We start from the raw sequence: 72,089 nt of genomic DNA, 5'->3' as shown, positions 1-72,089 counted from the left end.
GCACGCTTGAATTTGTCCTGGTACAGCTCTGGGTGGCGCTGTTCATATAATGACAGTTTCTGAACCATGTGCGCCAGTGAAGGGTAGTCTGCTTGGGAAGCCATATCCTTGATCGGTGATGCGAGACCCACCACCGCCAACTCGACTGCTTCCTTTTCGGTCAAACGAGCCGAATAACATCGGTTCCTCACGGTCCTGAAGCGCTGGATGTACTCTGACACTGTTTCTCCGCGCTTCTGACGTACTTGGGCTAGATCGGCAATGCCAGCCTCGGAAGCTTCTGAGTGATACTGCATGTGGAATTGCTCTTCCAACTGCTTTCAAGTCCGGATCGAATCTGGTGGCAGCGATGTGTACCACCCAAAAGCCGATCCTGTGAGGGACTATGCAAAGAACCTCACGCGTAGTGCATGTGCAGCTGAGATTGTGCCCAGCTGCGCCAAATATCGGCTTATATGCTCGATAGAGCTGGAGCCATCCGACCCACTAAACTTGGAGAATTCAGGGAGCCGATACTTGGGTGGTAGTGGGATCAAATCGTAGTCGTTGGGATACGGCTTGGAATAGCCGATTGCCCTCCTTTTCGGCACCATGCCGAATTGGTCTCTCAAGATCGTGTTGATCTGATCCGCGGTGCTAGCTGCAGGAGTGGAGCACTGAAGATTCGCTGGTGTGGCGTATTTAGCTAGCCACGCTTGCTTCTCAAGATCTGAGCTAGCTACAGGAGTTGGGCTCTGGACGTTCGTCGGAGTGGCATACTTAGCTAGCCACGTCTGCTTCTCAAGATCTGATCCAGAAGCTCCTCCTGCTGTTCCGGAAGTCCCTGCTGTTGCAGCCTGGTTCGTGAGTGCCCAGTTACTGCTGTCTGGCACATATGTGCACGTGTATCCGTGAGGGATCTCCTTAGGCGCCTCATACAAGAACTGGTAGTCGCTAGGATCGCCACCGATCTTGTAGACAATGAATGCCGGTGTACTCGGCACCTCTGGTGCTGCCAGCGCGAACGGCAACGGTGGTCGGCTCTGGAGTGGTAGCTCTCCTTGGTGAGTCCCTAGAGCAGGTCCTGACGGAGAGTACTGATGCCTCAAGATTTCATGGAGCACCCGAAGGGCGACACGCTCCAAAGTGTTCACCAGGCTCTCAGAATGGCGGTGTAGCGAATGACCTACCATGAAATTGATCTCCTGACGCAAGGACCTGGTGCGTTCTTCTGAAGGGGTGGACAGGTCAATTCCGTCGAGCGCGCCTTCAGGTGTGAACCCTCTCCACCTGATGCCATGCGAGCGAGTCCTGTGGAAAGAGCCGATGAGGTCGGCCTCGAGGATAGCTTTGACGTCGTCATACTTCTTCTTGAGCTCCTCGGGCAGATCCTCGTACGTGACTGGAGTGCCTTCCGCCATCTCAGATGTAGATGGCGATGCAGTTGATGTCGAAGACCGTCCCACCGGGCGTGCCAGAATGTGTTGGCGTCCGAAACCCACCGGCGAGCTACGGCTGGCAACACGAAGAGCCGGGAACAACCTTAGGGCTGCGGCTGGCCCTAGTCCCTCCGAGCGATGGCCCGCAAAGCTCCTGGTACGCACGTCCCGATGCTGGTGCAAGGGCGTGCCACCTGATCTATACCTGATCAGGAAGGTGATGGATTTGCTTCACTAAGTTTCCTGCATGGCATACACGTAAACATTAAATACGAGCCTCGATCGGCTCTCAGGTTGTCCCGTGAATCGGCTCGAGGAGCCGATCCACCCATGGTTCGTATGAGGTCTACGATCACATGGTGGTCCTGCTTGATCAACATAAAGCTAAAACGATCTACAACGATCTAGGGTTTTCACCGCATAATCGGAACATCCTACTCGTGATTGAGCCTAGCAGCCACGCACGGTGACGATGAACCAACCCTAGATAAGGCCTAAAAACCAACATGAAGTTGATCCTCGGAACATCTTATCTAGGGCTAGCAAACCACACCCTACGTGCTACCGGATCCTTCAACCCGTTTGCAAGGCCTAACTATGCAGATATTAAACTAATCCTTGAAGAACAAGGAGCGATCATAACGGATCGGATCTACTAAACAATGATCAAGCAAGGTGCCGCCCTTACACCTAAGAAAGGTGTAAGGACGGCTAGACGTCTAAGGGTAGCATGGACGAAAGCATGTAGCACGGTAGAACAATGCTAACCCTAACACATCTATGATAACTACGTTGCTCGCCATCAAGAAGGCTTCAGCACGAGCAACGCATGAACAACGAATAAACGTATACTGCCTAGATCGCAAGATGCGATCTAGGCAGCATGATGCTTACCCGGAAGAAACCCTCGAAACAAGGGGTCGGCGATGCGCCAAGATTGGTTTGTGATGAACGTGATTGTTGTTTATTTCAGAAACCCTAGATACATATTTATAGTCCGTAGACTTTCTAACGTGGGAATAATCCCAACCGTGCACGAGCCAAACTCTAACTGACCGACACGTATCCTACTATATTTACAGATACAAGGGCAAACTAGCCCAAACTTCGTGTACAAGGCCGGTTCACGTATTCTTCCATGTATATTTCTTGAAGCCCAATCTTGATCGCGGCCCACCTCTGACTCGGTCAAATTCTGGTGATAACACATGCCCCCCTGGTTTTGGAATTGATAATTCCAAAATCACTCTGCTTTTTCTTCGTCGGGTCATGTTGTGGCAGAGCAAAACCGTCGCAGTATCCTTCATCATGATGCCTTGCCTTCTCAACTTCTCCGCGTGACTTGGCAGTTTTCTCTTTTTCTTTTTCTTTGGGCACCACCTCCTCGGAAACTGCTATGGCATTGAATCTCCACTATATCGCCTCTATTTTAACTGCAACCTGCAGTTTACTTCTTCATCCCCTTCGCATTAGCACTCCAAAAGCCCTCCTCTGCCACCATGTCTTCTTCCTCCTCTGCCTCGTCGGGTCTTTCCACCCAGTCCTCCCCCTCCCGCGAGCCGACGCTGGAGCGGGACCCAAAGGAGGCCCACGAGGCCCACATTCGCCGCGCCATAGAAGACGGGGACGAGTCCAGTCACGACTTCTCTGTCTGGTCTGAGGACGACAAGTCCTCGACCGACGGGGAAAGTGACCTCCGCTTCCTTGCCGACGGGGAAACGGAGGAGGAGAGCGATGACGATCGCTTCTCCTGGGATGACTTCACCTCCTTCGAGGAGGAGGAGGAGGAGGAGGACGACACCTCCTCCGATGAACCGCCGGCCAAGCGCTTCTGCCCCTGGCCGGGGAACCCCAGCGACTTCAACAGCGACAACGACGCTGACGAGGGGGACGAGGACAACGAGGCCCTGCCGGCGGCCGCGGCAGCAGCGACGACGAGTCAGCCGGGAGTAGCGCCGACAGCGGCGACGACGGTGACGACGAGGGCAGCGACGGCCCATAGATAGGACCCTTAGTATAGGATCAGTAGTAGTAGATGGGGCAATGTATCCCCTGGTACTTCCTTTTGAGAGCAATCAGCTTTTTATGTAAGGAATCCCGTTATCAATGAAGAATTTCCTTTAACTTGATTTTGCCGATTTCCTTCATGCTAATTTAGCCGATTTCCCCTCATACTGACTTTGCCGATTGTCAACCTAACCAACGCTCAATGAGCCGATGGCAACGCATTGGTCCCTCACAATCTATCCTTCATCTCTTCGACTGACGACTTTGAGATCTGGTGTATAATGTGGAAGACCCGTGCCTTCAGGATAGCCGTAGGATTTGCTTTGAAACAACTTGATGCTGAAACTGATACTTCTGCAGAACAGGTGCCACTTGCTCGCAAATCTCCCCGCGATAGTTTCCAGTGATGCTTTATAACCCTGCTCTGTTTCTTTGCAGCAACAAGATGGCCTAGAGCATGTCAATGATGATGGATCCCCTTTCAGATTCCTTTCAATAGCTCTGGTGGTCTTCTCCTGCAACAATTCACCGCTTCTGAAGAAGGTTATGATGCAGGGCCAGCCGATGACACTCCAATCGGCTCCAAAAACAGAGTATCTACCAGATCAGCTGCCCCCCGAGCCTCAGTTAAGGCGAGAACAGCGGCGAGGACACACAGTTCAGTCGAAGGGCCTCGAACTCAGGCAATTCTGAGACAGTCCACGCAGAGCCAGCCAGACTTGCCACCGTCGGCTTCCAAGAAAAGGTCAGCCGAACCTGCCGTTTCCCAAACTCCCACCAAAAAGGCGGGGCAGCTCCATCCTCTCCTCGGCTCATGTTGCATGTCGACCCCTTGTCGTTCTTATCGGCTAACCTCTTCCTCTCGCAAACCGATGACACCTCCGGTGGGGATGTCGAGGAGGCACCCACGCCATCCGCCACTCTGGCCTTAGCAACTTCTATGAATGCAGTTGAGAAGGTGGCCAACTTGGCCAAACCGACAGCAGAAACACCAGAGCTGATCACCTCTTCTTCCGTTAAAAGCCGATATGGCAGACGAAATGCTAACGGCTTGATGAGCACAAGGCTGCCTTGTACGCCCCAACTGACACCTCTAACAGCACTGCTGAACTGGCGACCTTGCACAAAGGGTTGGAGGTCCTCGAAGAGAAGGTTGGGGCAACAAAACAGCTCATTGAAGCTGAGGAAGCTCTCATCGTTCACTCCCTCGAGGAAGCAGAAGGCCTCGGGCTGAACTGAAGACCGACTTGGTCGAAAATCCGCATCTTGAACACGCGGCTGGTAGATCCTGTGTAATTTGTACTAGAGTCGATGGCTGTGCATCGGCTTTGTTTCTTAGTTCTAAAGTCGATGTCTGTGCATCGGCTGTTCATCATGAGAATTTTTTTTTACTGGCCGATTTTTCTATCGGCCCCTCACATTTCACTGCCCATGTATCTCACATGTTCCTCTGATTATGTGCCCCCCGAGCCGAATCTGTCAGGTTACTGCAGATATCGGCTCTGCAGTTATCCAAGGCACTATATTTGAACGTCGGCTCTGTTAGGACCAATGTTGACTTCTTCCAGCTCATCAGCCGATGTAAATCCGTTGCCCGTTCGATCGATGTTGAACACAGGCAAAACGTATGGCAAGGATAATATGGGCCGATTGCTGGAATCGGCCCCCATCTTGATTGCATTGCTCAAAAGAGGTTTACATCTTGTACGTGCTTCACTATGACTACGTGACATGCTTGAGACAAGATCATTACTTTTCATTTTTTAGGGCCGATCACAAGGATCGGCCTTCCCATGTACGTTCATAGACTTTGTTCTTGTTACACGGTCAGGCCAGTGGATAAGACCAGCCTCACCCCGTTTTTCGACACGTCGATGTACTCACAGTCGTCCAAAGTGATGCCTGAGAGTGGCTCTTGGCCTTCCGTCACCCAAACGTTCATGCCAGCCGTTGAAATCTTGGCTGTATCGTCTGCATGGACGACTTCTACCTCATCTCAATCCCACTGTATTAAGCATTGGTGCATCGTAGATGGAATGCAACAGTTGGCGTGGATCCAATCTCTCCCTAGCAGGACAGCGTAAGTGCTCTTGCTGTCGACAATGAAGAACGTCGTAGGGATGGTTTTCCTCCCTACGGTCAGATCCACGTTCAGAACACCTTGTGCATCAGATGCTTGGCCGTTGAAATCGCTCAGTGTCACGTTGGTCTTGATCAGATCCGAGCTAGAGCGTCCCAACCGACGTAGCATGGAGTATGGCATGATGTTGACTGCTGCTCCGGTGTCCACCAGCATCCTATTGACAGGCTGCCCATTGATATAACCTCGTAAGCACAGGGCCTTCAAGTGTCTGTAACTTCTTTCACGTGGCTTCTCAAAGATAACCGGCCGTGGGCCGCAGTCAAGTTGTGCCACAGGTGCTTCGTCTAATCCTGGAGCACAAAACTCTGATGGAAGGATGAACACCATGTTTGTACTAGCCGATGTCTCATCATCGGCTTTCCTTTGCTTGGGGCGCCACTCTATCTTTTGTGGTCGACCCTCTTCGTCTAGGGTTCGTTGAATTTTCGCGGCCAGATCGGGCCGCGCCTTCCTTAGCGTGTGCAGGTATAACCTTTCGGCTTCCTCCAAGCCACGCAGTCGCTGAACCCTACGCTTTTGGGAACGGCTGAGTCCATCAGGGCACCACCTTGGCCGGTGGTACTTGTCCTCTTCTTCTTCATAGTCATCTTCCAACTCCTCGAGGTCTTCTTCCCGAGAGGACTCAGTTCGCTTGTTCCTAGATGGGAGAGGCCCAAGACGTTTGAACACTGACACGTCTGTTGCACCCTTCTTCTTCTGGCTACACTGACACGTGAACTTGCCATAGTTGGCTGTAGAAATAGAAAGAATATAAGATTAGTAATAATGCATCATAATAGAGATAATAAAGAATTATCGCACTAAAAGATATGATTGTTGTATTCTCAACTGAATATATACCATATTTTTAGAGAATTCTTTACTAGTCCTATTTGACTCCTAACGTTCAGTCCCATTTACTAGGTTCCAACCTAAGGTCAAAGCTTTTGCTCTGATACCAACTGTGGTGACCCTGCATACCACTGCATGTTGTAGTATGCCAGTCGTTGATATAACATTCACGAAGTACCATTCCGCAAATATTACATCCCTCAGAGTAGTACAACAGAACATAGCAGGTCCATAACTCATTCATTTATTATTACAAGCATAATATACATATCGTCTCGGAGCTCCTCTTGGGTCCTAAGAGGGATACTCCTGGGTTCGAGGCGAACCCATCTTAACTTACAATATAGAAGTTTCACTAGGTTATACATTTATTTCCACGAGCAGCTAAGTACTAAGAGTTCGCACTGCTCGGACACTACTACTACTCGGTGATTCTAGACTTGATCTCCTCCAGAAGCCTCCCCGGTTCCATAGACTATAAGGTAGTCTACGCCTTCAATACCTCCAGAGAGGTCTGGTTCTTCATAGCCGATGATCTCGGCTCCTTCAGGGTTGTCGTAGTCCTCCTCCAGATGGTTCAGACAATCTAAGCAAGGGATTTAAGAGTGGGATGAGTACGAGCGTACTCAACAAGTTCATTATAGATAAGAGGTGTTTAATGCACTAGCTACGATATTAGACCAGAAAGTCTAATACCAATGCAGGTTTTGATAAACATTTCTTCAAGAGGTTGCTTTTATTTCAAAGAGCTATGTCCGTCAGCCTTCACCGGTTTACTAGAACTTCATGGAGCTCCTTTCCGGCCGCGTTCGCAGTTCCATATCCCGGAACAGGGAGTGACAGGTCACGATTCATTACACTCTGCAGAGGTGTGTTGCTTTACCCATAAGAGATCTTAACCTTGGTGCCAACCGGGCAGCTTTCCCGTCCACACTTCCTATGGTGTGAGGCCCGGTATAAGGTCTAGCCAATCATGTTCCTCCGCTACCTCGCACACCCACCCTTTGTTGCATACCCCGACCCTAGGTCCACGCCGGTCCCATTATTCCCATATATTTCAGGGTGGACCCCGACCACGACGACAATGTAGGGCTCTACCATACATTCCTACGCCGGTAGCTGCAACCCATCATAGACCGCAATACCGTGGGGACTTAAGGCTTCCCCAGACAACCGCTTGTTCTTCGGGCAACAAGTGTCTACGGACTATGCCGTGGGGACTTAAGGCTTCCCCAGCCAACCGCTCGCCCCCGACAGATACAAGTGTCTACGGTAGAGCGCATCCGTTGATGTACGAGAGGTGGAAACACTTTTGACTACTCCGTCCCACTCCGGATCTTATGGTTAACACGGGTATTACGACACAAGAATCACTGGACAACATTTGTTGTTAATCCTAGATGGATATAAACCCTTGCAATGGAACCTCCACCATATCCACACAATCCATGGTTCCATTGCCCACCACATAGTCATATTCATAGTTATGAAAATAGTGGTTTTGGTTTTTATGCAATAGTGATAATCATAGTACTTTGCAAGTAATTTGATAAAGATACTCAAATGACATGAGCAAGTGATGAACTTGCCTGAACACTGCAAAGTTTTGCAGTTGGATGGTGTGGACTGACCCTTGTCCTCTGTTTCTGAAAAATAGCATCATTGTCCGATAAGGGCAATGGTTAAAGAAGCAATTATGCATGATTCAGCTTTTAGGGTTTGTTTCCCCCCTTCCGGTGTCTTATTATTTCATGTGAGAGGTTAATACTAAGAATAATTTTGGGATACTTTATTTAGGGTAAAATACAACCTTGAAATGTTGTCAAGGTGTTTTTAAAGTCCAAAAGTATTAATGGGCTTATTTTCATTATTGCAAATATAAGGTGTGATTTAAATGATTATTATAATCACCAAATTAAGACTTATTCTTAGTTGTCTTCAAAAATTCCCTTTTATATTTTATTTAGGTAGAGAATTTTATGCTGATCAATTTTCATATTTTTAATTATTTTTAAGAGCTTTTAAACATTTCTTGTGTAATTTCAAAGTTTCTGTATTTAAATGATTTGTGAAATGACAATAATGCCCCTGGGCCCACCTGTCAGGGTGGCCCAGCGGGTTAACCCTAACCCGAGCCACACTTGGGCTCGGTCGGTCGCACCGACCCCTTCTCTTCTTCCTCGCGAAACCCTACCTCTCTCTCTCTCGCTCTCGCGACACCGTGGTCGCCTCGCCGTCGCCGAATTAATCCGGCCGCCTCCGACCAGCTCCAGCGGCGCGGTTGGTCGCAAAGGAACCACCGCTCGACGGCGCACCTTCTGGTCCGCGTCGATCTGGCTTTCGCCGCCGTTCCAGCTCGCCCCCAACCCTGCTGCACCTCGGCCGCATGGATCCGTGAAGATCCGCCGTTCACCGGCGGCCCTGGCGCCGTGGCGCCGCCGTGGTGATGTCGGCGTTGCGGCGAGGTGGTGGCCTGGCTCGGCTTGGCCTGGCGCCGCCGTTCGCCCGACGTGTGCCACCGTGCCGCCAAGGCTACGCGTCTCTGCTTCGCCTGTAAGTGGCTCCCTCCTTTCCTTCTCATCTGATCTTCCTCTTCCTGTGCTAGGGCATGTAATGGCGGCTCCTCTTTTTGGAGGCGCTGCCATGCTGTGAGATTGCTGCGGTGCTTTGCTGGCTATGGTTGCTGCTGCTGCGCTAGTCTTTGTGTGTGCTGCTATTCTGTGCTGGCTGCTGCTATTGCTCTACTGCCATGACTTGGTTCTATTCTTGTGCTCATGCTGGTATACTCCTCTCTCTGAGCTAAGCATCTGTGCTCATCTTCTGTACTGTTGTGACTCATGAACACTTGCTCATGAACATTCTATGATGCTCCTGCCATGCTAGGTTGGTCTTGAGATGCTACTGGTATTGTACCTATGCTGTGTATCTAGTTAATTGCCCCTGGCTTGATTTCTGGGATGAATCCTTGCATATTTGCAAGTGCCAGTGCTATTTGTGTGATGCTTATTGGACTCTGGCTCATGGTAGGCTTGGCCTTGCTTAATTGTTGTCCATATACATCAATTCCTTGATGATATGCTTCTGGATACAATCATAAAAATGGTTTATGTACTTGTCTGTGATTCAATTGTTGCTTAACTGTGGTTGTTTAATTTATATGATTCCTGTGTGATGCCAGTGATGCCCTAGCATGCCCTGGCATGCTCTAGCAAGCTCCTGATGATCTTGTGATCATCAGTTGCTTGTTAAAAGCTGTGGTGCTCCATCTTGTGCCTTACTAGTGCTCAATTTGAGCTGTGTGTGGGTGACAGATAAGTACTGGTGTGTGCTGTTGTTGGCTTAAGCAATTGCTGTTGCTTGCAGTGATCCATTGGATCCACTGCAAGGCTCTGGTGTATTGATTACTTGTATATTCATTTATCTGTGTTGTCTTGCTTGGCTAAGTGGATAAATGATGTGAACTGTGAATCAGTGATGATCATCTCAATTAGATGTGCTAGGTCTAGCTGGATGACAACCTCTGGTTGGTACCCTAGCCCTCTACTGAATCCAAATGGATGATGATGTAGTGGTTTCATGTGTTGGCTAATCTTGTGGTTGAGGTGGCCTCAACAACAAGTATTTGTTGTTCAGGAAGCTCCCACCCCTTTGTTGGCTTACTGTGGCTTAGTGAATATCTCACTGGATAAACCCTTGTTGGTTTTCCAGTGACCTTTGCTGTTGACAAACAGGAATAGACACTATCTGTCTATTTGTCTGATGGCTTGCTGGGCTTTAGGTGCTAGGTGATTTTGGATGGCTAGTTAGGGATTAATCCAGGTTGGATTCCTCTGGTATTGTCACCATGCTGACATACCAATGTTCCCTTGGTGGTTTCCTTCTGGCTGATCTCTAGTTTGCTTGCACCAAAAGGCTTAGTAGCCAGATGATGATACAAACTGGGTACTCACACCCTTTGGCTTGTGTGTGTTTGATGCACATGCTTATTTATGAGCAAGAGAGATGCTTGCTCATGATTCTTTGTGTATACCTCACTCCAGCTCCTAGAATGAGTTGTTGGTGTAGAGGATTTCTTCTGGTTTGGATTTATGAACTTGCTCTGCTCCTCCTGGCTTGCTGGTGATGCTTGATCAATTTCTGGTGATTGGAGTGGATGAAACAGCTTTAGCTGTTCATCTGTTCTTGGTGTTCTTGAGCTGTTCTTGCTATCTGGTTACTTACCCTGCTGCCTGTCGATGGATGAAGCTAATGGCTAGGGTTTTGGCTGTGAAAAGCTTTTATATGATCTTCTTCTTCTTCTTCTCTGGTCGACAACAAGGCCTGGCATGTGTGGTGACTCACTAGCTGTGTGTGTGTGCTGTGCTCCATGCACACAGCCTTGTGAGCAGGCTGTGTGTGTGTGTATCCTGATGCTTTGCATCTGGCTTGGGACTTAGCTGTGAGATGGATCAGCTCGGCTGATCTTTGATCATATCCACTTCATTTCATTATTTTTGCTAACCTGCCAAGTGGCAATGCCACTTGGCATAACACTTGTCTTTTTTCTAGTTTGTGTGAATGCAGGGAACAAGATGATGATCCAGATGAACATCAAGTTGTAGTTTAGGAATTCCATTTGAATTGTAATCTTCTTTATTTTGCTTTTTTCTATTTATTCCAATTCATGTAATATGTTGTAATATTTCATATTTCATTTCTGGATATTGTAATTGACAATGTATCATATGTGATTATCAATAAAGCTCAAATTTTCCTTAATGAACTTTATCTAAGTGTTGTACTATTTATATTCTTGGTTACTTATAATTGTTTATTGAATTATCTTAAGTTTGAATTATGGAATATCAATTTGATGTTTGAATTTGAAATTCAAATTTAAATTTGGTTTGAATTCAATCATGCAACTTAATTTTGAATTCAATCATGCAACTTAAGATTGTGATGCAATATCTCTTCTCTCTTCTCAAAATCCTAATTTAGTTGAGTAGGAACAAGTTTGTCGCACTCTCGAAACCCTAACCCTGTAAGATGTCGAGAGAGAAACCTGTCCCCCTTCGATGCAGTTTTGTTTTAAAAGCGCGAAATTTTCCCGGAATTTACGATGCAATGCACATCCCTTTCTAAAATCTACCCCTCGATCGTCTCTAAACCTGGGACATTACAGTGACTTGGGCCGTTCGGTCGGCCCACATGAAGCGAAGCTAGCGATCATCCCGCTCGCGCCAGCGTTTGGTCGACCCACAAAACATCGAACCGTTTTCACTTAGCGGTGGCAGACCCTGTAATATTTCCAGTATCAGGTCAACGGTCCAGGGGCAAAATCGGAAGAAAAAATGACGGACCAAGGAAACAATCCTCCCTTATTATTAGGTATAGATTATGGTCAAAGAAAAAATATTTAAGTATTTCGTAAGAATGTTCCTGAATTTCGAAAGAAATGTTTTCGCATACTTAAATTCATTTATTCATCTATTTACCATACAATACTTACTACTTTCAAATAAAGCGTATGTGCACTCCATACAATTATTAAATATAAAATATATGAAATAACAATAAAAATGTATGCATATTACATTAAGCGTTCACAAACTTCAAAGAAAATGTTCTCGCGTACATATAAACTAGGAAGTTTGTGGCGCGGCGCACGCCGCGCCCGTGTTGTCTAGGGTGCGGCATCCTTTTTTTAAATGGGCGTCCTTTAGGTTTGAGAGTGCATGGTTTCTTTTCAAAAACAGCTGAAAAAACATCTAAAACTCGACCGCGCCCTTGGTATCAAGATAGTTGGTTACAATTTTGTAGAAATAATAGAATATTTGGGTTGCTGAAGTACGGTGGAAGTGCTAGTGAAATAGACGACCGATGGTAGAGTGCATTTGTTTCTAGATCGTTGTTTAAAATATTGTACAAAATAAAAAAAATCTAGGTAGCTGAAGTACCGAAGAAGGGCCGGTGAAATTAGCGGCGGATGGTAGAGTAGTTTTGTTTTCAGTGTTTTTACAAAAGAAAATGTTAGTATTTCTCCGGCCGAAAGAGGCAACATGTGATGAAGTAAATCTATCTTTCTTTTCTAACGTTACCGTAGAAGAAGGTCATCCCAGGTGAAAATATGGCGGATGGTGGATTAAGTATTTCTTTTTCGATGTTACCGTAGAAGAACACAACATTATTTTCCCCGAGTAAAAGAGGGGGCGGATGTTGGATTTTTTTAATCACCATTGAAGAATTATGCACTACTAAATTAATATCGGCGGGTAATTACTGTCCAGAACCACAGTTGAGGTTAAAGATTCGTGTAAAAATTACTTCTGCCTCCTGCTGGTGCCGCTCGTACATGACAAAAGCATCTACGGTCGCCGCTACCACTGTTTTGGTGCTATTGTTTTAGTGTAAATAGACAATAGTTACTATTTTGGTATGTGATTTTTGAGTCGTTGGGTATATAACTTTCCAGTTTTAAGAAGCAAACCCTGTAAATGGAAAAGAAAACAACATTAGCGAGCTGAATCTATGTAAGGTAGTGGAGATGATGGCTTTTATATTTAGGTCATCACAGATGGTGGTGAAGGCACCAGACTGTTTTTGTAACAAATTAGTAAACCTAGATGAAAATTTTAGTTTTATTGTCCCTGGTTGTAAAAGTTTCCTCAGGGTGCCACTTCACATGGTTCTACAACAGCCCGATGTCATTTTAAGAAAAGGATCGAGTCATTCCTAGCAGTGGTGAAATTAAGATTAGCATGTCTATGTTTATATTTATTCGGAGGCTAATATTTATCCCGATGTCATTTTTTTTACAGATTCAATATTAATCAATTTACTAAATCTAGAATACATATCTGCTGGAAGTTTTTCCTACATTTTAGAAAAAAAGGCATTTTGCAGAAGTCAAATAACTGGATGGGCCAAACTGTCATTTGCACATGCCTTGCACATACAGAAAATCAAATAACTGAGGGTCCATAAACACAACTGGAGACCCATGTACTGCAAAGGCTGACATAAGGACCTACAATAAACATGGTATGTAAGAGAAGAAGTATGTTGGCAAGCAAGCACATGCATTAATTGTAAATGCCCAACATCAATGTTTCTTTAGTTCTTCCATGTGCCTTTTAGCTGAATATTTCAGTGAGAAGAACCTAAATTTTCTATTAGCAAACACTCAAAGAAAAGGAAATGTTCTGCTAATGTGCCACCTCCTTCTCATGACACCGACATAAGTGGTGATCAACATAAACTAACTTTGCTACTTGTGGTCTAGTAACCGCCATTCTGTACCAACTGTTCATCCATTCCTACAAACAATATTTATGAATCAACCCACAGGTTTAAGCGCCGGGAGAAACCATTATGATTTTGCTGCTCTATTTTCATGTATCACCTAATTCATCTGGCTGAATTGTTCAAAAAAAAAAAATCTGGCTGAATAATCATGCCTTCTCATACATGAAACCCAAAGGCATTAGACTGGGACATAGTAGTCAGCAGTACAATATATTGTTTGCTCACTTGACACTGATAGTGCCATTTGTAAGATCACCAAATGTTTATTTCTTTGAGAGACGACATGGCATTTTCGAACTTAGTCGAAGGAAGGATGGGTTACAGACATGTAAACAATGAATGGCCTCTTTTCAAGTGGTTTGTACTGGAAGTAGATGGGTTGGGTTACGTTAGGAAATTTGGTCCATACGATTTTCTGACAGCACTGTCGACCATTTCTTCCCTTCTGAACCTTCTAAAGGTGAAAGCAACAAAAAGAAAAGAGGACAAAGCAGAGTGAGGCAAGCGACCCAGGTCGGCAGAGTACCCTCGGCCGCCGCGCCGGAGCGGAGGAGCGGAGCAGGAGGAGCCGCGGCCGTCGCGTGGGAGCGAAGGAGCGGAGCAGGAGGAGCCGTGGCCGGAGCGAAGGAGCGGAGCAGGAGAAAATCCTGAGCACGGAGGCTGCGAGGGGCCTGGCGCGGTCACCACTGGATCTATGGCGGGCGGTGCTTGGCTGAAGATGGCGGAGGAGAAAGAAGCAGAGGCCACGGGGAGGATGGAGATCGGGAGTGCTCAGTTGCCGATCCAGCGCTGGCCATGGCGGGTGTCGCAGCGGGCATACCAACTCGCTCGCTGGCAAAAGGATGACCAAGCATGAAGCGTGGGAAAGGATGGCGGCGACTGGGCGTGGGCGGCGCTTCGGTGCTCTGCTCTTGCAACGATCTGTCAAAGTGGAGCTCCACTCAAGGAGTGGAATCGAATCGTGGGCCTGGTACGCTACTTCTTGCTACAGTACTATATTTTCCCTAAGACCATATACTGTAAGCATTTTGGTGGTCCATTCCTCTCTTTAGGGGATATGAATTTTGGAAAGAAGAGAAGATATACTTCTTTTTTCTGTTCTGCTGGGGCTTTGATTTAGTTTCATATTCAGTTAGCTCCATTCGTTTAAGCACACCATTGAGTGATTGGTAGACCAATAACTAAACGAAATACCGGAGGTGAGAAAAGATATAACTATGGAGACTGTATATTCATACTAAGTAAATCAATAGAACCAAATATAGACAATTTGAAGAGGTTATTGTTCTGCCAAGGCTTTGGCAGAATATTGGAGACTGGAGGTAAGAAAAGATAGCATCACATGGAGCTGTAGATTAATGCTGAGTAAACCAATCGAACCAAAAGTAGGTAATTATAGAAATAGTCTTCCGCAATTAAGAACATAGACAACAGAAAATAAAACACTGGAAGTGCCACAAAGTACTACCGGCTGGCAGAAGCATAGCACTATCTACATCTGACGTAAGCCTCTATCCATGACTGCATCAACTGCTGTAGCTAAGTTAAGCATCAAATACTTGCAGTTGACATCTATAGACAGGTTAATTCCTTGAGCAAAGTCTTGCTCCCGCGATGGAGCTCAAATAACCAGCTCCTATTTTCTGCAAAACATTAAAAATCAAACATTGAGAAATTTTTAAAAATCACTTTAGAACATCTATGTAGGAAACACTACGTCTAGGATTGCATCAGTATGCACAAACACATTAAGCAATGGGCATTTACATTTTCCATCCGGAGAGATCTGGGTCGTGGGCACTTTGGAGAAAAAGAAAATATGCAGAACAGCTCAACATGTGGTTACAGACTCAAATCTAGATCCTTTTGTTTTTTTAATCCTTCTTATACATACTTGTAACTTAGTAACTTTATTAATTATTAATAAAACTGCAGAGGTAAACTCTCCCACTGTTTACCCTTAAAAAAGGGGGTGGAGGGAAGAGAATCAGAGATAACATTGTAGTATCAGCAATGCACTAACCGTGAATAACTATATATTCTCTGGTACTACAGACCTATGATCTGATTGCAATGTGAAGAAAACAAATCTATATGGTACATCAGCACTCAACAAATATGAGGTAATGCACTTCCAGTAAAAGAATGTGAGACTGCAAGCAGAACAAAAGCAATCGGCACACCAGAACGAATAATCCTCAAAGCACTAACTTATTTTTTATGAAGGTGTGCTAACACATTGTTACAGTTACATCAGAACTAAAATGTCTTCAACCTGAGCCTTCTTCTATGGCATACGCCTAGTCGCAACGATACTGAACTGATGATGAAAAGGTATCTATTATGGAAATTTCTTATTAGGCTTGTCCCGAGGGTAGCCTACCCCAACTTGGTTGGGAAAGAGACTTTGATGTTGTTTGATGTTGTAGCTTGCCCTGAGGGTAATCTGCAGGTAGGCTACAGAAATATCGAACTGGTGGTGGAACCTTCATGTATGGTACTATACCGAATTACAAAGGGAAAAATAAATCTACGTTGCTGCATTGATATATGACGACAGAGAATTATAATACCCCATTTCACATGCATTTTTTGCTCAAGGAAGACACCACTCTAAATACAGTTCATTATGTAAGCTAGTAAAGTGGCAGCTATTGAGTTGTACATGACAACGATGACTAAGTAAGATCCATTTCAGTGTGTGTGCATGTTGTGTTACCCGTGCAACTTTTGTTGTCCTTGATCCAGAAGTAAGCCAACATACCCTGAGATAAAAACACTGCTATCAACAAAACTCGCTCACAGATAACTGGCTGTGAGAAAAATATTGGCAGCAGCATTCGAGATTGCAGGGCAGAGTAACAAATCTAAATCAGTCATGAGTATTAACCTTCTGTTGCGGTGAGAGTCAACAAAAAAATTTGCAAGCATTCTCTTGATATCCATAATGGGGTAGCCACCTCGGAGTACTCAACATCATGGAGCACCCAAAATTTGTCTTGTCTGTATTGTTGATGGCGATGAATGAACCTAGACACCAGCCTATACAGACCTGACCACCTGAGTGGAAGGAGCCTTTCCTACCTCTCCCTAGACCTGAAACCACCAAACATACTTCAAATTGGTTGAATATAAACACCCAATTTCTATACAGATTACAGAAAGCTCAAAAAAATTCAGCAGACCAACCTGTAACATAGCTCGGGATAGATCAAGTTTATAGCTCTGGATAGATCAAGTTCATTTGACAATGTTTCAAGGAAACATCATAATGTCCTCAGTGCTTCCCAGAACCAGGTGCTGAAGTACATTCTATCCATACAATATTTGAAAATAGTGTGTAAACTATCTTTTTGCCACCTCTACACTCAGCAGCACTTCATCCAAAACAATGTTGAAGTACTAAAATGCAACCATCGGGATTGCAGTCTGTTAACTGAAACATGAAAAGAAAAACAAATCAGGATAGATATAATCCAGAAATCAGGTGGACCTGTATTCCATGTTATCTTGTGGTGGCAGAACCAGTTGTCATTAATCCTTTACCAGATTGTTATCAGCTCTAATTTTCAGTAGCTTACAAAGATGGAGTAAACATTTTTTGATCTGTGCATACCTGAATGAGAATAAGGTTAAGTACTTATGGAAGTGTAGCATTATAATGGTGGAAGGAAGACTGTCATGTGTGAAGTTCAATTACAACAAATGGAGATAATGAGGTAACAATATATTTGTTGGGGAAAGGAGGCTACATATTGGTTCCAACAATTCAAATGGTCTATAACAGAGGGCGAGTAAACAAATTGTTTAAATTTTCGAGGGATACCTCATGTCGACAACTATAAAATCCAACTTGTATAAGTGGTGGTATGTGCGTCCTTACAATTATTCTTTCCTGGCGATCTTGAATGTAGCAGGGCAATTGTGTTCCTGTGAATCTTGTTCTTTCCACTGCCCAAATAATTGTGGTCTGGAAATGACATGCTAGGTCGACAACACATTCCCATCTGAGATCATTAGTTAGGGTGGCACACTAAAAGTTCTCACATAAGCACTAAATCTAAGAAATGCCAATCATTGATGTGGTGATACTTTGTGAACACAAAATTCAGTTGTTGCAGCCTGTCATGACATGTGCAAATCGAAAATTTTAACTAACCTGAAGTTGCTATTTGATGATATTAGAGATCTGGAACCTCTTTAATGCACCTTGACTATTCCTTCCTGGTGATCTTAAATCTAGTAGGGCAATTGTGTCACAAAAATGGATCAGCTTAGGCGAAGCAATGAATTGGTAAAAAAATATCTATAATCAACATAAAACAGCCACAACTCGTTGAGAATTGTTGCATTGATGCAGGTCTAGCTGGAACATGGCGGATGGATGTAGAGGCGAGGAGCTAGAGGTTCCAGAGCAGGTTACCAGTCTCTCGGTGGTCGGCTGAGATTGACGTAGTGCCCGAACGCGCCGAGCATGTAGTACTTCAGGTGGGTGATGTGCCCACGCCTCATCTCCAAGGGCTAGTCAGTAGCAGCAGCAACAGGTACTGACTGGTGCTGTTTCTTATCTCAGTTATCTTCTCCTCTTCTTGCTGTTGTACACACAGAGAGAAAGCTCCAATCAATGGACAACAAATCTAACATATGGATCTGACAAAAAAATTTGCAGAATCGGAGAGGAGGATCGAGCCTTGGTGAGGGTACCTGGTATTATGGCCGTGTCTCTCATTTGCCGCTGCCAGATCTCCCTCGTATTCCACATCCACCTCATCAAAGCCATCGCAACGCAACTCTGCCGCTCAGCCGGTGGGATGGCCTCGGCGGCGCCGGCCACCGGCCACATAGGAGTCCAGCCCTGGGCCACCGGTAAAATAGGAGCTCTTCCCAGGGACGTGCGACCCTGATGGATGCCTGAGCGCACGCAGCCAAAGAGGGGGAGAAGACCGCCGTTTCCTGGCGTAGTGGTGAGCGGCAGCCATGGAATTTTATTTGGCCGGAGCGGAGGGGGATTGGGTGGGGCGGAGGAGTCAATTCCTCTTTTTTGGAAGTCGCTGGAAACTCGGTGGTGGGACATCCTCACCGCTTTGACTGGAAACGGTGGCAACCGGAAAACGGGAGACTAAGGGAAGAATAGAAAAAAAATAACATCTGAAAGAGGCAAGGTAACCGGATGGACCAGAGAAAACTATGGGATGCTGCCGGTAATCCAGGGATTTGCACACAAAAAAAGAGAGAATGAAACTAACTTTTCCTAGATCTGCAGGTACCGGTTCACCCATCTACAGGGGAAAAGACTAACGTGGTAAAATTTGATTGGAGAGGAATGGACCATGAATAGTACCCAAACTGATTATGTTAAAGCAAATGGGGTTAGCTTTTATATAGTGTATAATGTATAATAAAGTGTACTGCACCTACACAACTGGAGTGGCTAAAAACAGAGCAAACAACCCAGATCAACATCGGGCAAACAAAACAGATCAACAGAGCAGTATGGATTTGGAAGTCGTTACAGAGAGGATTGCAAATGAATGGGCAACATTTCAAAGAGATCCATACAGAGAGCAGACAACATGCACTAGCTATAAAGCGTTCACAGACTTCAAATTTCAATTAGCCTTCAAAAACATTAGCCCAACCAGGCAGCATATGTAAGATAAATAAGCAAAAAGATAGTTGGTCCAGTGTTCTACTACCATATCCAACAGATAGCTAAGCAAAAGGCAACCATGTAAAGCCGTTTTATATTATGGAACGGAGGGAGTAAGAACATAAAAGGGACATCATTTGATTATCAAGAGCTTCTAGTTACCTCATTTTTTTAGGTAATTGGAGAAGACAGCTGCATGTAGAGGCACGTTAGAAAAACTGTTTCTGCAAGCTTTCACGTCATTTTCATTGACATATCGAGTACATGACTGCAACTTTTGGCCATTCTTCGTGTCAACCATGATCATCCACGCCGTGCCATCAAATTCCTTCTCCTTAACAGGCAGTAGAGGAAATCCGGGTCATCCACGCTGATGATTGGGAACTCTGGGAGACGGGGAGTTATACGAAGATTCTTGTATTTAGGTTGCTTCCAAAGAGAAGCGAGTTTGATCACACGATGGTTCTCCCAGTTGAAGTCAGCATTCAGAGTCCAAACGGTGATTTCCGAATCAGATTGGGCTCCCTTGTATGAGTCATAATGAACATCATGCAATTCATCATCCATGGAAACTGCCTCATGCGCCAGTCATTGTCGATGTGGACGAAGTACATCCTGCCTTGGCTGATGGACACACTTCGGAATCTGTCAGGGTAGCACTTGGAGATCCGTACCTTAACAGAGTACTTCTTTTCTCCAGGGAAAGGCGCAAAGTGGAGCATCGGAGATCTTCGGTTGGAGAAATCGCATAGCAGGACGCCGCTGAAGTAGTCAACCCAGCACAGGAAGCGGCCGTCAAAGGGGAACACATTGTCGGTTGACCAGAAGATGGGGAACTTGCTAATGCTCTGGTCCCTCGGCCGCGGGGCAGTCTGCGTGGAGACCTCCCATTTCTCGGACTTGGAGTAGTAGACGCAGAGTTTGGTCATCATGGGAACATTACAGGCTTCGTCTTCTTCTTCTTCGTCGTCGTCGCTGCGGATGCCCTCTCTTGCAGCCTCAGAGACAATGAGGTCGGCCACGAGGTAGTGGTCGGCGCGCCTCAGGATGCCTATGGCGTGGTCATCCACCAAGAACTTTCTACTATCGGCCAAGCCACGGGCACTCCTAGTGTACACAGGGAGCCGCAGCAACGATGGGGCAGCACTAGTAGAAAATCTCTCATCAATACATGTTCCAGAGAGCCATTCGTACCGGTTGAGCAACCGGTATAAAATATCCGGCACTAAAGCTCCCCCCCTTCGTACCGGTTGCTTACCAACCGGTATAAAAGGGGCCTCCACGTGTGCCACCAGGAGAGCTCAGGGCCAAGGAGCTTTGGTACCGGTTGGTAATACGAACCGGTAGCAAAGGTTCCCACCCGCGGCAGGAAATTTGCACGAATCTCTGCCGCGGCAGAGAATTCAAGTTTTAGGGTTTTTGGAGGGGTTTAGGGATATCGGTTTGTTTCATATCGCGTCGATGCACCAGAAACGTGTTTGGGTTTAGGTAGTACATGAAGATCAAGATGATGCATAGCAAGTTGGTGCATATAATATAACACACATGTAATTGCATAAGATCGCAAATTAAGTAGCACTATGCATGAAGATCGATCTTCATGCATAGTGGTACTCTCCGAGGCGTACTCTATATATGTCTATTACATGTAGCATAGTGGTACTCTTCGAGTCAACTATATATGTAACATGTACATCTTCATTCATAGTGGAACTCTGCGAATGGTGGTATGACGTCCCGAGGGAAAAATCCCGCCAATTCCTCGCCTATTGCTATGAAGCGGTCATCGATTGAGAGCTTGTTCCGCTTTCTTGCCAACTATAAAAGAATAAGATACAAATGAATACATGAGCTTTGTGTGTTTGTAAATATATATATTCAAACCACAATGAAACAACTATTACTGAAACTCAACACAACTTATGATAAGAAAACAAATTTGTGAATATTGTTTTCGTACCTCTTTATTTCTTTCATTATTCATTCTCTCGCTGACAATTCTGTGGATGTACTCGCAAACGTAGAATCCACAGAGATCAGTCCCTTCTGGTTGTTGCGGGCATTTCTTTACAAGAATATAATTCAATCAAACAATAGTCAAGTATGATAATTAAAGGTGTGTGGACCTAGGTAGTACTACTTACTTTCGCATGCCATCGCAGCTTCGGTGTCCATTCATGGGACTTATCTTCCTTGATGAAAGTTTTCCATACGCTGCCCGATAAAAGAAAATGCATAAAAGAGTTATCAATTAGTTCATAGCAGGAAATTAACGAAACAAACCGATAAGAATTAAAATTACCTTTTGAGCATTAAATAACAAGACAAGTATAGTTCCGATTTTTTGCTTAGTGAGTCAAAGACTTCAACTTCTCCAATGTGCATATTGATGATGAGAAGAATAAAGTGAAACCTACGCACGTTTAAATATGTAGTATCATATATATAAGTCATTAGTTAAAATTTTGACATACGGTGAGCAAAATATAATGTGTTATAAGACAGTAAGACTCACTCGAAGTTGTAAGGCCAAATTATTAGCCTTTTGTCACGTTGTCGCTTCAAAAACCTTAGCAAAGTCTCCGGTGTATCCTTGTTATAGAGGGGATCTTCTATGGTTTTAACATGCATTGTGTGCGGGTCAATGAACCCAATGTCCGTGATTTCGTCCCTTTTGCATTCGAGCATCTTCGATCTGCATAATATAGCGCACAAAAGATTATAATCTGCAGACAATGAACGAGCTGAGCTAAAGACTTCTCAAATTAAATAAATCACTTACAGACAATAGGAACTGATGATAGATTTGTCGAGGGCCATGAGATTGTATAACTGGAAAAGCTCGTTAAAGTCAACGTTCACACAGTATTCCTGGAAGTAGTGCTCTTCCCTAACTCGCACCATGATAGTCTCGATCCCTTCCTTTGAGGCATTAAGGTACCACAAATGCAAGTTACGCATATATGTTGGTAGCTTCCTGAGATTCTCGACCAAATCTTTCTCTTGAACAAATTGATATGCTCGTTCAACGAAGGCGTAAGGGAACCGGTACTAATGCCCCCTTTAGTACCGGTTCGTAAGGGAACCGGTACTAAAGGCTTAGATGGATGCCCATTTTTCTACTAGTGCAAGACCGGCCTCGTAGACGAACAGATCTGCGGGGACTCTGTAGTAGTTAGGCTCGCTAGGGATGGCGATGCGGAGGAGGACGAGGTTGTTGTCGGCTGCGAGGACGGAGGGATATGCGGGCGGGAACACCGACTTGCAGTGGAGATCGAGGTAAGAGACTTTTGGAGGATCCGCGAGGTTGAAGGAGAAATACCTTGAGTGGCCGCTAGTCGTGTGGACTTCAACGGCGGTGCTCTTCTTCTTTACAGCCTCAAGAGCAGCGGCATCCTCGTCGTGGCAGATCGTGCGGCCGTGGCGATCCAGCATAACCCAATCAGAGAAGACGACAGTCCCCTTCGGCTCTGGCGCCCTGGTTCTAGAGCGGATGTAGGCCATGGCGCTATTCGTCTTCTCAATGGGGAATCGGGGAAGGGATCGGCCAGCAAAAAAAAAGCCGCCGCCGCCCTAACCCTAGGATCGACTGTATGTAGGTGCGCGCGCCGCCTCACCGGTTCAGAACTCACAACTTTTTTTTTGACAATCAATATCACATATATTCATATTCATAACAATAAATAGTAGTACACGGTAGATGATAAAGATATACAAGCTGTTTTCAACTATTACAAAATAAATTCTTAAATATATACTATCAAATCTTTGAGAGTGTTCAAACTATTTCTTTTTCCAAGACATAATCTTGTACTTTCCTGAAGGCAACCAACCATAGATTTGTAAATACCAACGAAGGTTCTCCCATATTTTAATTTTAGCCGCAATATCAAGGCTGCGTCCACGCGCGCAACCATTCAAGTAGTCAATCAACATCGGCAAAAGTACCAACACCAGTATGTTAGAAAATAACAACCGATTAGCCTTGTCGATGTCGTTAGAGAGCCGAGATTACGAATCCCCATTGTCGAGGACGTAGCAACCAGGACAAAAACTACTCATAACTCTTAAATTGATATACTAGGCTAGACCATTTCCCACCGTTCAATGTGCATGGCACCGGCAACCCATATATATAGAGCCCAGGTACTTGAACTTGAGCATCCCGCCGCCGAGGGGAGCTCCTATACACCGACCGGCTAGTTTTTTGACTTATTTTGTTTTATCTTCTTTTCTATTTATATATTTTTGATTTTTGTCTCCGAAAAATCGTTTTAAGTTAAAATATTTTAATCCAATTTTTAAAATCTAGAAGTTTAAATTTTTTTACTTCTATTTTTTTTTAAAAAAAATTGAACATTTTTTTAGATTGAACATTTTTTAAAATTTGAACATTTTTAAAATTAACATATTTTAAACTTGAACATTTTCTGAATATGAACGTTTTTTTAGTAAGTACAATTTTTAACTTTGAACAAGTTTCAAATTTGAATGATTTCCAAATTTGAACTATTTTCAAATTTGAACTTATTCGATTTTGTATAAAAATAAAATAAAAATATAATAAAACAAAAAAACAAAAAAAACCAAAAAGAAGAAAATGGACCATGCTCAATGCGCGACCAGGATGCGGTGCTGCACCGACCTGGTCGATGTATAGGATTAGTCGCCGCCGAGTGTCACTCCGGACCTCCTACCCGTGATGCTTGGGCTGAGCCCATTTACTGTTTCGCTATCTACCCATGTTTCGCTCAAGGAATTCACCGGTTGGGCTTGATCTTTATCAGGCCCATTAATGTTTCTGCATTCTTTTGTCTGGGCCTCGTGTTCTTTCAATTTTCAGTTCTTTTAACATTGTTATGGTTGCTCGTACCAGATGAGGTACCCATCCATCAGGGTGGCATAAAAACCGTAAAAGCGAAAACCGAACCGAAGCCGAAACCGAACTAACCGAAATCTCGGTTTTTCCCATTAACCACTATTTTTTCGGTTTCCATTTATACTAACCGAATTAAATTTGGTAGAATTCGGTTTTTAGCCCCACCAACCGAACAAGACCGAATAGACCGAATTGAGTAACCTACCATCAATTTATTCATAAACCGATCATTCCATAGAAGCCCAATTGCGTTTGATGTTCCAAAAATTGTTCATTCAATGTATGACTTTGGTCTTTGATGTACTAGCTTTTTCTGAATATAGCGTGAAGCCTGCATAATAGAACACGTCGCTCGAAGTCATCGCTACCCCTTTTAATCGCTCACGAGTGATGCACCTGTACCACGAGTGTCGCACCCTACCAAATAGCATCCATCCACGATTGGTGCTCATTTGTCGATTTCTTGCGCAGTTGATGCTTTTTGTATTGATATGTCAATCACTATTTGCTTTCTTCGGTGATGCCTACCATTTGTTCAAGTGAGTAGGTTCATTCGGTTTTAACCAAAAACCGAACCGAATTTGTCGGTTAATCCAATCTTCGGTTTCCTAAATTTTCATGTCAATTTCGGTTACCATTTTTAAAAACCGATTTTTTTCAAAAACCGCAAAACCGAACCGAAATTTTGGTTAAAACCGAATGCCCACCCTGACCCATCGATATGAACGCTCGCCCTAAACAAGTGAAAAAATCTGCTAGCTAGTCAGTCATTTTTACAGATCTACACACTCACACACATGCACATGCACTCATTCATATGAACGTACGCACGCGAACCCTACCTCTATGAGCACCTCCAAGAGATTGAGTCAAAAAAATTATCCGACGAATCTTGAGATTGATAAAGTCACCATAGGCACTTGGCTGTCGACGGTAACATTGCCTCCTACTGAAAAACATTTCACCTTTTTATGAGTTACTAAAGTGTTAAACTAAAGGTTTGAACTCTGGTGTACTGTGGGTGTTAGTGCACTCCTATCTACCAAACGGGTTGGTTAGTCCTAGTAGCTACTACCTCCGTTTCAAGGAATAAGGCGCACGCGTATTTTAAAATGAAGTTTGACCATAAAAATTGAGAAACAAAATCTTAGTATATTATATGTACTTAGTATCGTTGGATTCGTATTGAAAAGCATTTTTTAATGATACTAATTTCATACAAACAATTTTTATCTATTTAAAGTAATTCTTAGTCAAAAAAGAAAACACGTAAAACGAGAACGCTTTATTTCTTGAAACGGAGGTAGTAGAACATATGCACAGGTCCACACCTAGTAGCTAGAGCCTATGCATACGTATATTTTTTCTCGATGGGTGGAGTATATCTATACACGTCTAGCATAATTACATGTATTTATACACATTACGAATACAAGAAAAGAACAAAATTTGCACAAAGTGGAATAAAATTTAAGTGTCACACTAAAAAAATCTTACTACTTTCTCTTGCCCCCAAAAGATTTCTTAACTTTATCTAAATTTAGATGCACTTGATAAATTGAAATTTATACAAATATGAGACATCTTTTATGGGACAAAGGGAATAATAAGAAACAAATTTTTAGACCAAATGTGGAACAAAAAAAATTACAGTACAATAAAAACCATGGATGGAACAAAATTTGAAGACTATAATTGAGATACGAATTTTAGCGGAAGAGGAAACCGAAATCACATTTACAAGGAACAATTTTTTTAGATCGGGGAACCTATTTATAATGGCGAGAAACATGTCGGCGACGTCGTTATCGATGGCGGACTGGAGATGGTTGAGGATGGTGTAGTCGTCGGCCAGCCAGGAACCGTCCGTCGACACTGTTGCAGTGGTGCCGTCGATGTGGCCGATGAGTCCAGCCCGACCGAGGGAGGCGCGAACGTAGATCACCCACTTTGTGTAGTTGCCCGCGGCGAAGGAGAGGAGGACGGGGGTGGTGGCTAGCCGGGAGCATGGTGGAGGTGGCGGCGCTGGTGGTGGCGGAGACGAGAGCGTCGGAGGTGGGGCTCATGGTGGAGGTGAGCGAAAGTGAGATTGGATCGTGGCTGACGGCTAGGTTTAATTGACGGCGACAAGGTTTAGTAGACGGCGGCTAGGGTATAGTCCGATACCATTCAGAACTGTAGCTAGGGTTTGGGGGAAGCTTCTCACATGTAATACTTGTGGGTTCCGGTGTTATATATATAAGCGCAAGGCCAAGAGTCATAGTACAATACATAAAGGGGTACAATAGATATATACACCTAATGCATACGCTAACACCGAGTACTTAAGCCGGATAGGAGAACCGTGTGACAACTATGGACAATAACCGGCTCTAAGTGTCGGTTCAGTACTAGTGGCTTGTCGGCATTGTGACCCCCTCCATGGCGCTAGAGACACTCCTAGGTGTTGCGCTCCACTTTGTTGCCATGACGGTGGTGTTCAAGTTTATTTTTTCTCTTGTGTGTTCCTTGTCCTCATCTTCAACATCTATAAACTTAATTTCTGTAAGGCTGCACCGAGTCACCTTGGATTGGAATAAACAAATAGACTTGTGGGACTGCATTCCTCTTTTTCTTGAGTTGCTTAGTGCATCTCTAGCAGATCCCCCATTCGGCCCCGTCCGCATAATAACCGCCGATATCCAGTTCGGGGGGTAAAAAACGCGCCGTTCAGATCCCGCATCAGACCCCCATTTTTTAAAAAAATTCTAGGCCGCCCCGATTCGCGCCGCGCAAACTCCAAACACCCAGTTCGGTGAGGCCTTTCGAGAGCGAACCCCATCCCGATATTCACCTTGGCGCGGAGGAAACTTCAGCCCGTACAACCTCCGGAGACTACATAAATTCGCCGGAGTCGAGCTCAAATTCGCCGGAATTCGGAGTGGGCGACCCGCGCGGGGGAGGGGGGGGGGCTGCTGGGCGCGGGCGGCCGTGGGGCGTGGGCGAGCGAGCCTCCGGCGGGCGCGGGCGGCCGCAGGGCGTGGTGGCCGAGAAGCCAGCGGGCACGGGCGTGGGCGTGTGATACGTCTCCGACGTATCGATAATTTCTTATGTTCCATGCCACATTATTGATGTTATCTACATGTTTTATGCACACTTTATGTCATATTCGTGCATTTTCTGGAACTAACCTATTAACAAGATGCCGAAGTGCCAGTTCCTGTTTTCTGCTGTTTTTGGTTTCAGAAATCCTAGTAACGAAATATTCTCGGAATCGGACGAAATCAACGCCCAAGTTCCTATTTTCACCGGAAGCATCCGAACACCGGGAAGGACCGGAGGGGGCACTGGGCCCCCAGGACCATAGGCCGGCGCGGCCCAGGCCCTGGCCGCGCCGCCCTATGGTGTCGTCGCCCCTTCGACCCTCTGCGCCGCCTCTTCGCCTATTTAAAGCCCTGGATCGAAAACCACGATACGTTCGACGAAACCACGAAACCTTCCGAAGCCGCCGCCATCGCGAGGTCAAGATCCGGGGACAGGAGTCTCGTTCCGGCACGCTGCCGGAGCGGGGAAGTGCCCCGGAAGGCTTCTCCATCGACACCGCTGTCATCTCCACCGCCATCTTCATCACCGCTGCTGCTCCCATGAGGAGGGAGTAGTTCTCCATCGAGGCTCGGGGCTGTACCGGTAGCTATGTGGTTCATCTCTCCCATGTACCTCAATACAATAATCTCATGAGCTGCTTTACATGATTGAGATTCATATGAGTTTTGTATCACTATTATCTATGTGCTACTCTAGCAATGTTATTAAAATAGTTCTATTCCTCCTGCACGTGTGTAAAGGTGACAGTGTGTGCACCGTGTTAGTACTTGGTTTATGCTATGATCATGATCTCTTGTAGATTGCGAAGTTAACTATTGCTATGATATATTGATGTGATCTATTCCTCCTACATATGCATGAAGGTGACAGTGTGCATGCTATGTTAGTACTTGGTTTAGTCTTTTGATCTATCTTACACTATAAGGTTACTTAAATATGAACAAATTGTGGAGCTTGTTAACTCCGGCATTGAGGGTTCGTGTAATCCTACGCAATGCGTTCATCATCCAACAAAAGTGTAGAGTATGCATTTATCTATTCTGTTATGTGATCAATGTTGAGAGTGTCCACTAGTGAAAGTGTAATCCCTAGGCCTTGTTCCTAAATACTGCTGCGTTACTACTGCTTGTTTACTGTTTCACTGTGTTACTACTGCTGCAATACTACCACCATCAACTACACGCCAGCAAGCTATTTTCTGGCACCGTTGCTACTGCTCATATATATTCATACCACCTGTATTTCACTATCTCTTCGCCGAACTAGTGCACCTATTAGGTGTGTTGGGGACACAAGAGACTTCTTGCTTTGTGGTTGCAGGGTTGCATGAGAGGGATATCTTTGACCTCTTCCTCCCTGAGTTCGATAAACCTTGGGTGATCCACTTAAGGGAAAACTTGTTGCTGTTCTACAAACCTCTGCTCTTGGAGGCCCAACACTGTCTACAGGAAAGGAGGGGGAACGTAGACATCAAGCACTTTTCTGGCGCCGTTGCCGGGGACCAGAAAGCTACACCACAGGGATTTCCTCCCTCGTCAACCCCGCGCCAGTCCTGGACAGCATCAAGTTATTTTCTGGCGCCGTTGCCGGGGAGGAAAGGTAAAAGGTACTCACACTCCGGACCTCGGCTACCAAGCTATTTTCCGCCGTTGTAAGTACTCGAAGCTATTTCCTTTAGATCCTGCAATTGCATCTTTTTGTTTCTTGTTTACGCTAGTTTGGCATAATGGACAAGAATGAGCTTCTTATGCTATTTCCTGATTTAAAACATGGATTGTTTGATGCGAAAATTAAAAAACCTATGGAATCTTATTTGCATGCTGGTAGTAATATTAGTATGAACGCTTTGAACACCATTGTTGATAATGATATAGAAAGTTCTAAGCTTGGGGAAGCTGGTTTTCATGATCTTTTTAGTCCCCCAAGCATTGAGGAGAAAATTTTCTTTGATGATACTTTGCCTCTCATATATGATGATTATAATGATAGTGGTCTTTTGGTTCCACCTACTATGGAGAGTGAATTTGATTATGATTACAATATGCCTCCTATATTTGATGATAGCTACTTTGTTGAATTTGCTCCCGCTATTACTAATAAAATTGATCATGCTTATGTGGAGAGTAATAATTTTATGCATGAGACTCATGATAAGAATGCTTTGTGTGATAGTTACATTGTTGAGTTTGCTCATGATGCTACTGAAAGTTATTATGAGAGAGGAAAATATGGTTGTAGAAATTTTCATGTTACTAAAATACCTCTCTATGTGCTGAAATTTTTGAAGCTACACTTGTTTTATCTTCCTATGCTTGTTACTTTGCTCTTCATGAACTTGTTTATTTACAAGATTCCTATGCATAGGAAGCATGTTAGACTTAAATGTGTTTTGAATTTGCCTCTTGATGCTCTCTTTTGCTTCAAATACTATTTCTTGCGAGTGCATCATTAAAACTGCTGAGCCCATCTTAATGGCTATAAAGAAAAGAACTTCTTGGGAGATAACCCATGTGTTATTTTGCTACAGTAATTTGTTTTATATTTGTGTCTTGGAAGTTGTTTACTACTGTAGCAACCTCTCCTTATCTTAGTTTAGTGTTTTATTGTGCCAAGTAAAGTCTTTGATAGTAAAGTAAGTACTAGATTTGGATTACTGCGCAGTTCCAGATTTCTTTGCTGTCACGAATCTAGGTCTACCTCCCTGTAGGTAGCTCAGAAAATTAAGCCAATTTACGTGAATGATCCTCAGATATGTACGCAACTTTCATTCAATTTGGGCATTTTCATTTGAGCAAGTATGGTGCCATTTTAAAATTCGTCAATACGAACTGTTCTGTTTTGACAGATTCTGCCTTTTATTTCGCATTGCCTCTTTTGCTATGTTGGATGAATTTCTTTGATCCATTAATGTCCAGTAGCTTTATGCAATGTCCAGAAGTGTTAAGAATGATTGTGTCACCTCTGAATATGTTAATTTTTATTGTGCACTAACCCTCTAATGAGTTGTTTCGAGTTTGGTGTGGAGGAAGTTTTCAAGGATCAAGAGAGGAGTATGATGCAACATGATCAAGGAGAGTGAAAGCTCTAAGCTTGGGGATGCCCCGGTGGTTCACCCCTGCATATATCAAGAAGACTCAAGCGTCTAAGCTTGGGGATGCCCAAGGCATCCCCTTCTTCATCGACAAATTATCAGGTTCCTTCTCTTGAAACTATATTTTTATTCGGTCACATCTTATGTGCTTTGCTTGGAGCGTCTGTATATTTTTTATTTTTGTTTGTGTTTGAATAAATTGGATTACATCATGCTTGTGTGGGAGAGAGACACGCTCCGCTGTAGCATATGGACAAGTATGTCCTTGGTTTCTACTCATAGTATTCATGGCGAAGTTTCTCCTTCGTTAAATTGTTATATGGTTGGAATTGGAAAATGATACATGTAGTAATTGCTATTAATGTCTTGGGTAATGTGATACTTGGCAATTGTTGTGCTCATGATTAAGCTCTTGCATCATATGCTTTGCACCCATTAATGAAGAAATACATAGAGCATGCTAAAATTTGGTTTGCATATTTGGTTTCTCTAAGGTCTAGATAATTTCTAGTATTGAGTTTGAACAACAAGGAAGACGGTGTAGAGTCTTATAATGTTTTCAATATATCTTTTATGTGAGTTTTGCTGCACCGGTTCATCCTTGTGTTTGTTTCAAATAAGCCTTGCTAGCCTAAACCTTGTATCGAGAGGGATTACTTCTCATGCATCCAAAATACTTGGGCCAACCACTATGCCATTTGCGTCCACCATACCTACCTACTACATGGTATTTTCCGCCATTCCAAAGTAAATTGCTTGAGTGCTACCTTTAAAATTCCATCATTCACCTTTGCAATATATAGCTCATGGGACAAATAGCTTAAAAACTATTGTGGTATTGAATATGTAATTATGCACTTTATCTCTTATTAAGTTGCTTGTTGTGCGATAACCATGTTCACTGGGGACGCCATCAACTACTCTTTGTTGAATTTCATGTGAGTTGCTATGCATGTCCGTCTTGTTTGAAGTAAGAGAGATCTACCACCTTATGGTTAAGCATGCATATTGTTAGAGAAGAACATTGGGCCACTAACTAAAGCCATGATCCATGGTGGAAGTTTCAGTTTTGGACATATATCCTCAAATCTCAAATGAGAAAATTATTAATTGTTGTTACATGCTTATGCATAAAAGAGGAGTCCATTATCTGTTGTCTATGTTGTCCCGGTATGGATGTCTAAGTTGAAGAATAATCAATAGCAAGAAATCCAATGCGAGCTTTCTCCTTAGACCTTTGTACAGGCGGCATAGAGGTATCCCTTTGTGACACTTGGTTAAAACAGTGCATTGTGATGATCCGGTAGTCCAAGCTAATTAGGACAAGGTGCGGGCACTATTAGTACACTATGCATGAGGCTTGCAACTTATAAGATATAATTTACATGATGCATATGCTTTATTACTACCGTTGACAAAATTGTTTCATGTTTTCAAAATCAAAGCTCTAGCACAAATATAGCAATCGATGCTTTTCCTCTATGGAGGACCATTCTTTTACTTTTATTGTTGAGTCAGTTCACCTATTTCTCTCCACCTCAAGAAGCAAACACTTGTGTGAACTGTGCATTGATTCCTACATATTTGCTTATTGCACTTATTATATTACTCTATGTTGACAATATCCATGAGATATACATGTTACAAGTTGAAAGCGACCGCTGAAACTTAATCTTCTTTTGTGTTGCTTCAATGCTTTTACTTTGAATTATTGCTTTATGAGTTAACTCTTATGCAAGACTTAATTGATGCTTGTCTTGAAGTGCTATTCATGAAAAGTCTTTGCTTTATGATTCACTTGTTTACTCATGTCATATACATTGTTTTGATCGCTGCATTCACTACATATGCTTTACAAATAGTATGATCAAGATTATGATGGCATGTCACTCCAGAAATTATCTGTGTTATCGTTTTACCTGCTCGGGACGAGCAGAACTAAGCTTGGGGATGCTGATACGTCTCCGACGTATCGATAATTTCTTATGTTCCATGCCACATTATTGATGTTATCTACATGTTTTATGCACACTTTATGTCATATTCGTGCATTTTACGGAACTAACCTATTAACAAGATGCCGAAGTGCCGGTTCTGTTTCTGCTTTGTTTTTGGTTTCAGAAATCCTAGTAACGAAATATTCTCGGAATCGGACGAAATCAACGCCCAAGTTCCTATTTTCACCGGAAGCATCCGTAACACCCGGGAAGGACTAGAGGGGGCACTTGGGCCCCCGGACCATAGGCCGGCGCGGCCCAGGCCCGGCCGCGCCGCCTATGGTGTCGTCGCCTTCGACCCTCTGCGCCGCCTCTTCGCCTATTTAAAGCCCCTGGATCGAACACCCTGATGCGTGCGACGAAAACCACCGAAACCTTCCAGAGCCGCCGCCATCGCGAGGCCAAGATCTGGGGGACAGGAGTCTCTGTTCCGGCACGCCGCCGGAACGGGGAAGTGCCCTCGGAAGGCTTCTCCATCGACACCGCTGCCATCTCCACCGCCATCTTCATCACCGCTGCTGCTCCCATGAGGAGGGAGTAGTTCTCCATCGAGGCTCGGGGCTGTACCGGTAGCTATGTGGTTCATCTCTCCCATGTACCTCAATACAATAATCTCATGAGCTGCTTTACATGATTGAGATTCATATGAGTTTTGTATCACTATTATCTATGTGCTACTCTAGCAATGTTATTAAAGTAGTTCTATTCCTCCTGCACGTGTGTAAAGGTGACAGTGTGTGCACCGTGTTAGTACTTGGTTTATGCTATGATCATGATCTCTTGTAGATTGCGAAGTTAACTATTGCTATGATATATTGATGTGATCTATTCCTCCTACATATGCATGAAGGTGACAGTGTGCATGCTATGTTAGTACTTGGTTTAGTCTTTTGATCTATCTTACACTATAAGGTTACTTAAATATGAACAAATTGTGGAGCTTGTTAACTCCGGCATTGAGGGTTCGTGTAATCCTACGCAATGCGTTCATCATCCAACAAAAGTGTAGAGTATGCATTTATCTATTCTGTTATGTGATCAATGTTGAGAGTGTCCACTAGTGAAAGTGTAATCCCTAGGCCTTGTTCCTAAATGCTGTTTGCGTTACTCTTGCTTGTTTCTTGTTTCTTTGTGTTACTACTGCTTTGCAATACTACCACCATCAACTACACGCCGCAAGCTATTTTCTCGGCACCGTTGCTCGCTCATATATATTCATACCACCTGTATTTCACTATCTCTTCGCCGAACTAGTGCACCTATTAGGTGTGTTGGGGACACAAGAGACTTCTTGCTTTGTGGTTGCGGGGGTGCATGAGAGGGCTATCTTTGACCTCTTCCTCCCGGAGTTCGTTAAACCTTGGGTGATCCACTTAAGGGAAAACTTGTTCTTGTTCTACAAACCTCTGCTCTTGGAGGCCCAACACTGTCTACAGGAAAGGAGGGGGAACGTAGACATCAAGCACTTTTCTGGCGCCGTTGCCGGGGACCAGAAAGCTACACCACAGGGATTTCCTCCCTCGTCAACCCCGCGCCAGTCCTGGACAGCATCAGCGTGGCGGCCGAGCAGCCGGCGGGCGGGCCGTGGCCGGGCGGGGGCTTAGGGGTCGTGCGCGGTGTCTGGGCGGGCGTGGCTGTGGCGGGCGGGGTGGCCGAAGTGGGCGCGGCCGACCATGGCCGCGGCGGGCGGGGTCAAAGGTGCGTGGGCGGGCGTGGCCGGGCGGGGGCTGGGGTGGCCGGCGCGGGGCAGCCGTGCGCGGCGTGGCCTAGCCGGAGGAAGAAGAATGCAAAAAAGTGAGAGAATAATATAAAGTAATATGCTCTTTTGCGGATTCTTTTTACGGTGTCTGGACTGCGAGTCTTTTTTTGAGCCTCCAAAACACGTTTGAGGTGCCCTCCATCAGCGATTTTAGGGTTTTGGGTTTGTGGATCTGCTAGAGATGCTCTTAGAGAATGTTTAACAGGCCCCGTATTTTTTCGCCCCTTAAAACGCGAGTAGATGGCCCTGTATTCAGTTTTCACCGGCCGAAAACTCGGACGAGCTAGCGAACCCGTATCCCCACCCCCTAAAACAATTCTGTTTTAGGGGGTGGGGATACGGGTTCTGCTAGCTCGTCCGAGTTTTCGACCCCTCAAAATAGGGTTTTAGACAACAATTTGCACAACAATTTCAGATCAAACATAGCACATCCAAAATATGTGATGCATAATTCATAGTTTTTAACATCACAACGCGATCATAGCCAATGTTCAAGCCACGGAAGTTCCCAAATGTGATCAACCATCAACGAGTCCATCGCCAACGACGCCACCACTCGCTGGAGACTCACCTTGAGCACTTGCAGCACGAGCTTCACACGCATCCTTCTTCCTCGCCATGATGTCCGCCTTGGTCTCCTTCCACCACGCCAGCTGATCCTCGTCCATGCCCGTCGGTGCGCATCATCATGATATCCCTCTCCTCGGCCAAGAGCTCCTTCATGGCCTTGGCTTCTTTGAGTGCGATCATCCTCAAGTCAAGCTCGGCCTTCAACTTGGCATCTTCCCGCCTTGCTTCCACCTTGGCAAGCTTCACCTCCTTCTTCTTCTCGGTGATGAGGAGCTTGGTCTCCAATATCTTCATCGTCAATTCCTTCCTGGACTTCATGAGTTGATCCAACTTCTCCCGGAAGCTAGCTGCTTCACCTTCTACATTGAACCTCTCCTTGGCTTTCTTGTTGCCCTCGGGCTTGCCGGCATTTCTCGCACTCAATTCCTCCGCTTCATCATCCATGGTGAGCAGTGCCTCCTTCTTGCACTTTGGTTCGTTGTCCCTCAACTTCCACTTAGGAAGATGTTGAAGAATGGAAAAGCAATGTTGAAATTGAAATTCCTTGTTCTTGGAGCCGGCCATGTCCTTGTACCGGGCTTGAGCATACTTGGGCTGCACAAGAATATTATGTGATGTTTGCACATCATCAACACATAATATGGATTTCAACAAACAAGGACAACTTACATAATCCTCCGGCACGCATCCACTAGGGCGGCCACTTGATCGATGGCAGCACTCCAACAAGAACAAGCTGGTTTGATGATGTTACATCGGCCTTCAAGGGAGCGGTAGGATCTGTCGGCCATGCTCTTGGTGCGAGGCTTTAGCTGGTGGTAGAGATCCTCAATGCGCCGCCAATAGCGCTTGCCGCCTTGGTCCACTCCGGTGCACGCATCCATCCCCACCTTGCTCCAAGCACGGACCAAGATGGCATCTTCGATCTCGTTGTAGTTTGCCGTGCGTGGCTTCGGCGTCGACGAAGAACCGGCGGCAGCCGGATCAACCTCAACCACCTCCTCCTCGTCACCCTCGTCCTCCTCCTCATCATCAATCTCTTCGACGTTGCACTCCCCATCGAATGCATCGATGTCGGCGTCCAAATTCACCGCGGATTCGTTGAGCATGTTCATGTACGATGTTGTGGACTCAACATGGAACACCTTGTCTACGTCCATGGTGGGTGGCAGCGGCGCGTGCGGCGCATCGGATGGAACGGAGGGAGGAGGGGCCGTGGCCTTGGAGGACGGTGGAGGCGCGAGACCGATGCGGCTGATTGGCTTTGTCCTCACCTTGGCCGGCGCGGCGCCCCTCGGCTCGGCCGCCTTGGTGTTCATCATGCCCCCTTCTTGGCAGCCGGCGGGGCTTCGGCCGACGAAGCTGCGGCCGCCGCAGGTGCTTCGAAGAATTGCTTCGGAATCCTCTTCCTCTTCGATGGGATGGTGGCGGAGATCATGGCTGACACGTCGCCGGCGTTCGGCGGACCTCCGACGGGGACATCAACCACCGCGGCGGAAGGAGGTGCACCGCCGGCGGTAGGCGGCCCTTGCGGACGATCCATGGCAGCGGGATCCGGTCGTGTCGTTGTCGGGAAGGACGGGGCGGAGGAGATCGGGCGGCGGCGGCGGCGGTTGGCTTCAGCGAAACCCTTCGCGCGCAGTGGAGGGGAGGATACCGGTTTGGCCCTCTATCCCCGCTCCCACCCCGCACAAGTAGGGGGCGAAGACCCGCCCCGTAATCGAAACCAGCAAAAATCAAAGCGGGGACCATTTTTACGGGGCCTGCTTGACGGCCGGGTAGAGCCGAGACCCGTATTCCGCGGTTATTATACGGGTTTGGCCCTTTTAAGGGGTCTGTTAGACATGCTCTTAGTCGATATTCCAAGCGAGCAAAAAAACATAACTAGCAAGCATATGCTTCAAGGTACATACATAGTATGTTAATTTCTTACAACTGAACTCACATAAATTCGACATAGTACAAGTACAATGTTTCTTTGTGAGGAACACGTGCTACACGAATTTAAATAGTGGGATAGTTAAACTGCATACATATAGCTCGCAACTCAATTTCAAAAGGGAAGGAAAATGCAGATGTAAAGTGGCAGGGAAAGACTTCCAGTTCCATCGGCATCATCATTTCGAGCCCGCACCTCCTGAAATAGTATTCGATCCTCACTCACCGAGGGCAAAGGCAGCGGCATCAAAGGTCTCGGACAAGCCTGCAGCGCCGGTCTTGAAGGTGACCTTCCCGGGAGACTCCTTCTCAACGTACACCTCCACCACGCTGAGCCACAGGAACAGCTCCTTGGTCTTGACGCCGACGATCTTCTTCAGCTTCCCTGGCTCGACGAAGGCCGTCACCTCGCCGGCGTAGGACACGGTCTGCTTGACCTTCTTGAAGGTGTGCTCCTTCTTCTTCTTCTGCACGAGCCAAATGAAGCCGGCATCGCGGTTGTACCCGAACTCCTCGATGTCATCCAGGGGCAGCAGGCCCGTCGGAAGGCCGAGCTCTTCCAGCACCTCCACCGACTTCTTCTTGCAGATTTTGTCGTCTCCCTTCACGATCTCTGCACCGGCACGGTGGCTCTCCACAGTTTGGGACGCCATCAGGTAGAGTCGCCTAGGCAAGATTGGTCTCCCACGAAATGGTGTTGAGGGAGCTTAAAAAACAACTGAAGAGCTAAGCTGATATTGTTGTGATGTAGTGTGATATGCAGAGGGCTTCTTTTATAGGTGAAGATTATGCAAAGCTTCGATCACCGATCGCTGTAACGTTGCCAACCTTGGAAGATAGAGAGTCCACATAAGTGGACTTATTTTTGGAGCTCATCAGTATAGGTTCCTGAAAGAACAGAGACATGACCAAGTCCACATAAGCACACCTGCTTGAAAGTCTACAGAGTCTGCGTTGCATTGGACACAGTTCGTCAGCCGCACGACATGACCATTTCAAGAGAGATGGCCACTCAGCCGGCCAATCAGTGCAGGTCTGATCTAGCAATGCACGCGATGAACTTCAGCAGTTAACGAACGGACAGGATTAGAGCATCTCCAGCCGCGTCCCCCAAAGCGTTCCCCAAAGGAATTTGGGGCGCGCCGGACTAAAAAACCGTTCCAGCCGCGTCTTCCAAAGCTCATTTTTGTCCGGCGCGCCCCGATACGGTGTCCGGCGCCCCGAGCCCGTCCCCGTCTCACAGGGGACGCACCGGGGACGCCGGACACACCGAAAAGCGAGGCGGGGAGTGGCGGGGCCGACTCGTCAGCGGCACTTAACCTAACCGTCGCCTACCTCGCGACGGAAGTTATTGGCGCGCAGCGACGGTGCAGTTCCCGCAACGACGCAGCGACGCGTCCCGTCGCGCCTAGCTCTGCGTGCCGGCGTTAATGAGCGCCACTGCTCCTCCGCCTCCCTCCGGCCTATAAAAGGGCCGCCTCTCATCGTCCCTCTCACACACAAACCCTAGCGCCTCTCTCCCAAACCCTAGCCGCCACCATCTCAACAAGACTCGACGCTATGTCTGGTAGAGGCGGAGGCCGACCTCGCGGCTGTGGTCGTGGCCGCGGCAGAGGTGAACGCTCGCCGTCGCCTTCATCGTCGGAGATGGACGTGGAGCCGGACGTGCTGTTCGAGTTCGTCCTCGTCCTCAAGGGCGACCCGCGCGGCATCCAGAGGCTGCCGGACTCCTTCGCCGACTACGTCGCCGGCGACGACCGCCCGCGCACGATGCATCTGCGGGAGGCTGCGTGCAGCTATTACCGATGGATCGTCGACGTGATCTACGACGCTCGCGGCAAGATGTACCTCAACATCGGCTGGGAGAAGTTCGCGCGGCACCACAGCCTCGAAGCCGGCTTCATCCTCCTGTTCTCCTACTTCGGCGACAAGGATATGAGCGTCGAGGTCTTCGACGAGACGCGCTGCCGCCGGGACTACCACGGCGACAGCACCGACGAGGAGGACGACTGAGTGTTGTTTCTTCGCAGCGAACACGTGCACGGAGGTTTGTGCCTGTTCGCCTCATCGGTAGAACCAACAAGGGCACCATCCTCCCGCTGGATTTTCCAGTTTAGGTGACTGGGTGTGCCCTCGAGTGTTCTTTCTTAGAAGCGAACACAGGAAACCTTCGATGCACGGCCTAGGTAGGTTTAGTTTCTTTGCAAAATTTTATATTTGTGTCCACGACGGTTCAAACTATGTATTAGTTTGTGGAAAACCATGTGCCTAACTGTGTTTTCGTGTAAACCACGTTCCCAATTATGTATTAGTTTGTGGAAATTGAAATAAAAATGCCAAAAAAAATATTTTAAATGTTTGGGGGAGGCGTTTGGGGGACGCGGCTGGGGAGCGACGTCCCCCAAAGACGACACGAACAAAACACATCCTCCAAACGCTCAATCCGGCACGGTTTGGGGGACGCTTTGGGGGACGCGGCTGGAGATGCTCTTATTACCAGAGCTGCAGAAGGTAATGAGGCCGCATTAATTGGGTAGCATCAAGGTTTGACAGAACTGACGAAATGACGCCGCCGGCTTGTTTCCCCCTATGGCTAGCCGGCTCTCCGGTTTCCACCTCACCCCAGCCGGAGACGAGATGGAGGACTCACAAATTTTGGAGCACTCCTAAGTGCTAATTCAGGTCCGAGTTCTTACATTCGTTGAAACTCGCCAACATTTCTGTCATATGCTATTGCTATCAAACCATACATATGGAATGATAGGCCAAACAAAGGTCTGGAGTATCTGTCTAGCATATACGTCGGGTTTAGGTCTAGAGTAATTACCTGTTACTGTCAGTATAGCATATGCGTACAGTTTAAGAGTTCTGCCAAACGCTTCGCAAAAAAAAGTTCTACCAAACAGGATTAAGGAATGTAACTTTCTTTACTTAAATACTAGAACAAGATTTATTTTCAAATGGGGATGTAGCTCAGATGGTAGAGCGCTCGCTTAGCATGCGAGAGGTACGGGGATCGATACCCCGCATCTCCACATTATATGAAGTTTTCTCTTTTGATTTTCTGTTTTTTGTTTTTTCTATCATTTGTAATACGCGGCAACAAAAGGAAATTTAAAAAGAAGCTCAGATTCGCAATGCTCAATCCTGATTAAGCAGGAGAACGCACCGGACCCTACCGGCGCTGGCATGAGTCCTCATCGCTTCATCGTAGACTTTCCAAAGGTTGCTATATAAAGCGGTTAGAGTCTTGCTAGCTGGGCGGTGTGGTACTAATAATGTTGGTACTTGTGTGTTCCCGGCCAGGTTGACTGCTAGTAAAAAGCATGGGCTGGCCCTCTGATCAATAGGCCGGGAACTGGAGTTGGACGATGCGGCCTGTTGCTACTTCGCGAGGCTAAAATTTAATTGTTTTCTTTCGCTAAAAGAACAATTAATAGTCTACTGAATCGAAACAAAATGTTCCTGTACCCTCAAAGACTAGTTGTTTCCTTGTCACAGTCAGTGTCATGCTGCACAGCGCATCTACAATTAGGGATAGAAACTGGTGGTGGTTATTTTGTATTATCCGACTTTCGTACTCAGGAGATTGCAAATAGAAGTGGTAATATCTTAATTCCGACGTTCGTGAAAATAGATATGGTAAATATCCGGATCTATTTTACAAAAATCAAATACATATGTGACATTAAATTTGAATTGAATGTGGATATATCTGTAATCGAATAATTTTATGTTAGCCAATTTCAAATTCGACCCTAATATGGCAATTACCTAATCTAGAGAAACTAAAAAATCGATCAAATGTTCTTTTATGTGATTGAACTTGAAACAACTATGCTTTATATCAGTATATTTATCTCCCTACCATTCCGTAGTTGGCACATTGTAAGACCCGAGCCTTTCGGTTTGAATTGAGAAAACATTCAATTCATATTCGTATTCGAGTAACATCCGCTTCGAAATTGTATTCGACAACATCTGTATTTATTTTTAAAATATGGAAGCGAATATGAGAATGGTTGTATTTGTTTTTAAAATATGGAAATGGATATGAGAATGGCACTATCCGATTTATTTCCACCCAAATATACAATCTGCCTTTCGGTTTCTCAAGGTGAAGCACTATTTGATCTGTTTCCACCCTATATACAGTCAACCTTTCAGTTTCTATAGGCCAATTATACTGGACAATAAAACATCTCATATAGACTATACTCGACAATAAAACAACTCATATAGACTATACTCGACAATAAAACAACTCATATAGATCTATTAAATGAACTCAACACACGGGTACCACAAACACATAGCAACATTATTATGTTTTTTTAGGCCATATTATGTTTTGTTCTGGGTTTGTGACATCAACAAGATATTGTTTCTCTTTTTCGTTATTTTCTCATTCTTTTATGGGGTACCAAAAGAAAGAAAAAAAGCTCATCTGTGTGGTATAGTTATAGTTACAAAAGAAAATGAACCGGACCCAACCGGCTCTGTCATAATCGCTTCGCTTCGTGCTAGACAAGCCAAAGGTTGCTATATAAAGCGGTTGCAGTCTTCTCAGTTAGGCAGTATGGTACTAAAAATATTGGTACTAGTGTGTTCCCACTATACCTGGGCTTAGTTTGAGCCGGGTCTAACAAAGCCCGACGCAACAAATTCAGGCCCAGGCCTGGTCCGGCCCGACCGTCGGACCTAGAATTTCGGCCCAAGCTGGCCCATCACAAAAAATACCCATCGGGCCTCGGGCCGGGCTTCTTCCTTATTTGGCACATTTTTCAAACCTAGGCCTAGTCCATCACAACCATAGTGCCTAAATCTTTGGCCCAGGCCTAGCCCACAGGCATGCTCGGGCTGGCCCAAGCCCGGGAATTTTGGGCCGGGCCGGACCGGGCTTCCCATGGCCAGGTATAGTTCCCACTTCCCAGAGAAGGTGACGGCGACTCATGTGCATGGGTTGGTGCTCTGATAAAATGGGCCGGGAAATGCCCGATGCGGCTTGTTGCTACTAGGCTTCTTCTCGCGGCTAATTTAGTTGTCCTCTTTGCCCTTCAAAAAAATTGTCCTTTTTTGCTAAAATAAAATTAATCATTTATATAAGTTTTTTCAAAAGTCAACACCATTTCAGTTTGACCAAGTTTATTCAGAAGAATCTAGGAATATGTGGAGCACAATGCAAAATCAACATCAGCAGATTCACCATGAAATATATTTTTGTTAGTGTGCCCATTCAATATTGTAGATATTGATATGTTTTCCTAAACATATGGTTAAGCTTAGTAGAACTTGACTTTTAATTAAGTTTATACGACTTATATTTTAGTACGGGTGGGAGTAAACAAATTGTTTATGCACCGTCAAAGACCAATTATTTTCTTGTAAAAGTATAGAGCTGTTGAGGGTATCTAAAATCCGTCTTTCGGTTTCTCTAGGTCAACAATGCTTTAGCACTCAATCTCTACTACTTAAAAAGACTAAACTGGTTCCTTATTCTGCATCACAATAGGTTTCTTCGTTCCTTTCGTCGTCGCACTTCCTCCTTCGTCGTCCACATGGGCCAGGCCCAATGAAACCTGCGGTCCACACTCCCTCCCGCACCCGGCCATCCTCCTCTCTCTCCTCCTGCTCACATCTCTCCTCCGCATACGGCGCCCGTCACACCGGCCGTCACGTCCTCCTCCTCGATCGCCGCCTCCACCACGCGGATCCGGCCTCAATCGCACCCCCCCTCGATTGTCTCTTCCAGCGCACGTCTAGGGGCATGGAGCCCGGATGTCCTCCCTAGACTGCCATCAAGATCAGCACCACAGATGCGTGGCTCGAGGCATGGGGGCCTGAATCCGGGCATAGGTGTCCGAGATTTGGGCATGGTCGCCCGGATCCGATCTCCTCGCTTGATCTTCCTTTTTTCCCGATTTTGACGAAGACTCGATTCATACGGAACCAGCTTCTAAGGTAATGCAGATGGATTGATCTGTTTTGAGCAATTTTCGATGATCATACTCAGCAAAGATGTTTCTCTGTGATTGCATTTGGTAATCCCCGCAGATCCAGTTGAAGTTGCTTGCTGAAGAAATGCAGGCAATAAACAAATTTACGTTTCTTAACTGAAACCTCGTGGTTCCCTTAGCTATCAGATCTGGAGTTGATCAGATGGATCTTTCTCAAACCAAATATGTCTGTAGCTTTCAGATTGGTGGCTGTCTTCAGAATTTATATTTTTAAGACGTTTCCATGATTTGAGGCTATACCACACAGCCTTTATATAGATTTATTTTTACAAAGTATGGACCTTTTAAGTGAGAGAAAAAATATGTTGTTTTCCAGATTATATGGAGCCTGATTGGTAGTAAACACATGTATTTCATTGTTTATTTTCAGATATCTCTTTCTACATTCGCCTGCTCCCCTTTGCTTTGATAGCAGAACAATTGCAAGCCCAATAGGTGCTAATACATTGTTCGATATTCAGGTTATCAATTGCTTCAGTGGTCTCTACGTATTTCAATAGTTGGAGGCTTGGGCCACAGTTTTACGATCCTTTTACAACCATTTTTTCTGATTTTGGTTGTTAAACAAATGTAATATTTTTGTATGACATCTCTCATCTATGATGCTGCTATCAAGGGCCGCTGCACTGTTTGCACTGAGTCTCTGCTTCAAAAAAAATCTTTGTCCAGGTTGAATTTGGTAAATTGGAGTTCAATCGGTCCATTTTCCCATATGTGCCAAAACCACATTAATTTGTAGTAAGAAGTATGATCTGCTGTGGGCTACCTAGCTTCACAATTTGCTTCTAAAAATGTACTGTACCATGTCACCATATCATGATCCCCAGTGTTCCAGACCAAAAGGCACAAAACGCTTTAAGAATAGCAAATCTCTCGCCCAGGTCTCTCCTTTGTTTAGAGTTTGTGTGTTTGGGTTATTTAGCTGTTGTTTTTGGTTGTTATAATAAGGGTTTATTCCTTTTGATGTAGGTTACTGGACTATGCTGCTGTTGCCATGAGTGATCGGCGTGCAAATGGTCATCGCAATGTCACTCCTTCTGCTCCATGATATTTGCCTTCGCTTTGGCGGCGCATCGACGGCTTGGTGAATTCGTGTTACGGTGATTCCACACCAGCTGTTGTTGATCCTTTTTTTCGTGTCATCTGTTGATCATGTTGGGGTGTCTTCTGCTGTTAATTCTTCTACGGATATTGATGCTCGAAGGTAGGGTTCCCCAGTGATATTACCTACTCAGCTCATTCCAATGAAGTCCATGATTTTTTTATCTGACCTGCAACATCATAATTACGCACTACTCTTGTGGTGGTGAAGTTACTCTTCGAATTTCTCTAAATACGCTCTTAGAAGATGGTTAGAATTGTATTCTCAAATTTCGGTAAGAACTCTCACTTTTTATTTTCGTTTTGGGTGATAGAATTAATAAACTTTCAGATTCGTGCAGTAATGTATTCTTGGGTCTTAGTTACATTTTACCTATTATTTCTATTGAAAATACGAGATTGCATGTCAAACATGCTAGGTCAGTTCATTTGCATTAATTTTTTTTAGCTCTCTGGCTCTAATTTCTCATATGTAGCAATAATTTTTTTTTGATATATAAGACGAGGCATGCTCTTGCTTTTCAGGTTTTCAATGTATTATCCAACCAACATCAGATACTTTGCGGAGCTCCAAGAGACGGTTCCCGTCCTGCACTACAATTGTTTATCGCATATAGCAAACATAATTTATGGTTGCCAGTGAATCCAGATAACTCTGCTTTGCCATATTACTTTTACACTCCACAATTATTTGGTTATTTGAACTACGGATTTGAAGGGCAAATTTCTGTAGCAACTTCATTTAATTAATTCAAATAAAGGGCTTATCAAAATAAGCAGTTAAATCACACAAGCTTAACCTTAACGCTTGACAGTAGCATCTCTCTTGAGGCGTGTCAAGAAAGGGCTTAAAGATGCTTGCAATAGTTATTTTGGATACGTGGATCTGGTCCTTGCGACATTGTACTTTTTAATTTGCACCTCCAATTTATAATATTGCTGTTTTAATTTTCAGATCTTCGCAAACACGATATATACATGTGAGTTTTGTTTTATCCTCAACAGACTAGCAACATCGCTGTTTGGCAACATGCCACTACTGGCTAATTTGAAATATGGCTTCAGAATTTAGACAATTAGAAGCAAAAGGTATGTTGCAGTACCGGATATCATGTTCATTCTCTACTGCATTCTATTATCATGTGCTGGTGTTTTTCATAGCAATAAGGTTTGAGATTATTATCTCTGGAGTACAACTATAGTTTAGATCGCGTTACTGCTACGATATGTATGATTTCTGTTACATGCTAATTCTCTGTAGTGGCATATTCAATAGTTTCTTTTCTCTGCTTTGCGTTGGTCTATGTAGAAGCCTATCACTTATCTTATCTATCTATGTAAAACTTCTTATCGTTGTAACAAGCTCACTTAATAACATGCCATGGTCTATCTGTATTTTTTTTTTGCTTTGCCTTTTCAAATTCTAGCTTATTCATATGAGCACACAAAACAAAACTCAGCAACATCAAATTAAGAACATCACAATTACATTTTTCAACTCAACAAGATGAATTCATAGCTGATTGATACAATCGGCTATAACATGCAAAGGAAATTTCGCATTTAGGAACTCAGGAAAGAGAAGCATACCATCTGGTAGTAGATCAGCTCGATTCCCCATCTCCAGCTCCCCTTCTTCGGGAACTCACTACTTGGCAGCAAACCATTTCACCGGAGATGGCCAGCTTCTCCTACTGTCGTATACTCCTCCACCACCATCGCTACCACTGCCACTCTCACTTCTGCTGCTGCCTTTGCCTTGCGGATGGCGCCATGGAGTACCTCCTCCCCTCAACCTTCAACTATACCGCCGCTCGCTTTCCGGGATCGCTCCTCTGCCGTCCCGTCCCTAATCAGCTCATCGAGTCTCACCAAGAAAAAGATTGATTATAGCAGTACAGACGGGACTATGGCTGGCTCCCGTAGTCAGTCCCCCGAGACCACATCCGGCTCGAGTTCTCCAACGTCAAAGTGACAGAAAGTGGCGGAGAACAAGGCGGCGGCATGATACCAGGCCGGTGCCGGCGGACGACAGTAATCTGATCCTCCCAATCAGGTGCAGGTAGTTATATAGTCCTCCTGAGTTGGTGCCAATCAAAGCGGCGAGAGGAGAAGAGACCGCCACGTCACACTTCAGGGCAGGGCAAAAAACATCATTTTCATGCGCTTGCTACTCGAGTTTCATGGTGCGCGAGAGCACATGAATTACCTTTGGCCACATGTCACCCGCTTGTCGTTGCCACCATCGCCGAGCTCGGCTCTGGCATGAGTGGGGTGACGCATCGACAGCCATACACGTGGAACTTGCAATAGGTCTCGATGCCGCCCCTATCGCCGCAGCCCCGGAACCATGAAGGCACTGTTCAAGTAGATCTCGTCGTAGAGCCGACCACTGGACCTGAATTTTTGGGTCTATTTTTTCAACTGTGGAAGAACTGCGCACGACCGCTGAAGTAGCTACCTCTAATTCAATTATGGTATCTGCTGTAGCAGCTACCTCTAATTCAACTATTGAATTTGTTCTGCTAATGAATGTTGTGTTGTTCATAGTTCTCCTCCAGCAGGTAGTGAAAGGTGAAGTTGGCCAGCCACCGTGGGAGTCTCCCGGTTAGCCTGTTGGAGTAGAGGTTGAGGATGGAAAACCAATCGCCCACATTGTCTGATGTGTTAGCGGGATCTCTCCAGAGTGGTCATTGTTGCCGAGGTGCTGTAGCGGGATGCAGCGTGGAGATTTTGGCGGAGACTTCTGTTTGCAGCGTGCGACGGAAAAAGAAAAGAAGAGGAATAGACACATCGAGCCTTGCCTGTGGGCATCCTCTACCTAGATGAAGCTGGTGTAAATTGAACAGATTGCTTATGCGATGCCTGAGGATATGGAAAAGATATGTGGTGGAGAAAAAGAAGAGTGCTTGTACTTCTTCTTGATCTTTTTCCCTTCCGGTGAAATAACCATGGCATGCTTCTACGTGATTTTCACTGAAATATTTAAAACGCAGTGCTCAGCAATGCATCTCTGGTTGTTTGATATTAGAATTCAGGTGTTTGACAAATTATTTATTTTCGCATCTAGAGTGATGTTGTATAGCTTGATGTAGGGGTACGTACTTGGCAGGTTTACTGAGATTTCCTAATTAGCAATCAATATAGCTAGCTCGCTGCTTTGTATAAGCTGGTTCTATTTAAATACTAATATTTTAATGTGGTGGAATTAAAATGCAGTCAACATTGATATTTAAATATTTGTTATAAATTTGAACTATGTGAATATTTAACAATTTGAACTATTTTTTATTTAACTCGCACTTAAATTTATGTTCAAATTCATATTGTTGATAAGTAGTTGTTGAAAATTGGACATTGACTGAAAACTGGATCTGGACCATTTGGGAGGTTGACAAATAGGATGTGTCCTTAGGTGTATTATATTCACCATCCAAAAAGTCATGTTGTTTATCAGTCTTTCAGGCAAGTCAAATTTATGTACCTCTTTATTTTATTGAAGTCCCTATTCAAATCTTGTTCGCAAATTTATATGAGCATCTTAGCAATTTGATTCTAGAAGCATTTGTATATGCTTGGCTCAAGATAAAGTATACTATATGTGGCTTCACAAGCTTGTAACCATTTCCATGCCCTACCCGTTTTCTTAACATATAGGTTAGGGGATCAGCTGGAGTACCAAAATTATGGAGAAATATTGTTGGAAGATGCTCAGACAGTGTATATTTCAATTGTTTAATGCTATTATTTATTTTACATTATATTATATTGACTAGCATAATGTTATGGTTTGGGAAGTTTAATTTATCTATCTTACATTCTTACTATTATGGTAGTGTATATAATTGATGTATAATTAATTTGATGCACGAGTTCAAGAAATATCGAAGCTACTTTGCTTCATAACATGCATGCATGCACGTGGATCTTTCCTACACATGTATGGAAATGATGAAATGTTTTAGTTCAATAAAGTGATGAACTATTTAATTTGTTTATGTCCCGTGGCAACGCACGGGCAAATGTCCTAGTTTTTTTTAAAGGATGTTGTAATCCCTTTCTTACATCAAAATGCATACAACCTTTTCAACAAATATTACCTCTATTTTAAAATAAAAGACGTGTTGGTAGGCTACTTTAGCCTACCAAAACAAGTTACATTTGGAACGGAGGTACTATCTATTAAAAAAAAATTGAAATGGAGACTCTCCCCCAGTCTCTGCATCGAGTGATGCATACAACTTTTATTGATGATTATTAAGTTTAAGTGTATGTTTTACAAAAGATTACATCATGGGTCACGCAGGGTTGAGACATGAATCAACCATCTAAACACAAGAGAAAACATGAGGCGACCCTGCGCTACCATGTTAATCTAAGATCAAAATGCCAGCTGAACTGGTTGTATATATCCCGTGCAAGCTTCTCTAGCCGGTTGCACCCAATATCCAAGTTCTCGCGTTTCTCCGTTGGTTGTAGGCAGGACCACATACGGATCCAATGTGTAGCCATTGGTATTACCTGCATAAAAGAAGTTGATTTTGCATTGTTAAATATATAATCATTTCGAGTATTCCACATGGCCCATAATAAAGCACAAACACCAACTCTGATGTGCACTTGGTACACCCGCTAACCAATTCCCAAACAAGTTCGTAATATTTGCCAGGGGAATAATATTAAAAGTCATATAGACTACACGCCATACCATTTTTGCAAAGGGACAATCGATAAATAAATGTTGTATTGTTTTATCTTGATCACAAAAACAACATCTACGACTTCCTTGCCAGTTCCTCTTTGCTAAATTATCTTTAGTAAGCAAAACTTTCTTATGCAACCACATAAAAATTCTAATTTTAAGTGGTACTTTCATCTTCCAAATGTATTTACGAAAAAACTTTGTGTGGTCTTTCATGTAATCTAGATACAAAGATTTGACCTAGAAAATGCCAGACGTTGTTAACTTCCAAATAAAAACATCCGGCTGTGTGGTCAAATTAACACTGACTAAGCGGCTGCACAAGTGTGTCTATCTATCCTCCCTGTTTCCCGCAAGTGCCTGTCTAAAACCTATGTTTAAAGGTACCTGTGACATAACATGAGCAACTGAAACTTGTTTGTGTTGGACAATGTTATATAGGGAGGGATATTGTTGGGAGAGAGGCGTATTCCCAAGCCATGTATCTTCCCAGAAACGAGTATCTTCTCCATTACCTACCGTGAAGGACCTGCGTTTGAAAAAAACATCTTTCGATTTCATCAAACCGCGCCAAAAGGGGGAATCCATAGTTTTTGCCTTAACTTGGATAGCGATTTTGAATGAAGATATTTATTTTTTATAAGCTCTTGCCATACACCCTGTTCATTTAGCAGTTTAAAAAGCCACTTGCTGACACTACAAGAGAGTTGATATACTGTGACGAAAATCCTCATGACGGTGGGTCGTAGCGTCATGGAATAGGGTAACATGTGACGTGTCACACCTAGCGTCACAGATTCGCAGAAATCCGTGACACTCAGTTAATCACCGTCACGTGTTACAACATTCTGTGATGATACGCTAGTTTCCATGACGAACGTGGTTGGGTCATAGAAGAATTTACTCGGTGGTGCTAGACTTTCATCACTTATTTACAATTAAAGTGGGATACATGTAGGTGGAACCCAAATGTTAGCAAAAAATAAGTAAAATCATAAAAAGATAAAAAGCTATAGGAAAATCGGTGTACAAAGATGTGTATAGCCGGGAGTCAACCTACAACCTTATTAACCCTGTAGTGTCTTCAACATAAAAAATAAGTTAAATTGAGGACCAACGGACAGAACCACGTTCTTCCGTGTGTGCGCGGGAAGCTTTACTTGGAGGTGGAACCGATATGTTGAAAAAAAAACATGTTGATGTCCCTTTTTACGTCTTAGGGGTTGGACCATGGAACTCTGAGATTTTTAAAGTTATATATTTCCTAGTTTTAAAATTAGATGTAACTGACGGGAAAATCCTTCTATTTTTCTCAAACAATCCTTCATTTACCCCCGCCCTTTTTCACAAAAAATTATAGATAGTTAGCAAATTTTTTTCCTTTTCCTAAATTCCGGGCCGTAGCTAACCTACTGTGGTATGCTCAAAAAAGAAAAAAATCTAACCTAGTGTGCCCCAACCGTCGGTCAGCAAAATAAATCACCCCACGATCTTATTCCGCGCGTAGCCCCCTCCCTGTTTTCCTGCTCCTATTCCGCCGCTTCACGCCATCGATCAGATCGGAGGAGGAGCCCTCCGATCCGACCTCCCCAATGTGCTAGAACGCGGCGACCGTCGGACTCCCCTCCGATCAACATGATCCCAACGCGTAGCTGCGTCGCCGCCGGCCTCTCCTGCGAACTACCCTGCCCCAACACGCTGCATCTTCGCCGCCGGCATATCCTGTTGGATCGATGCTTCCCGCCTCACGTGCGACGTCCTACTCCGTGCCCCATCCCAGATGGACTCACGCGACCTTGGCCCCGTGCCTCATCCCTGATAAACTACCACGAGCGCGCCCCAGCGCCTCTTCCCGACGCCCTCCCCCGATCGCCCCTGATTCAACTTCTGTTCGATGACAGGTAGTACTCCTTAACGATTTGATTCCTCTGCGTTTTACTTGTGGCGTTCATGCTGAAACAAAGCAATAGTATGGGATACAGTGTAGTATCTGGTTACGTGCTAGTTAGTTCAACTTGCAAATTTGTTCACTAGTAAGCTTTGTTACCTTCTGCTGCAATTCGCCATTGATCTTGATGTGGCTCCGTGATTTGCCTAGATTAATCACTGTCAGGTTTTGATTGAGCGGACTTGGTTGTAGCCTAATTCACTGTGAGATTAGTAAGTCATTAATTTTCCTTTGTATTTGTATCTAATGTCTACCACAGACTTCCTTGATTCACTCTTTATATTTATCTATTTGATAGTTGCATTGTCAAATCTGTTCTTTCATGTCATTTTTTTTTTTGCTGTTAGCTTTCTTCCTTCAGAAAGTTCTTGAAGTTGGGATTGTTATTTGGTTTAGGATCAGGTAACACATTAAACACATGCAAAAGCATGTTAATTTTGAACTACTATTGATCGCCAACTTTATTAGCTCCTCTGCTAATTTCTTACCTAGTATAAGATGCTACTGGTAATTGCAATCTATCATCTATAATATCTAAATTGGAGTAACCCACTAAGTTGATTTCTCTTAACATGCAACATGTCCACCTCATCAGTCATCTTTGAGCAATCATAGGCTGCCACGTGTCTTCAACTCTGCCACCTAAGCCTCCAAAAAAAAATTGTTCCGTTCATAAATCATCTGTTTCAGCCTGTCAAATTATTAAGCCAACCATCTCTAGAAGCTTCAATCATCAATATTCTATTAATTTTTCTATAGCTACTCCACCAATTTAGCCTCCTTGGCTCCGTAACTGAATGTTTCTTTGCAGTTCCTCATCTCCTCATTATTTTCCACTGAGCTTTCCGATTCATGTTGTGTCCATCAATAAATCACCCCTCCACTTCCTCTCCTAATCTCCACCCAATATATATAGCCATCTCCTAATCTAATGTTAATCTCCGCTGCAGCGGGCTCGCTCCTATCAGGATGGCGCCACTGCAGATTCTCCCCTGCTTTGACATCCAGCCCAAGATCATTGAGGTATCTCCAGCCTCAAAGCTTTGTACGTACAGCCAGGGAACAAAGAAGTGGAGCCTAGAGCTTAGAAGGGAAACGGAACCACCTCTGTTTTAGTATCGCCCCCTTGAATTTCGGCACAATTTTAGATCATTTGGTTTGTTCTACATTGGTTGTCAATTTTCCCTTTTTGTTTGGTTCAGGTTTGGATCAAGAACGAACTTCACATGAAGGACAATCAAGAAAATTGTACTACTCAATTTTTCTAAGGATGGATGCAGTTCATTTGTTAGTATGTTCATGTTATGAAATCAGGACAACCCGAGGTTTGTATTTTCGGAGTATTGGATAGGATTCTCATGCTCACATGTATTCTTTTCTTTTATCTGATTATGTAGGAAAAAGAGGAGCGAGAAACCATTTGATTTTTTTTTTATTTTACAAGAACATAAGCTCGGATGGGCCCCAATGCTTGAACATTTGAATTTTTTTATTTTACATTAGATACAAATTGGCATGCAATAATAAATTTTTATGTTCGTGTGAGTAATTGTTTTCTACTTATCACTATGCAGTATGTATATTTTGTATGATACCATATTAATCATAACAAATGATTGAGGTATTTAACAAAGAAGTGTAGCTGATTATGCTATTTGTACCACCATACTATTTGGTAACAAATGTGTTATATTTTTTCTATGCTAAAAGTGATATTTGGGCTGCCATGTATATCAATAGCAGTCATGCTTTATACTTCGTCGTATAGTCATTTTTCTATGAGAATTTGCTTCACTCATGCCTGGTAACTCGCATTATATACCACACAATTTCGCAGCAACGCGCGGGGTATTATCTAGTTGTTGTAATTGCAGAGTCCGGCTGATGGTTTAATAACTTATTCCCCTCATTTGGGAAATTGTACGCAATGCATGGCTCACGCCGCGGTTAGTCATATATGATGTGAAGAGTTACTGGTAATATTTATATTTTGTTTCAGCCCTAAGTATCTAAATTATATTTGCTGCAGTTTCCCTTTCCATTGGATTACATATATGCAGATCATGGGCGCAAGGTACCAATTTGAATGCTCAAGCATTAGTTTACCTACTCCCTCCGTCCCGGTTCACAGGGCTGACATGAATTTGCACCGTGACCAAGGTAGCATTTGATTGGACACTAAAAATCTTCTCAACACTTGACTCTCTCCAATCAGCTGTCATCGCTAATTAATAGGCATACTAATAGACTTGCATGCACTGCAGCCCCACGGAGAAATGAGAGAGTAATTAGAGGGAGGTACTACTTCTAATTAAATGCATGCAGGCCTTAGTGGAAAGGTATTATGGGATAAATGTTTTTTTAGATTAGGCCCTGTGAACCGGGACGGAGGGATGAAGTTTTATACTTTATGCTATAGGATATATGCGCACTATATACTGGAATACTGCTTTGCATTCACAATGTATGTTAAACTTGTTATATTGGGATCAACGTGATTGATAGTGTAGTAGCAAAAATTTCTTATCATCTGCAGGTCAATACATGTGGGGTTTCCTCCTTGGAGGATGGCGAAACATCACTTTATTAGGATCAACGTGATTGATAGCGTAGTAGTAAATCTTGGGTATCACTCTTGGCAAGTTTGGACTTGTAACCATAGGTTATTATTGACTCAAGTGTATGAATCATATTCTGAAAATCTCACACTTACTACTAGGTACCAGTATGGCAGTATGTCTATGCATCTACATCTGGACACGGTTTCATGATTCTCGTGCTTCATTATATTTTATTTCAAATTTTAGTAAATTTGAATGCTAAAATTATTATGGGTAAATGCCGCTAATTATTTTTTTAGGTCCAAGAAGGATGCACAGCCTGTTGGAAAAAAATCTAGACTAGGTAAAAATCTACATCCTTTGTTGTTTCTAGTATGTCCATTTAGAGATGTTACTTAGTTAACCGCTGCAGGTTCTGTTCATAACATCAAGGTATGATGCTACATTTATTATTAGGTTGCACTCTTGTGTCAATCGAAATCAAATTCCTGTATAAAACTTTCTAATTGAGTGCAGCAGGCTCAAACATAGAGTGGACCTGAGGATACTTCGGTTGGAAACAATTCTTGGCTTCTCGCGTTTGCTTCAACTTCAGTCTGCACGGAAGTGAAGAATAACCATGTGTGTTTGTAGAATTGGAAAAAAACATTAGTAGTGTAGTTTCTGATCGGTGCAATGGAATAGCTAGTGCGTGCAATTTATGAGTTTCAGTGTCAATTTATTTCAGCACAGTGATACTTTGTAAAGACAGTATGTACTTTCTACTTTCAAGCAATAAAGAAAGATTTACTATGAAACTAAACACGTCCATAGGGTGCCGCACAAATATGTATGGGCCATTTCCGATGATATATTCAACAAAAACTGAATTAGTAAAGATGCCAATCAAAGCATAAATTCAAAATATTTATTTATTTTTGGAAAAATACGAATTAATAATCTAGGATTTTTAATGAACTACTCTCATGACATCACCTATGATGTCATCCATATCCGTGACGCTAATCTGTGACGTTCTTTAGCCCTGCGATGGTCTCCTATGTGCTGACATCACATATGACGTCATCCATATTTGGTGACGTTTTCTCGTGCGCCGCGTCACTAGGTAGTAATCTGTGACGGGGATTCCGTGACGATGCTTGTGACGCTCAAACTACGTCACGAAGGGGTCTTTCGTGACGTTTATTGCTATTGCATGACGTATTGAGCTCGTCACAGTATATCAGATCTCTTGTAGTGTGAGTAAACACTTATTTTTTATCTCCAACACTTCCACACCTAGGCCACCTTGATCCTTGGGTCGGCATATGATGTTCCAACGAGTCAGTCTATACTTCTTCTTATGGCCATCACTTTGCCAAAAAAACCTTGATCTAAAAAATCCTATCTTTTCCTAACCTTTTTTGGTATTTCAAAGAAAGAGAGCATAAACATCGGCAGGTGATGACGCGTGAAGCACACGTCCGTTGGGAACCCTAAGAGGAAGATGTGATGCGTACAACAGCAAGTTTTCCCTCAGTAAGAAACCAAGGTTATCGAACCAGTAGGAGATGAAGGCCACGTGAAGGTTGTTGGTGAAGGAGTGTAGTGCGGCGCAACACCAGGGATTCCGGCGCCAACGTGGAACCTGCACAACACAATCAAGATACTTTGCCCCAACTTAACAGTGAGGTTGTCAATCTCACCGGCTTGCTGTAAACAAAGGATTAAACGTATGGTGTGGAGAATGATGTTTGCTTGCAAAGAACAACAGAGAACAATGATTGCAGTAGGTTGTATTTCGATGTAAAAGAATGGACCGGGGTACACAGTTCACTAGTGGTGTCTCTCCAATAAGATAAATCACATGTTGGGTGAACAAATTACAGTTGGGCAATTGACAAATAGAGAGGGCATAACAATGCACATACATATCATGATGACTACTATGAGATTTACTTAGGGCATTACGACAAAGAACATAGACCGCTATCCAGCATGCATCTATGCCTAAAAAGTCCACCTTCGGGTTAGCATCCGCACCCCTTCCAGTATTAAGTTGCAAACAACAGATAATTGCATTAAGTAATGTGCGTAATGTAAACAATACAAATATCCTTAGACAAAGCATTGATGTTTTATCCCTAGTGGCAACAGCACATCCACAACCTTAGAACTTTCCTTCACTGTCTCAGATTCAATGGAGGCATGAACCCACTATCTAGCATAAATACCCCCTCTTGGAGTTACAAGTATCAACTTGGCCAGAGCCTCTACTAGCAACAGAGAGCATGCAAGATCATAAACAACACATATATGATAGATCGATAATCACCTTGACATAGTATTCCATATTCATCGGATCCCAACAAACACAATATGTAGCATTACAATAAGATGATCTTGATCATGATAGGCAGCTCACAAGATCTAAACATGATAGCACAAGAGGAGAAGACAACCATCTAGCTACTGCTATGGATCCATAGTCCAAGGATTAACTACTCACGCATCAGTCCGGAGGCGGGCATGGTGATGTAGAGCCCTCCGGTGATGATTTCCCTCTCCGGCAGGGTGCCGGAGGCGATCTTCAAAACCCCCCGAGATGGGGTTGACGGTGGCGGCGTCTCAGTAACTTTTCTCGTATCGTGGCTCCCGATAATAGGGTTTTCGCGATGGAAGGATTATATAGGCGAAGGGGCAGAGTCGGGGGACGCCCGAGGAGCCCACCCCATATGGCGGCGCGGCCAGGGGTGGGGCCGCGCCCCCCTATGGTGTGGCCGCCTCGTGGCCCCTCTTTGTCTCCTCTTCGGTGTTCTGGAAGACTCCGTGGAAAATAAGACCGTGGGCTTTTGTTTTGTCCAATTCCGAGAATATTTCCTGTGTAGGATTTCTGAAACCAAAAACAGCAGAAAACATGAACTGGCGCTTCGGCATCTTATTAATAGGTTAGTGCCGGAAAATGCATAAAAATGATATAAAGTGTATATAAAACATGTGAGTATTGTCATAAAACTAGCATGCAACATAAGAAATTATAGATACGTTTGAGACGTATCAGCAGGCTAGTTAGTACTGAATTAATTAGAACTAACCTATCACCATAAGATAAAAGCTTTCCCACCCAACTTGCGAATTTCCTCTCGAAATGATCCTCGATGGCCTTCCATTCACTATTTTTTAGTTTGCGGCGATGAATTGGAATTCCCAAATATCTAAATGGAAAAGAACCGGCCTCACACCCGAAGAGAGTTATGTAATCCGTCTCAAATTCCTTTGCGTTGCCAAAGCAGAAAACATCACTCTTGTGGAAGTTAATTTTCAGCCCCGACAGCTCCTCAAACATACATAAGATTAATTTCATGTTGAGGGCTTTCTCTAAATTATGTTCCATAAAAATGATAGTGTCATCAGCATATTGCAAAATTGAGATACCTCCATCAACTAGATGAGGTATTAGACCATCTACTTGGCCATCTGCCTTAGCGCGAGCAATCAAAATTGCTAACATGTCTACCAAGATATTGAACAAAATAGGTGATAACGGGTCACCCTGTCTCAGACCCTTCCTAGTTTGAAAGTAATAACCTATGTCATCGTTAACCTTAATACCGACACTCCCCCGACTAATGAACTTCTTAATCCATCGACACCATTTAGGGTCAAACCCCTTCATCCGCATCACTTGTTGCAAGAAAGGCCATTTAACCTTGTCATATGCCTTTTCAAAATCTAGTTTTAGTAAAACTCCATCCAATTTCTTCCTATGAAGTTCGTGGATAGTTTCATGAAGAATTAACACCCCTTCTAAAATATGTCTACCCGGCATAAACGCGGTTTGTGTTTGTCTGACTACATTATGCGCCACCTTAGTGATCCGATTTGTGCCAACTTTTGTGAATATTTTGAAGCTCACATTCAATAAACATATTGGTCTATATTGCTGAATCTGTATCGCATTCTCTTTTTTCGGAAGAAGGACGACTGTGCCATAGTTAAGATGAAATAGTGGTAAATCCCCGTGTTGAAAACTCTCAAACAGCATCATTAGATCAGATTTAATAACGTCCCAAAAAGTTTGGTAAAATTATGCGGGAAACCGATCAGGTCCCGGAGCCTTTTTTTTTCATTTGCATAATAGCATCATACACCTCCTTTTCTGCAAAGTCGGCTATGAGAATATCATTTTCCTCTTGTGAAGTATATGTAATATCATCAACCTCCGATTCAAGTAAGGAGAAATAATTTGGGACCGGTGCTCCAAACAACTTCTTGTAAAACTCTATAATGTAATTTTTAATGTTCTCTTGTCCTATAATTGTTCCCTCGTCTTGTTCGAGTTGATATATTTTTTTTCTCCGATGTTACCATTAGCCACAAGATGGAAATAGATAGCATATCCAAGAAGGGGGTACTATCTATTAAATGAACCTATTATAGAGAAATTAGTTGAACTCTTGATATTGTTGTTCTGTTCTCAACATCATGTTCTTCACAAAAAAAAAGAAAATTGCATTCGCTCAACAACTTGACATCAATACCTATCATCCATGGATGAAACAATGGTCTAGCTAATGTCAAGTGGATGTGGCTATACAATGATCACTGGCGGCGAACCCTACATATTCCTTAGTGAATATTTACCGCGTGTGACAAATATTCATGATTCATTTTGATATCATTCCATAGTTCAGTGTGCACTACCTTTTTAGAGGAGAGTTAGGATTTCAACATGATTTTTGTGCAGAGTATTTTGACAACTGTCATTATAACGTTTTCAAACTCGATAAGCAGAAAAAATCATTTAGATTTTCTTAGCTAGGTAATATCTAAATTTCATTTCCATTCACTCAATGTTTTCTAGATTTCAATAAAATGTTTTGATATAGCACCTGATTTTTTTCAAAATAAGGCAACACCATATGTATTCTTGTGCATCATATGTGCCTTTTACAATCGAGTAAAATATGAGCATAAAAGACTTTAGCTTTGATCGTCGCAAAAGGGCTCTCGCATTTTCATTTGTATTTCCACTAACTTTCATTGTCCCTAAACGTCTCACCAGCATTGGAAGACCATGATGAACCATGGACCGCCATTGAAATTCAACTTTAGTTTCTATCATGATGGATTTTGTGTTCTCATCAACAATATCTCGACGGCGAAGACTAATTAGTACGGTATGAGAGTTTCACCACTCTAGTCTACTCCTGGTACGACTAGGGATGGGCCTACCTCATGTCAAGTGTATTTAGTGTAATACCTTTATTTTGCCAAAAATAAACCGTACCAACACATAGTATGTACTATGTATATGCATAAAAAAATAAAAAATAACACAAGAAAGCATTTAAATCAAGTGTTCCACCCAAAATAAGGACTAGCATGTTCTCTCCCCCTACTCTGAGTGTCCATCTATCCATCAGCCCAGTATCTCCAAAAATGACATATCCTAGCCAAAAATAAAGATTTAAGATGTTAAAAATATTAGCGTAATCCTTTTGAATACCTATTCAAATCTTGGGCCCACAGTTGGGTACGACCATCATGACCTCTATCATGTGTTGTTTTGGTCTCGTGGATCCAGGACTCTCGATCATGGTTTCAAATGTGGTATGGTTTGGTGTTTTCGGTAGTACGACATCGAAGCAATGGTTCGCCTGCTTGGCTTGCAAGTGTTGTACCGCAATCACACCTCTCAAGGATATTATGGTCTCACCTATTGCAGTGTGCGTCTTATGCAGTTACCTATTACATGTGAGAAATTTCAGTTTGTAGAAGTTAGGTCTTCTATACTGATAAGGTGTTGCCCGATCTTCTCAGTAAGCAACGGGTGTTGATGAACACGTGACGGTAGCAGCGGATGAAATTGATGATGAGGAGGAGGATAACTTGTATGACGCGACGAAGTCTCTCGATTGATTCCTGATGCCAACGCAACAGCTCTTAACCCTGCAAGATATTCGCAACTCCACACACTTGCGCACGTAGCCGCCAACCACGAAGCGGTAGATTGCAATCTTCTAATACCCAATGGAACAACAGATCGCACAAACTTTTACTAGCATAAAACTCCAGATCGCAACGAATTGGAGAGTTGGGGAATAATAGTTTTGCTTAGCAAACAACTATGAACTAGGGTTTATCTTAAACGTGGTCTAAAGCCGCTAGGGGGTCGTCCAAGGCACTTATATAGGCGTCCGGGATGAGTTCTGGTCGAAAAGATACAAGAAAATCTGACCCAGAATAGATCTGGTCGAGACAGACTCGGACTAGGCCGGTCTGGAACCCGGTTGACCGGGTGCTGGGCCGGGCTGGCCGGTCTAGACCGGGCCAGGGACCGGGCGGCAACCGGAAGTGTCGCAGTTGCCCTTCCGGTTGGCCCCAGTACGACGCCCGGTTGGCGCCGGGGTGGATCCAGCGTGCCGCCCGGTCGAACCGGGCCGGGGACCAGGCGCGCCAGTCTGGCGGCCGATCTGACTGGGTGCTGGGCCGGCCTGGACGACTTCTTCTCCTCTCGCGCATGCCTCCTGCTCCTCCCTCGCGCGTCCATGAGATATCTTCATGTCCAGCTTCACGTCCATCTTGACGTCCGTCTTCACGTCCAGCTGCTCCTCTACTCCTCGTGCGATGATCGTCTCCTCTTGATACCTGATGATACATAAGTAACAGGACTTAGGCAGTATAAAGTTCTCATCAATCAAAGTATCGTTTAGAAACAAGTTCACCTATTGTTTAAGTAGCTTCGCACGAGCCCTTGTAATTGGTCCAATCCGAACTTCATTGGACTTGAGCTTCACAGTAGGTTCATCTTCTTTTATCAATGACGGAGGTAGTGGTGTAATAGGGATGTCCTCATCATCTCCCCCCCTTCAAAAGGCGTCAACCTCGGCGCTCCAAGGTCTTCTCCATCATATGGTGTCAAATCAGCAACATTGAAAGAATTACTGACACCAAACTCATCTGTTGGAAGATCTATCGAGTATGCATTATCATTGATCTTGGCAAGCATTTTGTAAGGACCAGCACCACGAGGAAGCAACTTGGACTTCCGTAGCTTCGAGAACCTATCCTTGCGAAAATGTACCCAGACCATATCACCAGGCTTGAACAACATCTCCTTTCGCTTCTTGTTCATCCTTGTAGCATTGGTCTTGCCTTTCTTCTCTATCAACTCTTTAGTCTTCACATGGATTTTACGCACAAAATCTGCCCTCTTGATGCCTCCATATTAACTCTCTCATGTATAGGCAAAGGTAACAAGTCAAGTGGAGTAGTGGGTTTGAAACCATACACCACCTCAAAAGGACACAGCTCCGTGGTAGAGTGTACCGCCAGTTGTAAGCAAATTCCAAATGCGGCAAACACTCTTCCCACTCCTTCAGGTTCTTTTTTATCATGGATCTCAACATTTGTGATAATGTTCTATTCACCACTTCAGTTTGACCATCAGTTTAGGGATGACAAGTAGTACTGAAAAGTAGCTTCGTCCCCAACTTTCTCCACAGCGTCTTACAGAAGTAGCTCATAAACTTCACGTCATGATCAGAAACAATAGTCTTCGGAACTCCATGTAGTCGCACAACCTCCCTGAAAAATAGGTTAGCAATATGCGACGCATCGTCGCTTTTGTGGCAGGCAATAAAGTGTGACATCTTAGAAAATCTGTCCACTACCACAAATATAGAATCATGGCCTCTCTTAGTACGCGGCAAACCCAACACAAAATCCATACTAATATCCTCCCAAGGTGTAGTAGGTGTCGGTAAAGGAGTATACAAACCGTGATGCTTCAGCTTGGACTTGGACTTGTTGCACGTAATGCATCTCTTCACATACCTGTCCACATCCCGCCTCATCTTTGGCCAATAAAAGTGGTCAGTGTTGTGGGTATACTTTATGGGTATATCAACGGCATGGCCTAGATTCGGCAAGCCCGGGTGGCCCATAGTTGGTGGTGAGGCATGTGGCCCATCGGGCGGCCCAGTTGATGTAGATCATGAAGGATGAAGTCCAGCCCAGGAACGAGGAGCCGGATCCTAACCGACCTACGAAGGAGGCCGGATCCGTGGAGGCCCATGAAGTATCCGGATCCAGCGTGACCTAGGAGGAAGGCGGATCCTTGACGTACACGGCAAGACTTTGAACCGTAGTTAGGCAACTTGTATTCCGGCTAGGACTCTCCGAGTAAACCCTAGATCCGAGCGCCTATATAAGCCGGATCCCGGGAGCCCTAGAGGCACAACCACAACTCATTGTAACAACGCGAAAGCGCCCAGATAATTCCAGACAAGCAGCAGTAGGCCCTGTCATCGTGCAGGTGTTCCGAAGCTGGGTAACTCGCGTACCACCGTCCCGTGTGCACTCCGCCCTATGGCCCCTACTTCTTCTCCCCCTCGTGAGGATCCCTCCTCCGAGGTACCGTCGAATAGGCAACGACAGTTGGCGCCCACCGTGGGGCCAGTGGCGTCTGGAGGCCGGAACCGGGAGGGTTCCGCCATGGGAAGCTACGACGACACCATCGCTGTGGGGCGCGTCCTCTACGCGGGAAATCTGCCGATCGTCCCTCCGGATGAGTGCTGGATTCCGGCTAGGACAAACCCCGTCAAGCTCTCCATCGTCCCAATAGGCGGCATTCACATCTTCATCGGGGAAACCGTCGATTCCGACGGAAACCCACTGGTAAGTAACGCAGACGCGACCGCCGCAGAGCTGGACGCTGTCGCGAAGATCCGATCTGAGATGCAGGAGCTTCCCAAGGAAGATTCCGCCTCGGATCTGGAAATTTCAAAGCCCACCCAATCCGCCCCTGTGCAGGAAACAATGGTGGAAGACCAATGCAGATCCGCCTGGGTCTCCCAGGTGTTAGAAAAGCAGAGGTGCCACTTCGTACACTTCTTGGCCCATACCGCCGGAACCGCCCCACAAGAAGCCGGAGCTGGTCCTGAGCAGGTAGAGGCACCGGAAAACGGCGCAGATCCGGATCAGGCTCAGCCTGTCGGAGAAAGCGAAGCTCCGGTTGAAGAATCGATTTTGGGCAATCTGAGCCCAATTTCCGGAGATACCCCCTCCATGGAATCTGATGACTTCGTCCGCAAACTAGGAGAGTACGGCTTCGGCGATCAGCCTGAAGTCGACTCCGCCCAGCCTAAGCAGGTTCTCGCAACGGTAGCAGCGCTGGGACAAACCGGATCTGAAGAGCCAGCCAGCCAATCCGACCCCCAACCATCCCAACAAGGATCTCCAATGTCTCGGGTGCGACCCCACAGGGATTCTTCCTCGGAGGAAATCCTGTCAGCAGAGGAGATGGCCGCGCGAGCAGTTCTTAACACACCTATAACCCCGGGCGACGCCGCAGATCTGGAGGCCCTAGAGGCAACTAGAAAGGAAATGCTGGCCACAGCCAAGAAGCTCGCCGATACCGAAGCCGCGTTAAGGGAAGAGAGGGCAGAAGCTGCAGGATTGGCGGAAAACTTCAATAGACAGGACCGCGAGATTACTGCCACACTCGAGCAGGTCAAGAGCATGAGGGCTGAGTGGGAAGTAAAGATGATCTATGCGCAGGCGGAGGCCGATCGAATTGTTAGAGAAGCAATTCCGCCTCGCAGGATACCCTTCAACACGCCCGCAGAGCACCAGCCGCTGGAAACCCCAAAGGACAACATGCAAAAAGCTGCGGAATTGCTGAAGAAGAAGGACGAAGAGGTTGATATCAACTATCTCCGCACACTTGTCGCTTCAGCAATGCAGCAGCAAAGCAAGGCGGATACTTCGCGCAGGCTGGAATCCAATCCGGATAACTGTGTATCTACCGCGCAGAAGGACGCCCGCGTTGATCGGCATCCCGACGATGAATCACACACCGGATCCTCGGAGCGCAGAAGAAGGACCAGGGAACACCCAAATCCGATTCCTGTTCCGTGAAAGACGCCTTCGTCAGATCCACGAAAGGGAAAGGATGCGATGTACTCTGGACGAGACAAATACCGCAACCCCTCTCCTCCGTCCAACGGTTACCCACGACCCCCTCGCCGCCGTAGTCCAGCCGGAAACACCAGGCCCCCAGGGCATGGTGGAATTGTTATCCGCGACAACGTGCTGCCAAGAAACAGAAACAGGGAGCGCTCGCCGGAACCTCGCCGGAACCAGAACAATGTTCATGAGCCCGAGCCCAGGAGGAGTCGGAATGAGGACCGCGGTCCAGAACCTCGCCGGAACCGCGATCCAGAACCTCGTCGGAGCCATGACCCAGAGCCTCGCCGGAGCCGGGACCCAGAGCCTCGTCGGAGCCGTGACCCGGAGCCACGCCGGAACGACCAGGGCAGCCAGCGCCAGGGCGAAGGCAGCCACAGGAGCCGGAGCCAGCACCAGGAAGGCCGAGGAGATTCAGATGGCGTAAGCAAGAAGTCGGACCACCCACCTCGCAGGTCTCCCTCACCACCACCTAGCGGTGGCGGCGGAGGTGGAGGCGGAGGCGGAGGCAATGGTCGGAGATCTCGCTCTCGCTCAAAGTCCCCTCGCCACGGCTCGCGCGACGCGCGGGATCGCCTTAACGAGTACAGAACCGACTACATTGGTCCGAAGTGCTTTGGCAGGATGATTCGAGAGGAACCAAAGCCAAGGATGAACCTCAAGCTACCCGGAAATCTGAAGCATTATGATGGCACCGAAAGGCCGGATACCTGGATTGAGGATTACTACAATGCTGTAACCTTCGCCGGAGGAACCCCTAACATCGCCTGCCGCATGCTTCAGTTGTACCTTGTAGGTCCAGCCCGGATCTGGCTCAGCGACCTCGAGAAGAATTCCATCTTTTGCTGGTTCGACCTGAAGAACGCTTTCGAGAAGCACTTCAGGGGCACCTACAAGAGACCTGCCACAACAAGCGACCTGCAGGCATGCATCCAGAAGAAGGGCGAAACATCGAGGAATTTCCTCACCCGATGGTTGGCATGCAGAAACGAGTGCGAGAACGTCGACAACCGCACAGCAATGCACGCCTTCATTGGGGGCTTGCAGCGAGGAGGATTGCTGCGACACAAGCTAAATTGCTTGGTCAATGCAAATAAACTGACATTGGACGACATGATCACCATCGCCAGCGATCACACTGCCGCCGATGACGACGCAGGCGGTGATCTCGCAGCTACAGCAATCCCCCTGCATCAACAAAAGAAGAACCGTGACAACGGTAGCAGCAGCAGCCATAAGCGCAAGAACCCTGATGACCAGAAAAGTGGCGGATCCGAGATGGTCGCCATGGCGTTTCAACGCGGAGGTCCAGAAGGCGGGAGAGGACGCGGACGTGGAGGCGGAGCCGGCAGGGGTCAGCAGCATACCTCGGAGGTCACTGCTGGCGGATCCCGCGCTCCGCAAACCTACGAGGAGTACAGGGACATGCCCTGCCTGGCCCATCTGGATCCGGTTACAGGGAAGTCCACTCACACCAACCGCAACTGCAAGTGGGTCAATGACCTAAAGAACGACCCGGAGGCAGGATACAAGCGCGCCCAGAAGCACCGCCCACGTGGCAAAGGTGGCAAGGGCAAGAACAAGGACAAAGAGGATGATAGTTCCGAGGCGATGGACGAGGATGATAACTCGCCGGATCCCAAGGCAGGATCCGCAGGAAAATCCAACCCATTCGACAAAAAGAGCGTGGGGGCTTACCACACTTTCCTCGGGACTCCAACAGTACGCGCCTCCAAGTCAGCTACCCGGATCCTGAACGCCATAGTTCCGGCCGTGCCGCGACGTCGTGTGGTCGGAAATCCCGTGCACATTTGATAGGAAGGATCACCCCGCAATTGTGCCAAAGGAATGCTACGCCTTGGTTGTAAGTCCCCGCATAGATGGGTATGACTTCTCCAAGTGCCTCATGGATGGCGGAGCCAGCTTGAACATCATGTACCTGGAGACTCTAGAGCGGATGAACCTCACCAAGGAACAGCTTAAACACAGCACCACTGAGTTTCATGGTGTGGTTCCGGGTAAGAAGGCGAACTCCCTCGGCAGCATCACACTTCCCGTGGCTTTTGGCGATGTTCATAATTTCCGCGAAGAGAAGATCACGTTTGAAGTTGTGCCCTTCAAGAGCTCCTACCACGTCATCTTCGGCAGGCCCACCTACCACAAGTTCCACGCAAGAGCGTGCTACATCTACAACAAGCTCAAGATTCCGGGTCCTAAAGGTATGATTACCGTATCCGGAGACTACAAAAAGGCTCATGAGTGCGAGTTAGGCGAAGCCGCCTTCGCAGAGTCTGTGATATCTGGAGAAGAGCTGAAAGGCTACAGAGCCGCGGTGGATCCGACTGAGATGCAGACCACCAAGAAGTAGATCTCCGAGCAGAAAACCTCCTTCAAGGCCGCGATAGAAACCAAGAAGCACGACCTCATCAAAGGCGACTCTTCCAAGAAGGTTTCGGTCGTAGCCAACATGGACCCCAAATAGGAAGACGCGCTCGTCGAGTTCCTCCGCGCTAACATGGATATCTTCGCATGGCAACCTTCTGACATGTCCGGAGTACCTAGGGAACTCGCCGAGCACTACCTCAACATAAATCCGGGGGCCAATCCGGTGATGCAAGCTATGCGACGCTTTGGAGATAAGAAGCGCCGCGCCATAGGAATGGAACTAGCAAAGTTACTAGAAGCAGGTTTTGTAATAGAAGTTATCCACACCGATTGGGTCGCGAATCCCGTCCTTGTACCCAAAAAGAACACTGAAATACTAAGAATGTGCATCGATTACTCTGGCTTGAACAAACATTGCCCGAAGGATCCGTTCCCCCTGCCGCGCATTGACCAAGTCATTGATTCGACGGCGGGGGCGGAACTTCTGTGTTTTCTTGATGCATATTCCGGGTATCATCAGATCCGGATGAAGGAATCCGACCAAAAGGCGACTTCATTCATAACCCCGTTCGGTACTTACTGCTATGTTACTATGCCTTTTGGTTTGAAAAACGCAGGTGCTACCTACCAACGTACGATGCAGTGGTGCCTGAAGGACCAAATTGGCCGGAACGTGCACGCATACGTCGACGACATTGCGGTCATGACCCGGAAAGGATCCGACTTGATCAGCGACCTCACAGAAACCTTCGACAACCTCCGCAGGTACAAGATGATGTTGAACCCGCTGAAGTGCGTCTTTGGCGTGCCAGCCGGAAAACTCCTTGGCTTCATAGTCTCTCACAGAGGCATCGAGGTTAACCCGGAGAAGATCAAGGCAATCCTGTGTATCAAACGGCCAACTTGTCTCAAAGATGTGCAACGACTAACTGGTTGTGTCGCAGCAATCAGTAGGTTTGTTAGCCGTCTTGGCGAGAAGGCGCTACCTCTGTACAAGCTGCTGAAGAAAACAGACAAATTTGTCTGGGACGACGCAGCTGACGCAGCTCTTCGAGGGTTGAAGGAAATACTTACCTCCCCACCTATCTTGGCAGCTCCAGCAGAGTCAGAGCCAATGCTCCTTTATCTGGCAGCTACCAACAAGGTCATCAGCCTTGTCATCGTGGTGGAGCGAAAGGAAGAAGGTCATGAATATGACGTCCAAAGACCTGTCTACTACATTAGCGAGGTGCTGACGGAGTCAAAACAAAGGTACCCTCACTTTCAGAAGCTAGCCTATGGAGTGTTCCTGGGCAGCCGGAAGCTGAGGCACTATTTCCAAGAGCACCCAGTAACAGTTGTGAGCAAGGCTCCGCTGTCGACAATTCTCAACAACGCTGACGCAACAGGACGTACGACTAAATGGGGCATCGAATTATCCGCCTTCGACATCGCTTACAAGCCCAGGACTGCGGTAAAATCCCAAGTCTTGGCAGATTTCGTTGCAGATTGGACAGAAGCTCCGGATGCAAGTCTGGAGCCGGAACCAGAGACATGGGTCATGCACTTCGATGGATCCAAGCAGCATCAAGGCTCAGGAGCCGGAGTCACCCTGAAGTCCCCTACTGGAGAAGAACTGCAGTACGTTCTGCAGATCCACTTCGAAGCTACAAATAACATGGCGGAATACGAGGCTCTACTACACGGTCTGCGCATCGCTAAGGAAATTGGGATCAAGCACATCATATTCTGTGGAGATTCCGACCTGGTGGCACAACAAGTAGCCGGAACCTGGAACGCCAGAAACTCCGTCATGGCGGCCTACAGAGACGAAGTTGATGAGATCGCCAAGTGCTTCCTCGGATACGAAGTCAAGTCGTCAGGAGAGACGATAACACAGCGGCAGACATGCTATCCAAGCTCGGATCCGGCAGGAAGCGAATTCTGCCTGGCATTTTCCTGGAGCATCTCCGGATACCCTCAGTTAAGGGCGCTAACCCGGAAAACCCAGAGGTGGCAGTGTCTCCGGCTAGGGAGGTGATGGCTATCATTCCGGCTTGGACACAGCCTTTCCTGGACTACCTCATCGATCAGAAGTTGCCAGAGGACGAGGTCCTCGCACGACAGATCGTCAGACGAGCGAGAACCTACACAATTGTTGATGGACAGCTCTACAAACGAAGTGCAGCGGGGGTGTTTCTCAAATGCGTCTCCAATCAAGATGGCATTGAAATCCTCAGAGAAATCCATGCAGGGGATTGCGGGCATCACGCCGCTCCCAGATCCCTCGTTGCCAAAGCTTTCCGGCTAGGATTCTACTGGCTCACAGCTAAAGAAGATGCTGACAAGCTGGTAAAAACCTGCCGAGGTTGTCAGTACTACGCTACTCAACCAAACGCTCCAGCCCAAGACCTGAAGACCATACCTATCACCTGGCCATTTGCGGTCTGGGGGCTTGATATGGTTGGTAAGTTAAAAAGATCATCTCCTGGCGGTTTTGAATACCTTCTGGTCGCTGTTGACAAATTCAGCAAGTGGATCGAGGCAAAGCCAGTGAGAAAAGCCGATGGTGCTACGGCACTAAAATTCGTCTGCAGCCTCGTGATGAGATTCGGCATCCTACACAGCATAATCACAGATAATGGCACAAACTTCGCTCAAGGAGAGTTGAGGGACTATTGTGACACAATGGGGATTCGACTGGACCTTGCATCTGTGGCTCATCCACAATCTAACGGTCAGGTTGAAAGGGCTAACGGTCTAATATTATCAGGAATTAAGCCGCGCCTTGAAGAACCACTGCGACGAGCAGCTGGAGCTTGGGCTGACTAGTTGGAAGCTGTTTTGTGGAGTTTACGAACTACCCCTAACAGATCAACAGGGTTCACCCCATTTTTCCTGGTATACGGATCCGAAGCCGTGCTTCCCTCCGACATCATCCACGATTCACCGCGAGTTTCCGCCTACAATGAAGAAACAGCTGACGAGGCCAGACAGCTATCTGTGGACCTGATCGAGGAAGCTCGGAACCTAGCTGATCAGCGCTCCGCCATCTACCAGCAGAAGCTCCGACGCTATCACAGTCGTCGAGTTCGGAATCGCTCCTTCATGGCAGGAGACCTGGTCCTCCGCCTTCGACAGGTGAAAGACCATAAGCTGCAATCTCCATGGGAAGGACCCTTCGTCGTTAGCAAAGTGCTCCATAACGGGTCGTACTACCTTGTTGATTTCCGCGAGCTAAGGGATAGACCTGGTAACTGGCACCGGAAACGCAAGCGTGAGGATCCGGATGACATCTACGATGAAACAGATCGCCCTTGGAACATCGCACAGCTACGTCCTTTCTACACTTAGCATATATTTTCCGAGTTATAAACTCTGTAATAGTTATACATGATCAATGAAATAAAGCTTATGGTTCACTCTTTGAGTCTTTTACCTCCTTTACTTGTTCATTTTAGATCGTGTATGTTTTTTTCCGACTAAAACCGCAGAGCTGGATATTTCCGCCTAGGCGTGTATGAAAGTTGTGATTTCCAAAACCGTCCTTTAGGACGTAAGCTTAAGTTTTCTGATTAAGTTGTTATCTGTTGCGAACTCGTGGATTCCTAGTAGCGATTTCCGGCACCTATGCCTGGGGGCTTGTTTCCGCGGTTATGGACGGATTGCCATTGGGCTTCGTCGCCGCTGGCGAGCATTTCCGGCTAAGGTTTTCCGGCTCGCGGAAGGTCAAGCGAGTAAGCCAGAAAACAATGAAGTCAGCACTTGCTTTCCGACATAAAACGAAACATGCACATAATATTAATGGATAGTAGGATAAGTGTTTCCGCCCCATGCATAATCGTTTCGTTCCTAGCTACTTAAGAATTTAAAGTCTTATTACAAATCCTCGTTGGGGCCAAAATGATGCATTGTCTTTCCCGCAGGAATAAAAGTTTTCACTCCCCCTTAGCCGGAGAAGTCTTGCCCTCTGGATCCTTTTTCTTGGCGGCTTCGGCCGGAGATGACACGTCTTCGTCGCTCTCTTTTTCTTCATCAGAAGCTGCAGTGCTGGTCTTGGGTTCTTCTTGGGGAGCGTCCTTGGAGCTGGTCCAGGTGTATTTGGTTCCGGATTCCGCAGGTCGCGCCTTCGCGGCGAGCTCCTTCTGAAGTTCCTCTTCCAAGGGCTCGTCTGCGGGAAGAACGACCTTGTCGTAGAATTCCTCATGCCGGATCCTGCGCGCGATACGGGTGTCGTAGCCGCTCACTGCATCCAGCAGCGCGTTGACATCCGCATCCGGAGGAACGCCCGTGGTCACTTGATCAAGATCAAGATCCGGATTATGTGCTAGGCACATGGTCAAGGCCATTGCAGCTGCGCCTCGGGCTGATGATGCTTGCAGATCCGTCACCAGCTCCGGCAGAACATCCATCTTCCCAACAAGCTTGCGAACGTTGCATGTGCGACTCCTCTTGATGGATAAGTTATAGCATATCTTGCGGGAGGCGGAGATGAGATCTTTGCAATCATCGCCTGCGATTTGAAGAAGGTCATCCCGGGGGAACAAATTCCGGCGCTGCTCCGGATACCCAAGCGGCTCTGCATAACGATAATCAGGGTATAAGCATGCAGTTTGAGCGCAAAGTAAAAAGTCGGAGCAAATATCTGGACAAGGTTCCGGTATCGTACCCAAGATGTTCTCGTTGAGCAAGTCCCAGTGATGCTCTGCGGTCTCCATGTATTTCCGGAGACCATTGAGCTCTTTTTGCTGCCTCTTGATGGTTTCGCTGTCAGCATTTTTCTTCAGCAACAGCTCGCCCTTTTCCCGGATATGTTCGGAATTTTTCTCCGCCAGCTGTTTCTCGGCTTGCTCCCTCTTTAGTTCCACCTCCTTTAATTTCGTTTCCAAATCTTGGTACGAGGAGCGCAGGTTCTCAAGTTCAGATGAGGCTGTAGCAAGAGAAGAGGATGCGCCTATAATAACATAAGTTAACAACAAGTCCTAAGTCGGAATATGGCTAATGACGAAGAGGGCGGAAACCAACCTTGGGCGTCCGCCAGTTGCTTGGCCAGTTCCGCATTCTCATCCTTCAGAGTCCGGATATTTTCCGCCTGATTCAGAGTAACGCGGCACTGAAGCGCAATGTTCTTGTGCAGCTCATAGTGCAGTGCCTGCTGTTCCTGTAAAACATAGACAGAGCAGGAGTAAAAATTCCGCCTGTACAAAGTGGTTTTCTCCAAAGCATTATTGCCGGAACTTTTCCGCCATAATGCTTGGGGGCTACTGATCCAATTTAACAACCTTCCCGGAAGTAATCTTTCTCTAAGCATCTAAGCGCTAACTATTTTTTGAGTTTCCGCCTACATGCTTGGGGGCTACTGGGGAGTACCTTTTGCTTGCAGATGAGCTGGTCAAAGAACTGGCCGACGTTCTTCTTGAAGTCTTGGATTTCTGATGTCCTGGAGTCGGGCTTCCCCCAGGCGTTGTTCAGCATGGCGTTGAGCAGGTCTTGTTCAAGTTCCCACTTCTCCGCCTCGGACAGCTTGTTGAAAAACTTGGTAGCATACGCCTTGGGGGTGGAAGTGGTGTCAGCCGGATCTCCAAAGTTCTTCGGAAAAACGACTATGTCGCCAGCGCCCTCTCCAGCCTTCTCGGAAGAAGTGACTTCAGCCTCTCCTTGGCCTTGTATTTCCGCGTCTTCTTGGGCAGGGCCCTTGGCCTTAGGATCTTCACCGCCCGCATGCTCGCTGCTAACCGGAATTACTTCCGGTGGAGTATTTGCGGCAGGAGGGGGAGATGGATCAGCCTGAGGGGGAGACGGTTGAGGAGTTGGGTGGGAGGCACTTGGTGGAACTGGAGTAGAAGGACCAACAGCCGGAGATTTTTTCATATATTTCGTGATGGGCTCCTGGCTGCTGGTCCGCGTGGCAGTGACATTCGGATTCCTGCAAACAAGTGAAAGGGTTCAGACAAGAGATAATTTCGCCAAGATAAAGTTGCATCATGTTCGGAAACTTACGGGGCGCCGGGGATGATGGGGCGCGTGCGCTGGCCAGCCGTTGAGAGCATCCTTAGACGCGCACGCTCCGCTTTCCTTGAGTCTAGCGGAGGTGGTTTTGTCGTCTTGGGCTTCTTGGCGGAGGCCTCGCCGCTAGCTCCGGCTTCAGAGCCGGAAGCCTTGGCACGGGGACGCTTTGTAGGTCGAGGGGCCGCCTTGCGGGGTCCCTGTTCCTCTTCCTCCTCGTCATCTTCCGGAGCCTCCTCCGCCGTGTCGCCGGTGACGGGGACGCGAAGAATGGTGTGGAAGCTTTCCTCCGCCAAAGTGTTGAGCTGGAAGGAAAATGAATAAAAGTTAGTTAACATCCAAAAACTTGTGAAGTTTGAAACAACGAAAAGAACAAAGCTTACCGGAGGACACTTGTCGTTCGTGTAAATGTCCTTGATCAGTTCCGGGACCTGTTGGCCCCTCGGAATCTTCACCAGCGTCTTGAACCTTCTCTTCAGAGAGTCGGCCGGAAGATCGTGGCGGGTAACCCGGAGAAGATCATCCGCCCCGATATAAGCGCACATCAGGCGCGCGTTGTAGCGTAGAGGCTGGATTCTCCGGGAGAACCAGCTAAGTGTGAGCTGGGCTCCGGTCAGTCCGTCGTGGACTAGCCAGGAGATTCTCCGCGCAGCCTTCTCCAGGATCGGGGTCTGGGCGAGCGAAGGGACGAAGCTCCAGCTTGCAAGCTCTTCCGGAGGTTCGTTGACGAACTGGGGCAGACCTTCGTGAACATCCGGAACTGAAGCATTCTTCTCATAGAACCA

The 72,089-nt window shown here is 45.7% G+C and overlaps 1 protein-coding gene, 3 long non-coding RNA genes and 1 other non-coding gene across 13 annotated transcripts; 3 read left to right on the top strand and 2 right to left on the bottom strand.

The window, feature by feature from the left end:
• Positions 1-14,103: 14,103 nt before the first annotated feature.
• On the top strand, positions 14,104-19,068 carry LOC127295240 (uncharacterized). Its single transcript, XR_007847635.2, has 3 exons — positions 14,104-14,656; positions 18,047-18,230; positions 18,356-19,068. It is a non-coding gene; the product is annotated as an uncharacterized lncRNA (long non-coding RNA).
• LOC127295239 (uncharacterized) lies at positions 15,010-18,516 on the bottom strand. 8 transcript variants are annotated; one of them, XR_011743213.1, is made up of 7 exons: positions 18,391-18,516; positions 18,110-18,278; positions 17,846-17,925; positions 17,570-17,670; positions 16,876-17,122; positions 16,577-16,782; positions 15,010-16,451 (listed from the first exon to the last, which is right to left on the bottom strand). It is a non-coding gene; the product is annotated as an uncharacterized lncRNA (long non-coding RNA). The 8 variants fall into 8 exon arrangements; XR_007847627.2 differs by having other exon boundaries at positions 15,010-15,329; positions 16,406-16,451; positions 16,876-17,925; XR_011743215.1 differs by having other exon boundaries at positions 17,513-17,925.
• Positions 19,069-36,597: 17,529 nt separating the features above from the next.
• Positions 36,598-37,415, bottom strand: LOC127295241 (uncharacterized). Its single transcript, XM_051325154.2, has one exon. The coding sequence runs from the start codon at positions 37,305-37,307 to the stop codon at positions 36,873-36,875; it is 435 nt and encodes a 144-aa protein (XP_051181114.1). The 5' UTR covers positions 37,308-37,415; the 3' UTR covers positions 36,598-36,872.
• A 2,201-nt stretch (positions 37,416-39,616) lies between these two features.
• Positions 39,617-39,689, top strand: TRNAA-AGC (transfer RNA alanine (anticodon AGC)). Its single transcript has one exon. It is a non-coding gene; the product is annotated as a tRNA-Ala (tRNA).
• Positions 39,690-42,191: 2,502 nt separating this feature from the next.
• On the top strand, positions 42,192-46,805 carry LOC127295242 (uncharacterized). 2 transcript variants are annotated; one of them, XR_007847637.2, is made up of 4 exons: positions 42,195-42,615; positions 43,641-43,875; positions 44,298-44,861; positions 46,323-46,805. It is a non-coding gene; the product is annotated as an uncharacterized lncRNA (long non-coding RNA). The 2 variants fall into 2 exon arrangements; XR_007847636.2 differs by having other exon boundaries at positions 42,192-42,615; positions 43,641-44,861.
• The last annotated feature ends 25,284 nt before the right edge of the window (positions 46,806-72,089 follow it).

This window comes from Lolium perenne, chromosome 4 (assembly GCF_019359855.2).
Source record: "Lolium perenne isolate Kyuss_39 chromosome 4, Kyuss_2.0, whole genome shotgun sequence".
Taxonomy (NCBI): domain Eukaryota; kingdom Viridiplantae; phylum Streptophyta; class Magnoliopsida; order Poales; family Poaceae; genus Lolium; species Lolium perenne.
Note: the sequence above shows the minus strand (reverse complement) of the source record. Positions and strands in the feature narration are given on the sequence as shown.

Bases quoted from the DNA above. Each gene is read 5' to 3' on its own strand.
- LOC127295241 (XM_051325154.2), bottom strand. From the start codon at position 37,307: ATGGCGTCCCAAACTGTGGAGAGCCACCGTGCCGGTGCAGAGATCGTG.